The following is a 72089-nucleotide window of genomic DNA, read 5'->3' as shown; positions in this document are numbered from 1 at the left end:
TTTGATTATTAATGATTATTAACACAAAATACATTTAGTTTAGGCTCGGTATGATGTCATAGAGTCAGTCATACAACACGGAAACAGGCCCTTTGGCCCAACTTGTCCTTGCCGACCAAAATGCCCCCATCTACTATCAATAGACAACAATACCCCATCCAATCAATAAATGGATAACGCTCCTGAACTACTATCTACCCCATTGGTGATCCTTGGACTATCTTTAATCGGACTTTACCTTGCTTTAAACATTATTCCCTTAATCTGTACATTGTGGATGGCTCGATTGTACTGATGTATAGTCTTTCCGCTGACTGACTAGCACACAACAAAAACCTTTTCACTGTACCTTGGAATATGTGACAATAAACTAAACCAAACCATCTATACTAGACCCATCGAGTCCAAATAACAGACAAATTACAGAGTATGAAGAAGGGTCTCAACTTGAAATATCACCTTTCCACATCCTCCAGAGACGCTGCCTGATCTGTTAAGTTACTCCAGCATGTTGTGTCTATCTTTGGTGTAAACCAGTATCTGCAGTTCTTTGTTTCTACATTATGTCTGCTACACTGCAATATCTCCTTAAGGCATGTCTCCTTTGAATAAGTTCTCCTCCTCTCTCCAACAGGAGTTCTGTAACACCCACTCTTTTTTCACTTTCATCTCTTCACCTTTGTTACTTTCAGTGTGAAGAAGGGTCCCGACCACAAATGTCCTTTTTTTTCCCCATAGACTGCCTGACCCGCTGAGTTACTCCAGCACTTTGTCTCTAGCCTTGGCCCCCTCTCCACTTTAACCCACTGTCTGCCTTGCCCCAATATGTCCCTTTACAGAGGGGCAATTCTTCCAGTTTTATTCAGATAGTAATTTACTTATAATACAAGCAGTCACATATTCAAAAAGTCATTTCACAACTTAATCCACTTTACCTGCTTCCAGGGCAATGGGAGGGGAAACAGCCCACCAGCCTAAAAAAGGGTCCCGACATTATATTATACAGTTGCAATTTACAGCACTTTTGCAGGTGGAATCTTGAAATTATGGTCTAATTTTCCAAACTTTTCTTCAATTCAAACAGTTCCACATGTTCTATGAGATTTGACACAGCTGTAAGCAATGATGATTAATTTGTTAGCAATCTAATCTAATTTAGTTTGCATGGAAATAAGCCTTTCTGGCCTTGCTGACTGTAGGAGTCATTCATGTTTAGGCTAGCTACTGTTGGCATATTATATTATTTTGTCTAGATAAATCTTGCAGTATTATTTTGGACACTTGGGGGCAGTCATTAGATGCACAGAGGGGCATATATATATATATATATATATATACACTAGACTAAGTGGGACCTGTTGGGTCCCAGCATCACACGGGAGGGCTGGATTCTTGGGCTGGTGGCTCAGTCACTCGAGCCTGGTGTGCTGGCAGCTCACTCACTCACAGCTGGTAGGCTGGCAGTTGACTTACGGCTATTCCTTGAAATTCCATTTCACGCAGGGTGCAAGGCCACCAAATTCAAGTGCAGTTTCATACCATTTCAAGCATGGTGCAAGGCCACTAAAGACAGCGAGTTGTGACCTCTCTCTCCTCCACCTTGCAGAGACTGAGCCACGCCCACACTTGTGGGTTTTATAGTCCTCCCCCCCCTCCCACCAGAAGGGGCGTGGCCTTCATGGCGTGATTGACAGGAGAGAGAATCTTTAAAAAATTTAAGCAGTAATAACTTTTATTTTTCATCGATGGGAAAGATCCTCAGCACCTGATGAGCGGTGGAGGACTCCGACTAAGATGACCAAAAATCACAGCCATACGTGGTAGCATTTTTTCTAAAATCAATATAAAGCACAAACAAGAAGTGGTCAAGATTAGACTTTTTATTATATAGAAGGCAAGGCAACTTTAATTAGGCAAGGCAACTTTAATTGGGCCAGGCAACTTTAATTAGGCAAGGCAACTTTAATTATGCAACACAGCTTTAGCATTTCCAAACCAAAGGCAACACAGCTTTCGCATTTTCAAACTATATTTTCAAACCAAATTAAGGGCACTGACAGGTCAGTAAAACCACTCACAGTTTATGAGACATGTGTTCAATGTTATTCATAGCTCAGACTGAGAGACATGACCCTCTCGCTCCCCCCATCTTGCAGAGACTAACTGAGACACTCAACACTTCTGGGTTTTATAGTCCCTCCGGAAGGGGCGTGGCCTTCAGGAGAGAGAATCTCAAGATTTTTTAAACACTAATAACGCTTTTATTTTTAATCGATGGGAAAAATCCACTTGTCCTGCGCAGCGGAGGGGGACTCTGAGTAAGATGGCCAAAAATCACAGCCGTATGTGGCAGTGTTTTTTCTAAAATCAATATACAGAACAACAGGAAGTGGTCAAGATCAGAATTTTAGTAATATATATAGATAGATATATAATAATGTGTGTGTATATATAAATATAAACAGCTAGCTGCAACTTGTACGCAGAATAAGGAAAACCTGGGACGTTCATCTCTTTGTTTGTACAACTACTTCTTTAAATTAAACTGGAAATTCTGTTCGATTTGGTCAGCGTAAGATCACTCCTGCTTACCTGTGTAGTAATGGCAACGGAAAGTTGGACACTGGAAGAGTCAGAAATTTTCTATTACACCGACCACCGATCACCCATTCAACAAGTTCTATGTTATCCCACTTTCTCATCCACTCACTACACACTAGGGGCAATTTTACAAAATTCAGTACCGTTTAGTTTATTATTGTCACGTATACCGAGGTACAGTGAAAAGCTTTTTGTTCTGTGCTATCCAACCTGTGAAAAGACTATACATGATTACAATCAAGCCATCTATAGCATAAAGTTAAAGGATAAAAGGAATAATGTTTAGTGCAAGATAAAATCCAATTAAAAATAATACGAAGGTCTCCAATGAGGTAGGTGGGAGATCGGGACCATTCTCTAGTTAGTGAAAGGATGGTTCAGTTGCCTGATAACAGTTGGGAATAAACTGTCCCTGAATCTGGAGGTGTGCATTTTCAAATTTCTGGACCTCTTGCCTGATGGGAGAGGGGAGAAGAGGGATTGATCAGGGTGAGACTGGTCCTTGATTTTGCTGGTGGCCTTGCTGAGGCAACGTGAAGTGCAGAGGCCAATTCACCTACAAACCTGCACGTCTTTGGGATGTGGGAAGAAACCAGAGCACCCGGAGGAAACCCAGGTGGTCACAGGGAGAACATGCAAAGGATTGAACCTGGATCTCTGGCGCTGTGAGGCAGCAGCTCTGATTTTTGCAAACGTCAGTAACAGTGGAAGAACACAACTGACTGGAATCAAAAATAAAAACTGAAAGAAAATCACTCTACTCATTGTCACTAGCAATCTATTCTATATTTTCTTAAATTGAGATGTCCATTCTGTCTGTATTCACTTTACTTGGGAAATACTTATTGTGTATTTTTTAAATGAAGAATATAGTGTTGAAATCTTGAATTATTTCATTACGCTTGTCACAGGACAACATAGCCATCTTCTGGTGACAAATAGGATCACCGGTCATCCAACATTCTAGTGTATACAGGTTGAGTGTTTGACTGACTTTTAATGCAGTCTAGTGTGAGTTTATATATGTTCTGCGGCAACGCGACCAAACCGGAAGCGGGGGCCGCGCGGAGGTCTAATGATCCCCGTACAGGGCCTGACCCACCAGCATGCGACTGCATGCGGCAAGCGCGACCAAACCGAAAGCGGGGGCCGCGCGGTGGTATAGTGATCCCCGTACAGGGCCTGACCCACCAGCATGCGACTGCATGCGGCAAGCGCGACCAAACCGAAAGCGGGGCCGCGCGGAGGTCGAGTGATCCCGTACAAGTTGACGTGAAGTTCGAGCGAAGTCCGCGAGAAGTTCACGTGTGACGTACGGCATCAAGACGCTGCGTACGGCGTCGAGACGCTGCCCACGCCCGTCGAGGCACTGCGTACAGCCTCAATGTGGCTGCGGGCCGGAAGGCCGTTGCCGCGCAGAATTTTTGGACAGTGTCAGTTGTTCGGAGCTCCGTGCGGTGTCGGGACCAGCTCCGCACAACTCCATACGGCTCCGGCGATCGAAGTGGGACCGGCCCCGCGAGGCCGTGCAGCTCAAGCGACCACGTTAGGTCGCGCTTGCCGCATGCTCGGGGGACAGGCACATAACTCAGCGGGTCAGGCAGCGTCAATGGAGAACAGGGAAAGGTGTTGTTTCGGGTCAGGGCCTTCTTCATTCACACCTCCAGTGTGCTGTAAACCAGCATCTGTAGTTCTTTGTATCTACACTATTATTTGACTCTAGTTTGTAGTAAATTTGAAGATTCTTGAGGAGGTTAATGGGAATGTGAAGAGAATAAAATGTATTATCTATGGATGTGGATCCAAAGATCATGTTTCCATGCTTTAGCATTCCATGACCGATTGACAACAAAGACAGCATAATATTGTTTTTTTAGCAACTGGAAATATTTTTGTGATATAGAAAATGATGGTACCTGTAGTTGTTTTATATACCAGTCATTTTTGAGTTTGTTTGAATTTAGTTTATTGTCACGAGTACCGAGGTAGAGTGAAAAACATTTGTTGCGTACTAACCAGTCAATGAAAAGACAATACATGATTACATTCGAGAAATCCACAGCATACAGGTACATGATAAAAGGGAATAATACCAATAACATTTAGTGCAAGTTAAATTCCAGTAACGTCTGATCAAAGATCGTCCGAGGGTCTCCAAAAAGATAGTCGCTCAGGACTGCTCTCTGTTGGTAAGATGGTTCCATTGCCTGATAACAGCTGGGAAGAAACTGTCCCTGAATCTGGAGGTATGTGTTTTCACACTTCTGTATCTCTTGCCCGATGGAAGAGGGAGTGACCAGGGTGAGACTGGTCCTTGACTATGCTGGTGGCCTGTGCCGAGTCAGTGTGAAGTGTAACTGGACGGGAGGTTAGATTGTGTGATGGTCTGGGCTGCGTTCACAATTATCTGCGATTTCTTGCGGTCTTGGATGGAGCTGTTCCCAAACCATGCTCTGATGCTTCCCGATAAAATGCCTTCTAGGGCTCATCTGTAGAGATTTGTGAGGGTTGTTGGAGACATGCCGAATTTCCTAAGCCTTCTAAATTGACTGTGAGGAGAAATAAGATTTAACTGTGCAGATTAACATTTTAGAGGACTGACAACGAAACACCCCACTAAATGAAAAGGAAAACGTTGTTTCAATAGAAGCAACATTTATATATAGTTTGTCGAGGATATTATCAAAGCTGTCTATTCTTTCTGACAAACTGTTCAATAGTTCAAATTACTGCTCATTAAATAGTAATATTTTGCCCGCTGAATTTCTAGGCTGATGCACTAGAATAGCGATTAGACATAGATTTTACTTTGTAAAACTCCCGTGTTCATAAAGTGTACATAAATAATGGTGGAAGGAAAATCCAAATCACTATATTAATGTTAAATCGGAATAACACTGTGAACTGAAAGCTAACTGCAACACGTTAATTTAAGGTTCAGAAATATTTTTAATAATATTATTTTGATCTTTATACTCTTGCTATTCTATTTGTATCAGCGATCATTCGTTCTGTCATCTGTAATCTTTTAATAAGTAGCTTTTACATAAAGCACTTCCAATTGAAAGGAAATTTCTATTTCAAAATTTCCACCATGAATTTCCCTTTTGTTCTATTTTTATACTCTAGGTTCATCCGTGGGGTGCATAGAAACTTAGGAGACATATTTGGAATATGTGAATAGTAGAGTGTGGAATGACTAAGATCCGTGTCTTTAGAGTTTAGAGATGCAGCATGAAGAAAACCCATGCGGTCATAGGGAGAATGTACAAACTTCACACAGACAGCACCCATAGTCAGGATCGAACCCCAGTCTTTGATGTTTTGGGTCGGGGCACTTCTTTGGACTGATTGTGGTGGGGTGAGGAAGTTTGAAGAGAGGAATATATTTTTCAATGTTTGTATTTTTGTTGAGGATTATATTTGTGCATTATTACATGTATTTGTAATCATGTATTGTCTTTTTGCTGACTGGATTGCACGCAACAAAAGCTTTTCACTGTACCGGTAAATGTGACAATAAACTTAGCTCAAACTCAGGAGATGTACTGTTTCATCAAGATGACCAAATTAAAACAAACAAGTTGGAACATTTAATTGAAAGGGGAATGGGGAAAAGAGTTGAAAATGGTTGCATGCAGGAAGGCCTTTAATGGAATGTATGCGGGATAGTTTTCTAAACCAACATGTAGAGGAACCAACGAGAGAGCAGGCTATTCTAGATTGGGTATTGAGTAATGAGGAAGGGTTAGTTAGCAGTCTTGTTGTGCGTGGCCCCTTGGGCAAGAGTGACCATAATATGGTTGAGTTCTTCATTAGGATGGAGAGTGACATTGTTAATTCAGAAACAAGGGTCCTGAACTTAAGGAAAGGTAACTTTGAGGGTATGAGACGTGAATTGGCCAACATAGACTGGCAATTGATTCTTAAAGGGTTGACGGTGGAAAAGCAATTGAAGGCATTTAAAGACTGCATGGATGAACTACACCAATTGTTCATCCCAGTTTGGCAAAAGAATAAATCAGGGAAGGTAGTGCATCTGTGGATAACAAGGGAAATCAGGGATAGTATCAAAACAAAAGATGAAGCATACAAATTAGCCAGAAAAAGCAGCCTACCGGAGGACTGGGAGAAATTCAGTCCAGCAGAGGAGGACAAAGGGCTTAATTAGGAAAGGGCAAAATAGATTATGAAAGAAAACTGGCAGGGAACATAAAAACTGACTGTAAAAGTTTTTATAGATATGTGAAGAAAAAAGATTAGTTAAAAACAAATGTAGGTCCCTTGCAGTCAGAAACTGGTGAATTGATCATGGGGAACAAAGACATGGCAGACCAATTGAATAACTACTTTGGCTCTGTCTTCACTAAGGAAGACAAATAATCTGCCAGAAATAGCAGGGGACCGGGGGTCAAATGAGATGGAGGAACTGAGTGAAATCCAGGGTACACAAACATGCTGGAGATACTCAGTGGCTGCAGCAGCATCTATGGAGCGAAGGAAATAGGCGACGTTTAGGGCCGAAACCCTTCTTCAGACTGATGCCCGAGTGAAATCCAGTTAGCCGGGAAGTGGTGTTAGGTAAATTGAATGGATTAAAGGCCAATAAATCCCCAGGGCCAGATAGGCTGCATCCCAGAGTACTTAAGGAAGTAGCCCCAGAAATAGTGGATGCATTAGTGATAATATTTCAAAACTCTTTAGATTCTGGAATAGTTCCTGCGGATTGGAGGGTAGCTAATGTAACCCCACTTTTTAAAAAGGGAGGGAGAGAGAAAACGGGGAATTACAGACCAGTTAGTCCAACATCGGTAGTGGGGAAACTGCTAGAGTCAGTTATTAAAGATGGGATAGCAGCACATTTGGAAAGTGGTGAAATCATTGGACAAAGTCAGCATGGATTTATGAAAGGTAAATCATGTCTGACGAATGTTATAGAATTTTTCGAGGATGTAACTAGTAGAGTGGATAAGGGAGAACTAGTGGATGTGTTATATCTGGAATTTCAGAAGGCTTTGGACAAGGTCCCACATAAGAGATTAGTATACAAACTTAAAGCACACGGTATTGGGGGTTCGGTATTGATGTGGATAGAGAACTGGCTGGCAGACAGGAAGCAAAGAGTAGGAATAAACGGGTCCTTTTCACAATGGCAGGCAGTGACTAGTGGGGTACCGCAAGGCTCAGTGCTGGGACCCCAGCTATTTACAATATATATTAATGATTTGGACGAGGGAATTGAATGCAATATCTCCAAGTTTGTGGATGAAACGAAGCTGGGGGGGGCAGCGTTAGCTGTGAGGAGGATGCTGGGAGGCTGCAAGGTGACTTGGATAGGCTGGGTGAGTGGGCAAATGCATGGCAGATGCAGTATAATGTGGATAAATGTGAGGTTATCCACTTTGGTGGCAAAAACAGGAAAGTAGACTATTATCTGAATGGTGGCCGATTAGGAAAAGGGGAGATGCAACCAGACCTGGGTATCATGGTACACCAGTCATTGAAAGTAGGCATGCAGGTGCAGCAGGCAGTGAAGAAAGCGAATGGTATGTTAGCATTCATAGCAAAAGGATTTGAGTTTAGGAGCAGGGTGGTTCTACTGGAGTTGTATAGGGCCTTGGTGAAACCACACCTGGAGTATTGCGTACAGTTTTGGTCTCCTAATCTGAGGAAAGACATTCTTGCCATAGAGGGAGTACAGAGAAGGTTCACCAGACTGATTCCTGGGATGTCAGGACTTTCATATAAAGAAAGACTGGATAGACTCGACTTGTACTCGCTAGAATTTAGAAGATTGAGGGGGGATCTTATAGAAATTCTTAAGGGGTTGGACAGGCTAGATGCAGGAAGATTGTTCCCGATGTTGGGGAAGTCCAGAACAAGGGGTCACAGTTTAAGGATAAGGGGGAAATCTTTTAGGACCGAGATGAGAAAAACATTTTTCACACAGAGAGTGGTGAATCTCTGGAATTCTCCGCTACAGAAGGTAGTTGAGGCCAGTTCATTGGCTACATTTAAGAGGGAGTTAGATGTGGCCCTTGTGGCTAAAGAGATCAGGAGGTATGGAGAGAAGGCAGCCATGATCATATTGAATGGCGGTGCAGGCTCGAAGGGCCGAATGGCCTACTCCTGCACCTAATTTCTATGTTTTTATGTTTCTATGGCATGTGGAGTAACCGATTGTGATTTGTAACATGGAAAGATGGAGTCCAAACCAGGTGACTTGTGTGTGCTGGTCATAGAATTGGAACTGCAATCATGCATTACAATCGCTCCACTCGTTTAAATCGCTACACTAACAGCAGCATTTCTTATTTTAACAATGCTAATGTTTTTCCCTTTATCATGAATCTGTTGTACCTGTGGACAGCACAATTGTAATCATGCCTTTCCGCTGACTGGTTACCGTGCAACAAAAACTTTTCATTGCACATCAGTGCACATGACAATAAACTAACCAAAACATGAAATGTAACGTTATTGTAGGTTTGTGATCAATGAAAATTGTAGCAAGGCAAATGTGAGTCAAACACATAAATAAAATTGTTCAAGCTGAATTCTTGCTTACTGAAGACCAGGTTGTGAGAGCAGGATATATAGCCTGTTGCTGAGATGACAGCACACAATTTATCTGCAAGGCCATATTAATGAGAGTGGAAAACAAAGGGAAGTTCTGGAGGCAAACGATTTTGGCCAAGAGAGATTGATCTTGGATAGACATAAAATGCTGGAGTAACACAGTGGGCCAATCAGCATATCTGGAGAGAGGACCCTTCTTCAGACTGAGAATTAGCGAAGAGGGAGTCCAGAGAAATCGAAGTGTATGGTGTGAAAACGACAGGTCAAAGCCAATGACGATAAAGAAATGTAGAATGGTTAATTGTTAGCTGAGCGGAAGGTGACAATGTGACCTTAAATAAACAGACGCCCGGCTACAGAAACAGAAGGGTCAGGAAGGGCTGAGGTATACAATCATCAGGAATCAAACATCAGCATCCATCGACTTACTGTTCAAGAAAACCATGTGTAAGCAGGTTAGCTTTGAACTTAAAAGTTATCAGATAATCAGTTATCAGAGTTTCACCCTGGTCACCCTCTTTTTTCCTCTCCCCCGTTCCTCTCCCCCGTCAGGCAAGAGGTACAGAAGTGTAAAAACGCACACGTCCAGATTCAGGGACAGTTTCTTCCCAGTTGTTATCAGACAACAAACCACACCATCAACAACTAGAGAGCAGTCCTGACCTCCCACCCTCAGATTATCTTTAATCAGACTTTACTGGACTTTATCTTGCACTGAATGTTATTCCCTTTATCCTGTATCTGTACACGGCTCAAATGTAATAATGCACTAGTCATACCACTGACTGGATGGCATGCAACCATAAAAGCTTTTCACTGTACCTCAGAACACGTGAAATAAACTAATAGAACTAAACTATATTTAAAGATATGCCAGGAACACATCACCCTGAGAACCAATGGTTTCAGAGGTACACACACGAGACGCTGGAACAAACACTTGAGCAAACACACAGTGTTGGAGTAACTCAACAGTCAGACAGCATCCCTGGAGAACATGGATAGGCAATGTTTCGGGTCGGGACCCTTCTTCAGACAGATTCTGGTGGGTCAGTGTGGGGGGAGGGGGGAGAAACCTTTAGAAAGGAGATGAGGAGGACTTTCTTTAGTCAAAGGGTGGTGAATCTGTGGAATTATTTTGCATATACGGCTGTGGAGGCCAAGTCATTAGGTATTTTTAAGGTGGAGACTGGCATGTACTTGAGATGTCAAGGGTTATGGGGGAAAAGGCAGGAGAGTAGCATTGGGAGGGAAAGATAGATCAGCCATGATTGAATGGCGGAATAGACTAAATGTGCCAAATGGCCTATTTCTGCTCCTATGACATGAACTTATGAAAGCTGGAAGAGAGATGTACAGGTTCAATAAGATAACAAAATTATGGACCAAACAAGATGGAACAATTGAAGGGGGAGTGTGAAACGAGGTGAAAATGGGGAAAGCATGTCAGGCTGCATCTGGAGAAGGAATGGACAAGCGACGTTTCAGGTCCTGGCTCTTCACGTTTTAAGATGCCTTGCTAATTTGTCCTGATTTATCTAGAGTTGCCCTCAGTATTTCCAGGAGGTAAAAACACTTACTTATAGCTATAAGTGTCATACAGCATGGAAACAAGCCCCTCGGCCCAATTCGTCCATGCCAACCAAGATGCTCCATCTAAGCTGGCCCCATTTGCTGCCATTTGGCCCATATTTCTCTAAACCTTTCCTATACATGAACCTGTCTAAATGTCTTTAAAATACTGTTACAGTACCTGCCTCAACTACCTCCTCCGGCAACTCGTTCCATATATCCACCACGCTCTGAGTGAAAAGGTTTCCCCTCAGGTTCCTATTAAATCTTGCCCCCCTCACCTTGAACAATGTTATGTATGGTGATTCTCAAAATTGTGTCTTTAAAAACTGAAGCTTCCAAGCCAATCAACTTAACCCAGTATCAGGATATGATGTCATCAAATTAAACTAATCTAGAACGCGGAACACCACAGCACAGGAATAGCGGCTTTGGCCCACAAGGTTCATGTCAAACATGATGCCAAGATGAACCATTCTCCTCTGCCAGCACATGATTCATATCCTCCTACTTCCTGCATACCCATGTGCCTATCTAAAAGCCTTTTAGATAGGCACATGGCCACTATATCTTCCCCAACAACCACCCCCAGCAGCACGTACCAGAATTTCACCACTCTCTGTATAAAATAAACTTGCCCTGCACATCCCCTTTCAATTTTGTCCCACTCACCTTAAAGCTGTGCGCTCTAGTCTTTAACATTTCCACCAAGGGAAAAAGGTTCTGAGCATCCCTCCAAGTCTAACTTGTGTTCACATGTCTTGGTTTAAGAAGAGTTCGGAAGAAGGTGGCCGATGAAGGGCTCCTGTTCCTTTTTTCCACGAGATGCAGCCTAACCCCGCTGAGTTGCTTCAGCACTGTATGTCTACCCTTGGTTTAAGATTTAGGTTGTTTATTATTGTCACGTGTACAGAATTTCAGGCATTGTTAAGATAGACAATAATAAACTAAACAGTGAAAAGCTTTGTTTTGCATGGTATCCAATCAGATCAGATAAATAATAGTCAAAACTCAAGGACAATAGGTAGAGCAAAGGGGAAGATACAGAGTGCAGAATGTAGTTCTCAGCATTGTAATGCACTCGTTCCACAGACCAAATTCAATATCTGCAGTAGGGTGGAGAGAAATTGGACAGTACCCTGCCAGTTGCAGCTCACACTTCATAACACACACTTACCTCCACAATATTCCCGTCACCATCTTTTCCCGCCACTGGGTGGCACAGTGGGGTAGCTGGTGGAGCTGCTGCCTCACGGCGCTGGACCTGGGTTCGATCCTGACCTCAGGTGCTGCCTGTGTGTGCGGAGTTTGCGCGTTCTCCCTGTGATGGCGTGACTTTCCTCCGGCTTCCTCCCACGTCGCAGAGCCGTAAGGGTTTGTAGGTTAACTGGCGTAAGCTTTTGTAGGTTAATTACCCCTACCGTGTAAGGAGTGAAGAAGAACGTGGGATAACAAAGAATTAATGTGGATAAGACACAAAGTGCTGGAGTAATTCAACGGGTCAGGTAGCATCTCAGGAGAAAACGGATGGGTGACGTTTCAGGTCGACACCCTTCTTCAGGCTGTATCTACATTTGGAATAAACCAGCATCTGCAATTGCTTTCTACACATAGAATTAATGTGAACAGGTGAGTGATGATCGATGAGCACTCAGTGGCCAAAGCGCCTGTTTCTGTGCTGTATCTCTAAACTAAACACTACCAACTGCTTTGCCACTCCTGGTTAAAACTCCTGGTGTACAATTTGAAGAGACCTAACTTGGCCTAGTAAGCTCTTTTGATCTCATTTAAGGAACATGTTTGTCTTCAAGACAGTGCAGAAAATATTAACGAGATACATTACTGAGATGATGCACGTTGTCCTGAGAAAAGATTGAGCAGAGGATTCTGTTAGATTCATCACAAATTGCGGTGCTGGCTCGAAGGGCCGAATGGCCTCCCCCTGCACCTATTTTCTATGTTAATAATAAATTATCGCATTAAAACAGCTAATATTCTGAGAGTGTTTATAATTGTGGTGATGCTTCTTCGGGCAGGTAGGTGTTGAATTATGTTTCAGCTCTCAGGCTGAAGTGAAGGAAGGAAAGGGATTATTTTCCCCAAGGATAAGGGGCGGCACAGCGGGTAGAGTTGCTACCGTTCAGTGCCAGACACCCGGATTCGATCCTGACTACGGGTGCTGTCAGTACGTTGTTTGTACATTCTCCCTGTGATTACATGGGTTTTCTCCAGGTACTCCGGTTTCCTCCCACACGCCAAAGACGTACAGGTTTGTAGGTTAATTGGCTTCGGTAAAATTACAATCCCTAGGTTGTAGGATAGTGCCAGTGTACGGGGTGATCAACGGTCGGCATGGACTCGGTGGGCCGAAGGGACTGTGTGCGCTGTATCTCTAAAGTCTAAACACTATTCACCACCTCAGCAACGATGAACTTCTATGGACTGTATCTTTAGTTGCACTACATACTTGAATCCTGGTTACCTAGTATTACGGTCCTTCATTTATTTTATTTGGGCATTATTGTATTAACGGGCGAGCTAAGCTAGCGAGAAGGGTACCGACCCAAAATGTCACTTATCCATGTTCTCCAGAGATACTGTTTGACCTGCTAAGTTACACCAGCACTTTGTGTCCTTCTTTGCATGGAAGAATGTATTTGTTCTATAACCAGTACACATGACAATTAAACTGTCTGGTCTCTTGACTTACCTGGATATTTCTTCATGAAAATGCAGGTACAGGCCTAAGTTGACTTTAAAAAAAAAAAAAGATTTTACAAAAGAGATTCTCCTCGATGACTTTAAATGCACTGAAATACATCTGCGCAACCAAAGAGGGGCAGCAGTGAGAGTGGCCTATTGAACACTGACATACTGAGTGGAGCCATTAAAATTAGAACGTCTTCATTTCTAGATCACCACATTTAATTCTCAAGAGAAAATATAGCCTCAGACAGTTGGATTGTAATAGATCAGAGGTAAAAGTACAGTTTTGCAAGTGTCAATTCTCTTTCTTTTTCCTGAACCATTACAGCTCTTATAAACAGTACTAGAAAGCAAATAATCTTACTTTCTACAATAAATACATGAACATCCTGTGTAGCACAGTGGACACGCAGCTAATTTTAGGTCCCTAGATATGTCAACGTCATTGATATAATAGCCCGAATACATTAAAAACCAAAATCAAAAATGCAATAAAAAGTGTTTTAAAGTTGTACTACACAGTATACACAGGTCACAAGTCCACTGCATTTAACAGAACAAATACTTTCAAACGTCAAATGGTATTGTTTCTCAAATAAATTACAGTGTGTGCGTACAAAACCCATTACCATCACAGAGAAGCAAAAGATTCATATTTGCAGCCTTGAATAATTTAGTGTATAACAATATAATACAATTATGTACATGTTTTCTCTTCCCCTCGACGTCGACACAAAGGCATTATAAACACTATCAACAGGATCTGTATTCGTAAGTTTAAAGCATGATTTATGTTTAAATGAAGTAAACGTGACAAGAACAAGTCAAAGAAAGGTCATATAAGAATTGGCGGTGCCAGAGGCTCTGTGTCGATCTGCTTAAAAGTATGAAAAAATAAAGAAAGTGTATTTAGTTTTTACAAATGAGCAGAAATTAAGGTCTTTGATGCCTGATGTCACATCGTACAATCTCCTTTTGCAACTTTGGTTATGTTTTTATCTCAGTCACATGTAGTTTGAGGTGAGGAACCCATGCTCCCCGCGTACTCTGCTCAAATGGATCATGGCTCGGTCGTATGCAATTTGAACAGATTTTCGGATGCTTGATTTACGTCCTTCCATCATTTTCAATTTGTCCACTGTGTCGTCAATGCCAAGAGGAAGTAACTTTGATCGAGGAAGCCACTGCCTGTTAATAGATACAACGGGAGATTAGAAAGGTTCCAAATCAAATTGGACAGGAATAAATGAAAAGGACACAAAGTGCTGGAGAAACTCAGCGGGTCAGGAAGTATCGCTGGAGGTCGGCAATGGGAACAGATCTGCCAGCTCCAGCCGGGCCAGAGTTACACTGCATCGGCCGCAAGAGGCTAATTCGACCCGTAAATCGGCACAAAAGTCCCGATGAGGTAGAATCCGGACGCCACACCCAGCCTAGGCATCACATGTGGGGGGGGGGGGGGGGGGGGGGGGGGGGGGGGGGGGGGGGGGGGATTTAACGGGGGACTTAAGCGCGCTCTCATAATTTTGTCCAGATTATATGAGGTGCCAGACCACCAAGTGCCCAAAAATCAGTAGTAGACCTGTAATTGACCAAATTTATTTTTGATTCTCTGCCTCAGAGACTTGGTTCTCTGGATACTTTCAAGAGAGAGCTAGATAGGGCTCTTAAAAATAGCGGTGTCAGGGGAGATGGGGAGAAGGCAGGAACGGGGTACTGATTGTGGATGATCAGCCATGATCACATTGAATGGCAGTGCTGGCTCAAAGGGCCGAATGGCCTACTCCTCCGCCTATTGTCTATTGATCTTCCACGTTCATCATTAGCTGGGGAATGACATGTGGAAGCTGGTTAATGCAAGGGTATAGAACGGTATAGAACGGAGTTGAGGACACTTCATTACAGAGCAAGACACCAGATACAACTATTTTATATCATATTAAATCAGGACCTTAGGAGAATTTTTAGAAGGTTGTCAAAGCTGCAACCTTTGACATCTTATACAAGAGTCTGCAGATGCTGAAACCTTGAGCAAAAAACAAAGTGATGGTGGAACTCAGCATCTATGAACTGAAATGGATAAGATGGCGTTTTGTGTCAGTACCCTTCTTCAGACCCGAAAAGTCACCTTTCCATATTCTTCAAGATTCTGTCTGACCTGCTGACTTACTCAGGCATTCTGCTTCTTTTTATTTCATAAACCAGCAAAAATACAGTTAAAAATACTTACCATGTTCTTTTGTTGTCAAAAAATAAAACTAGATATAATTTTTCTCCAGCTTCAGCGTGCATTTGTTCTCCTAGTTTGATGACATCCAGTGGAGGTACAGGTATGGGGACACCGTTGTGATATAAACCATCTCGAGGCATATTCGAATCTATGATCTACGAAGTAAAAAATTACAGAATATAAGGAAACAATATTTTGTATTTGTACAATGCCAGACATGAGCTCTGGGTCAATCTCTTCATATCCAATCAATACTTCAGAGGGCGACACAGTGCACAGCTGGAAGAGCTGCTGCCTCACAGCATCAGAGACCCGAGTTCAATCCTGACTACCTATGCTGTGTGGAGTGTGCACGTTCTCCCTGTGACCGCGTGGGTTTCCTCAGGGTGCTTCGGTTTCCTCCCACTTTCCAAAGATGTGCGGGTTTGTAGGTTAATTGGCCTCTGTAAATTACAGCTAGTGTGAAGGGAGTGGATGAGAAAGTGTGATATCATAGAACCAGTGTTAATGGGTAATCTGTGGTCAGCATGGACTCGGTGGGCTGAAGGACCTGTTTCTGTGCCGTATCATTATATGAATGTAGTATATACATGGCGTAGTCCGACAAATTAAATCAATCGCCAATTCATATTCTTTTCACAATGCTGGCAAATAGATATCTTTTAGTCTTTGAAACTACTGTTTTAGTGGAGATACAGCATGGAAACGGGCCTTTCAGCCCACTGAGTCAACGGCAACCATTGATCACCCGTTCACACTGGTTCTGTGTTAACCCACATTTGCATCCACTTCCCACACAGTCAGGATAATTTAGAGGCCAATTAACCTAGGAAAAACCCACATATCTATGGAAATGGGAGGAGACGGAGCACCCGGAGGAAACCCACATGGTAACAGTAAAAACATGCAAACTCCACACAGACAGCAGTTGAGGATAGGGTAGAACTCTGGTCTTTGGCATGGTGAGGCATCATTGCTACCTGCTGCACCACTGTGCTGCCTTGTCAATCTTTTTTTATACCCACTGGAGAGCGCACAATGCACAAGTCCAAAGTCACATCTGAAATACATCACTTTCAACAGTCAATACTACGGAAATGTACTCTCTCACCTTAAACCTGTGCCCAGAGGTTCTTCATTCCCCTACAGTGGATAATGTGAATTAACCCCCTATGTAGCCCCCTCATGATCTTATATACATGTGTAAGATCACCCCTTATCCTGCTATGCTCCCAGGAATAAAGTCCGGTCCTGCCCAACCTCCCCCTATAACTGGAACACTCAATTCCTGGCAACATCCTCGTGAATTGTCTCGGCACTCTTTCCAACTTAACAACATCTTTCCTATAGCAGGATGACCAAAACTGAACACAATACTCCAAATGTGGCCTCAACTATATCTTGTACGACTGTAACATAACATCCCAACTGTTATACTCAACTTCTATATTCATTCTGGGCTTCTTATTTTTGACTGCCGCACATTAGTAGCAATATAGCTTCATGTGGGGTAATATATTTTAATGAAAAGACAGATTTTGACTTACCAGTGCTGGATAAGAAGGGTACCCTCTGCATTTGGCCCAAACTAGTTCCAGAGGTTCTAAGATAGCATCATTTTCAAAAGGTATCCAGACTCCCCTCCCTATAAATATGTAAGAACAAAAACAACAGTAGTATATATTATCTTACAATTTCACATATTGTAGATTGAAATAACACGTCATAACAATAAAAAGCTCCTCAGATAAATTTTGATATACCTCCCCCTTCAATAAAAAAAAAATACATTGGCATTAATTTCATTTATTTCCACTGTTCTTATGTAATATAACATCCCTATTTTAAATAAAACGGCATCTATTTCTACTGTATTTTAAATCTATCAAAAATAAGACACTGGAGCAAATAATGCCGGAGTAACTCAGCAAATCAAGCAACATCTCTGGAGAAGATGGATAGGTGACGTTTCGGGTTTGGACGTCCGAAGAAGGTTCTCAACCTGAGACGTCACCTATCCATGTACACCAGAGATGTTGTCTGACCCGCTGAGTGATTACTGCGCTTCGAATCATTTTTTCTACCAAAAATACGTTCCGTTGACAAAATAATCAGGACGAGAAAGATGTACAATTGGATATCCATTAAATAAATCATTTTGATGTTTTGGACCTTTTAACATTTTCTTCATAAAAGCTAAGTAAGGCGACCGTAAAACAGATATAAGTATCTCCAGCAGAAAATTAATTAATTCCATGCCGCAACGATCATTTTCATGAAAAACTATATTTTGCAAATTCCACAATCAGTGATGTGAATCACATTAAAACACTTCATAGCACATCATGAATGAAATATTTAAAAAAATTAAATAGGGCCTTTCTGTCTTTCCCACCTCACATTTTTCCTCATTGAGATGCCTTGCCAAGAATTCTAACAAGAAGAGCTGAACGTTGGTAGAATTATAAAAGCAAGCATCACTTATTCTTCTGGCATGCTTTGCAATGCCTCATTAGCAACAGTAATTTCACAGCCACCTATTTCTTACAACTTTATTCTTACAGTCAATTAATTTGTAGCTTAAAGTGCTTATTGCTATGCACTATACCTGATGTGCTGTAATCTCCACAGGATACATCCCCATTGCCATTATCAAGACAATGGGCTCGTGCAAGAGCTGGCTTCCCTCGGCTACGTTTGGGTGGAGACAAGCCACTAAAAGAGGAAAAGCAACATTGATCAATTATGAAGGTAATGGACACAAGCCTACCATGAAGACACAAAGTGCTGGAGTAACACAGAGGCGCAGGCGGCACCTCCGGAGAACATGAATATGTGACAGTTCATGTCAGGACCCTGCTTCGGACCCAAAGGGTTCCCCCACCTGAAATGTCACCCACCCATGTTCTCCAGAGATGCTGCTGACCTGCTGAGATCCTCCAGCACTTTGTATTCTTTTGCATCTCCATTTCCTTGTTCCCGCCTTGAGGACCAATATCAAAGGAACTCATCAACAAATATGACGTAGCATACAATAGTTGTCAACTAGGAGAGGTACATTCAACGATAAAATGAAAGTTCATTTTGCTATGCAATGTGGAATACATCAGTTTCACCTCCTGTGGTTCTAAATAATAACTTACACACTGGGGACAGAAAACATTTTCCTTGCTAATTCCTGTGTAATGTAAGTACATCTTTTGAGTGTTGGGACAACTATGATAACCCAGAGTACTGTACATCAGTCGGAGGAAGGGTCCCAACCTGAAACTTCACCTATTCATGTTCTCCGGAGATGTTGTCAAACCTACTGAGTTATTCCAGCACTTTGTGTCTCTTTTTACTCTCCATATAATATTTTGCGTTTGGATACTAGCTCAAAACTTGCAAATTAATATCAATAAACTAAAATATTTTTGACAAGGTCTATACACAGATAATTTTGTAGTATTTCAGTTTAAGGAACTTTGTGTTTAAGAAAGCACAAATCAACCCGCTGGTTCATTAATAGCATACAAATATGCTCTAGTACATTGCTTATGTATTAACCTATTGTTTCATGACATTGGATCAGTGGGAGAATTAATATTCTTATTTTTTCTCTATTGTATAAGGAGAAGGTTGCTTTGCCTTATATGCAAGAGAAAATAAAACAAAAGCTAAAATAAGAGATGAGGTTTAAGTAAATTGACAAAAGACATCTTAATATGGGTTCATTAAATTTACTGCATTGTAGAAACCTGATCTAAATGTTGGTTTAAAATACTTCTGTAATATATAATTTGCTTAAGAAAGGGGTGATGCAAATTTGATTGTTTCAAATGCAAGTGTATTAATAGAGGGTTTATTTAAATTATGCAGTAATGGATATTATATTTTATTAAAATTGGAATCCACTAAGCCACTCAGTTTTAGATGATTTTCAGCGTGAAAACAGGCCCTTCGGCCCAACGAGTCCGTGTGCAGAGCATTCTCCTGTACACTAGAGCCAATTTACATTCTTTACCAATGTCAATTAACCTACAAACCTGTATGTCTTTGGAATGTGGGAGGAAACCAGAGAACCCGGAGAAAACCCACGCGTTAATGGGAGAAAGTACAAACTCCATACAGACAGCATCTGTAGTCAGGATCGAACCCGGTTCTCTGGCGCTGTAAGGCAGCAACTCTACCGTTGCATCACCGCTTATGCAAAACATTTTTGTTTAAATGTCTATGGTTTTCTTCCATTTTTAAAGCACTGAATGCACTTTTTAAATTACCGGTGCTTTCCAAAACAACCTTCTATTCAATCAAGTTTAAAAAGTTGAAAGTTAATAAAATATTTTCAGTACGCAGATCAAAACGAACACAACTGCTGTGAAGTGTTTACTGCAGAATATCTGACTGCCTACTGTTGAAACAACTTCAGTATCAGAATACAATGCCATATCTGTTTTTTTATCAAAAAGAGTTTCTGATTTTGTCATTATGGGGCGTCAGATTCTCAGTGTTACTCAGCTGGGAATAGGGAAATATAATAAATGAAGCAAATTTATATTTGTGGGCCACTCTATCCAAAAGCCAGGTGCAGAATAGGTTGGTGAGAATTGCCTTCTGTGTCAGAAGCATATACACACGTGCTATATTATTTTAATATATATTATTAACTTTAGAGATCGACTCCCTGAGTCCGCACCGATCACCCCGCACACTAGCACTATCCGAAACACTGGGAACAATTTACAGAAGACAATTAACTTACAAACCAACACTTCTTTGAAGTGTGGGAGGAAACTGGAGCATCTGGAGAAAACCACGTGGTCACAGGGAGAGCATACAGACAGCACCCGTAGTTAGGATCAAACCCAGGTCTCTTGCCCTGTAAGGCAGCAACTCTACCCTGTGCCACTGTGCAGCGAGTTGTCTTTAATACTCTTTTAGTCAGTAATATTGTGGTTGGGATGACAAAAGATTTTTCAAACATGCTACAACTAGTTTTGGCAACACAAGATGTAGCACAGTTTATAGACACAAAAAGCTGGAGTAACTCAGCGGGACAGGCAACATCTCTGGAGAGAAGGAATGGGAGGCGTTTCGGGTCGAAACCCTTCTTCAAACTCAACACATCACCCATTCCTTCTCTCCAGAGATGCTGCCTGTCTCACTGAGTTGCTCCAGCTTTTTGTGTCTATCTTCAGTTTAAACCAGCATCTGCAGTTCCTTCTTACACATGAAGCACAGTTTATCTTCAACATTAGTCTCTCTCCAATAAAACCACGATTTAGGTGCCTGTTCAATGCCCTAATATGTTTTCCAGCAAAAAATGTACAAGAGTAGCATTTTCATTTCTTGCATCAGCAATCCTTACAATATCTGAAAGCCAATTTAAATTTGACAATTATATCATGTTGGGGGGGTGGGGAACAAATGCTTTAAAGAGAGATTTCAATTTGTGATATGGAAAGAACACCTTCCAGCTCATTGATCTACAACTTAAATAGTTTGTAGACTATACAGTTCATTACATGCACAAGGCAGGATAATTCTACAGAACTTTAAAATAAGTACCTGCTACTATCGAAAGCCCCATTACTTCCAAGACTGGAACCACATTCTGAATCCGAGTAGCTCTCTGCGTTTGACAATTGAGCGTGTTTTCCGAAACCATTAGAAAGCCCTGCGCACAAAACAAAGTTTCAACCAAACAGTCCCCTTGTGCAAAACATTTATTTTGAAACATTTTGAAGAGTTGAGTATAGGAGCAAAGAGGTCCTCTGCAGGTGTACAGGGCCCTAGTGAGACCACACCTGAAGTATTGTATGCAGTTTTGGTCTCCCAATTTGAGGAAAGACATTCTTGCTATTGAGGGAGTGCAGCGTAAGTTCACCAGGTTAATTCCTGGATGGCGAGACTGTCATATGCTGAGAGAATGGAGTGGCTGGGCTTGTATACTCTGGAATTTAGAAGGATGAGAGGGAATCTTATTGAAACATATAAGATTATTAAGGGTTTGGACACGCTAGAGACAGGAAACATGTTCCCAATGTTGGGGGAGTCCAGAACCAGGGGCCACAGTTTAAGAATAAGGGGCAAGTCATTTAGAACGGAGATGAAGGAAAACTTTTTCACACAGAGAGTTGTGAGTCTGTGGAATTCTCTGCCTCAGAGAAATCTCTGGATACTTTCAAGAGAGAGCGACAGAGCTCTTAAAGATAGCGGAGTCACGGGATATGGGGAGAAGGCAGTAACAGGGTACTGATTGTAGATGATCAGCCATGATCACATTGAATGGTAGTGCTGGCTCGTAGGGCCGAATGGCCTACTCCTGCACCTATTGTCTGTTGTCTAAATAAGAACTCTTCACATTGACTTCTCCCTGTTAAAGAGCAGCTTTTCACTGACCACAGGGCAACATCGATCGTGGCTGCAAAGAAATCAGCCAGTCACCGTCTAGAGAAGGTTTAGCTGTGGGCCTGTGCACGCTGGAGCTTAGAACGATGAGGGTGTATCTCATTAAAACCTACCGCATAATGAAAGGCCTAGATAGCATGGATGTGGAGAGGGTGTTTCCAGGAGTGGGAGAGTCTAGGGTCAAAAGCCATAGCCTCAGAATAAAAGGGCATATCTTTAGAAAGGAGATGAGGAGGGATTTCTTTAGTCGTGAAAGTAATTTCTTTAGGGCGGTGAATCTGTGGACTTCATTGTCACAGAAGGCTGTGGAGGTCTAGTCAATGGTTTTGTTAACGGCAGAGATTGTCAAATTCTCGATTAGTACAGGTGTCAGGGGTTATGGGGAGAATGGGGTTAAGAGGGAAAGATAGATCAGCCATGATTGAATGGCAAAGTAGACTTGATGGGCCGAATGGCCTAATTATGGACAGTACAGCCAAGGAATGGGTCCTTCGGCCCACAATGTCTGTGCCAAAGACCTGATGCCAAGTACTGATCTCATCTGCCTGTTCATGATCCATATCTCTCTATTCCCTGCATTTCCAAGTACCTTTTTGAAAGCCTCTTAAACGCCAATATCGTATCGACCAGAATAAAAAGATATTCCTTTAAAATGGGGATGAGGAAGAATTTCTTTAGCCAGAGGGTGGTGAATCCGTGGAATTCATTGCCACAGGCAACTGTGGAGGCCAAGTCAATGGATATTTTTAACGCGACGAGTGATAGGTTCTTGAATAGTAAGGGCGTCAAAGGTTGCCGGGTAAAGGCGTGAGAATGGGTTTGAGAGAAAAAAATGGATCAGCTGTGAGTGAGTGGCAGAGCAGACCCGATGGGTCAAATGGCTAATTCTGCTCTTACATCTTGTGATCTGTTGACAAAGAACGTTGATCGTGTAAAAGACCATGAAGAGGGTTTACCTAGCTCTGCTGGAGTGCAGGGAGATTTCTCACTCTCACTGTCCGAACTGCAGCTCAAGCTTTGGGGTCGTTTTCTTGACTTGCGCAAACTCTGCAGTTTTGATAGTGTCCCCGGTGCAGTATTCAGTGCCAATTGTTCTGCTTGGTGCTGACTGTCTCCGTTCTCCAAGGGCTGGCCGCAGCCCTTCTGTAACTTTGCTCCGTTTTTGGCCTTCCGGAAGAGGACAGACGTGCGCCTGCCCACTTCGTTGACGGACTGCGCCGAAGAGTCTGAGGTAGGAAGAGCGAGACCGTTCACTCCGCTATCGCTCAGCAGCCGCTGCAGAGTGTGAGCACCAAGGGCTTCGTTTTGTAGTGTTTTTCTGCTCAGAACATCACTGTCGGATTTAATCCGTTTGTGCAGTCTGCTTTGTACCCTGCTCTCGCTCACGGGTTTGAGGGTAGGAGGGTCCGTGTGGGTTTCAGAGTCTGAGGGTAAAGGTGCCGGCCCTGTAGGCTCCAATGTTGGTGGGAGTGAAGATTTCGAATCCTCTGTAGGAAGAAGAATAAGAGTATAAACATGCAAACTGAAAAAAAACAGGATGGCCCAGTGGTGCAGCAGTGACTACGGGTGTTGTATGTACCTGGGAAAAACCCACACGGTCACCGGGAGTTTGTACATTCTCCCCGTGACCGGGTATGTTTCTCCAGGTGCTCTGGTTTCCTCCCACATTGCAAAGATGTACAGGTTTGTAGGTTAATTGGCTTTGATAAGTTGTAAAATTGTTCCTAGTGTGTAGTAAAGTGTTGTTTATGGGGTGTCTGTCGCTGGTCGGCGTGGATTCGGTGGGCCAAAGGGCCTGTGTCTCTAAAGTTTAAAGTCTAAAAACACTACATATTCTACTTGGGTAGTTTACAACCCAACAGTGTGAACATTGAATTCTCCAATTTTAGTTAACTCTTTACAACACATCCCTCCCCCCCCCTACTGTTCCCCCCCCTTTTCCGCCATGTCCCGTTTCTCGCCTTCAGCTTCCCCTTCACCCTGTCCCCTCCCACCTATATTCCTTCCTCTGGCTTCACATTTCACGCATCTTCTCTCATTCTTTCTGGGAAGTGGACAGGAGAATGAGGTTGAGAGGAAAAGATGAATCAACCATGTTTGAATGGTGGAATAGACTCGAGAGTCGAATGGCCTCATTCTACTCTTATGACATGCAAATACCTTTTGTCTTTGCATATCTGGCCTTTGTTCAACTATTTAATAAAAAATGTCCCTCACCTGTATTCACCTATCACTTGAAAGACCATGTCCCACCCCCACACCTCCATTCCAGCTGTGTTCCCCCAATCTACAATCAGTCTGAAGAATGGGAACCACCCGAATCGTCACCTACGCATGTCTTCCAGAGATGCTGCCTGATCTGCTGAGTCAATCCAGCACTTTCGTGTCTCTTTTTGTGAAATCAGCATCTGTAGTTGTTTGTGTCAACTTTCTCAAGTTTAGTCAATCTTTAAATATTTGCAGGTACACAAAAAAACTGGAGAAACTCAGCGTGTGCAGCAGCATATATGGAGCGAAGGAAATAGACAGGGTTTTCAGAAAAGAAGGGTTTTGGCCCGAAACGTTGCCTATTTCCTTCGCTCCATATATGCTGCTGCACACGCTGAGTTTCTCCAGTTTTTTTGTGTACCTTCGATTTTCCAGCATCTGCAGTTCCTTCTTAAATACTTTAAATATTTGCATTTGTTTATATTATCAGGGATATTTTCCAAATATTGTCAAAATAACCCTGATATCAGTAACAAGAATTAAAGAAAAATATATAATATTGGACCAAAAAATATATATCTAGTAATACTTAAAATTCAGAAATGTTCCTTTCGGACGTAGTATTTTCTATAATTTGTGCAGAAAAGACAACTATGCATATGCCAGGCTGCTGTTTACAGTCATTGCAAACTTCAAAATATAACCATGTCCCTCCTGTATCATAGAAATATGTTTAACTTGACACTTGAAATGCCAAACAGCCATGGTAGTTTGCTCATTATAGAAGGTAGAAATGAAAACCTTAGGTTTCCTTTTACTTGCAGGCTAACTACAATTTAAAATCCACAAAGCTCTTGCTTCTACCAATTTATTGTCTTCATGTTTCTTTCTTTCCTTATCTAACTCTTAAGATATTTCCTATCTTGATCTTGACATCAAATCAAATCATGTGTTACAGGAGCAGAATTAGGCCATTCGGCCCATCAAGTCTATTCCGTCATTCAATCACGGTTGATCCATCTTTCCCTCTCAACTCCATTCTCCTGCCTTCTCCCCATAACTCTTGACACCCTTACTAATCAAGAACCTGTCAATCTCCACTTTAAAAATGCCCGATTACTTAGGTTAAGTGTTAGTTATTTCTTACCCTTCACTATTACTAACATTAAAGAGCCGGTCTTTAATATATATTTATTAAAGTATTATTTTTAAGTGCATCTATTTATAATGATTAAGAACTATTTGTTGCTCCAACATGAATCAAAAGCACAGATCACATTGTCTCTATTCCAAAGCTGTTCAACAAGTAAACTTTAAGCACATATAGATCCAGAAATCTCGGTAAAGTGGTTGAATACCCTACTCATTTGCTTATGAAAAATGCATGGTGTATCTTCCCCTTTGCTCTACCTATTGTACTCGAGTTTGATTTGATTATATTTATGTATTGTATTATATGATCTGTTCGGATAGCATGCAAAACAAAGCTTTTCACTCTACCTGGTACATGTGACAATACTAAACCTACACCTAACCTTACCTCGTTCCACTGCAAAGAAATAATCTAAAATGAATGGACTAAGTTTTTGTTTCAAACATTACGCCAGAACTATTGTTGCTTACTCAAAAGTCAATTCCAGGCATTATCAATGGTATTCTGTAGAAACAAAGAATTGCAGATACTGGTTTATGTCAAAGATAAATAGCTGGAATATGTCAGCGGATCAGGCAGCATCTCTGGAGAAAAACGATAGATGACGTTTCGGATCGGGACTCTTCTTTAGGGGGCGCCGTCCTGTGTGGTATGGCTGCCCAGCCTGCAGCTGTTCGTCTTTCACTCTTTTTTTTTTTTTTTAGTGAGTTTTAGTGTTTTGTTTTTGGAGTTCGTCTTTTTTATGTGGGGGGTGGGGGGGGAGGAAGGGGGAAACTACTTTTCAGGGTCCCTACCTGGTCGGAGAGGCAGCTTTTCTCCGGGCTGCACTTTCAACCCGCCCTCGCGGCCTACCGGCGGGCCTGGAGCGACATTTCCTGAGGGGACCGCCCAGTACATCGGCTTCAGTGGCGGCACAGCGCTGGAGCGCTTTTGCGGAGCAAGCGATGCCTTGCCCGGGTCGCCGCGTTGGAACTCCGGTATGCTGAGACCGCCGAGAAAAACATCACGGAGCTGCGGGTCTGTGGAGCGGCCAGCCGCGGGTGGCGGCGCTGAACTTTACATCGGGAGCCTGGGATCTCTCGCCGAGATCGCCAGTGGTGGAGCTCCGTCCGGCACGGCCTTGTTGGCTTCGGAAGCCGCGGTCTCCGGTAATGGAAGCGGCCGTTCCAGGGTTACCATGCCGCTGAGAGGATTCCCCCGAAGCAGGAGCACCATCACCCGGCGAGGACGGCCTGGAACATCGGGCCTCCGTAAAGGCAACTGTGGAGGCCTCAATAGGCCCGACTATGAGTGGACATGGGATGGGGACTGGACTTTGTGCCTTCCCTCATAATGGGAACCATTGTGGGGGGATGTTGTTATGTTTAAATCTCTTATTAATGCTATGTCTGTATTCTTTCTTTATGTGCTGCATTGGCAAGAAGCATTTCACTACACCTAGGTGTATGTGACCAATAAAATAACCTTTGAACCTTTAGACCCAGTCTGAAGAAGGGACCGACAAGAGATGACAGCCATTTGAATTTTCCCTCCTTATATTCTGAAAGGGATTTCAGGATTTCTGTGCATGGGAGGTTTGTTACAGAAATTCCAAACAAACAGGCAGTGTTTCAGTATCTCCACCAACTCTGGAACCTTCTCCACTTCAATCAAAGGAAGTCAGTACTGATGAAAATCTAAGTTATTTGCTGACTAGATGTTCAGGAAAATCCCTGAAAATGGTACACTTTAAGCTTAGGTTTACATTCATCATTGTCACATGTACTGGGGTACAGTGAAAAAAATTGTTTTACATGCTAACCAATTTGATCAGATATACCATACAAAAAATACAATCAAGCCAAACTCAGCTATATTAGATAAAGAGTAAGGGGGTTCTATACTTACCGGTTGAAGAAAGATTTAAAAGTGATTGTATTGGATGATAGTAGATATAAATAAACCATACATAGAAACATAGAAAATAGGTGCAGGAGTAGGCCATTCGGCCCTTCGAGCCTGCACCCCCATTCAATATGATCATGGCTGATCATCCAACTCAGTATCCTGTTCCTGCCTTCTCTCCATACCCCCTGATCCCTTTAGCCACAAGGGCCACATCTAACTCCCTCTTAAATATAGCAATACATAAATAAAATCAAGCCAAACCCGTACAATGGATAGAACAATGGGGAAAATAGAGTGCAGAGTATAATTCTTGGCATTGGTGTGCATGTGAGCTTTTGGCAAGTCTGACTCTTAAAAGAGCCATGTTTACGTATGTAAAGAGAATACACCACACCTCTTTCAGTGCATTCCTCATGGCCTTCAACCAGTGGCTTCTCATTATCCTCCTTCGACAATTCAGAGCAGTTGCCGTTATGCAGATGTCGCTGCTGGGCCAGTTTATGCCTGATGCTGTTGATCTCTCTCCTCAGCAATCTCACTCGTTTTGACCGTGCTCCACTCGACTTCATGGTGCATGTAATGTCCAACTTATCCAGCAACCCCTTCAGCTGGTCCTCTAGTGACAAGTGGGCTCTGTTCTCCGGTATCAGCATGTTGTCCACTGAAAAACATAACGCACCAGAAATGATCCCACAATTACTGGCGATCAACAGTAGATATTGCTTTTAACTTAGGTTTGAGTTAAGAATTAAACATAAAATGAAATTACTTTAAGCATCACATTAAAGCCACTATAATCATGAAAATAATTAATAAAATGCATAACGTGAGGTAACATAAATATTTAACAGCATTATACAGAATATATATCATTGATACAAATGCACTTCACTCAAAATTGACATTGTCCTGAAAATTTAAAAGATGGTCTGAATTAGTATTTTAAAATATTACCAAGTGCTGGTAAATGGGAATAATATAGATATTCTTTATTGTTGGCATGGACATGGTGGACCGAAGGGCCTGTTTTTGTTTCTGACCTCTTCCCTTTATTAGCGTGACTAAATTATATTTACCCTATGATACATAAATAAAGTGAAAGTCTATCTCATCTTGCTCCAATGCACTTTGTTTCAAAAGAAACTTCAGGTGCTGGTTTACAAAAAAAAAGCCACAAAGTGCTGGAGTAACACAGTGGGTCAGACACCATCTCTGGAAGACATGGATTATGTAACATTTCAGGACATTTCTTCACTGAGTTTAGAGTTTAGAGATACAGCATGTAAACAGGCCTTTCGGCCCACCGAGTCCACGATGATCATCAATCACCTGTTCACACCAGTTCTATGTTATCCCACTTTCGCATCCACTTCCTACACACATGGGGCAATTTTAAGAAGCAAATTAACCTACAAAGATTTAAGTCCTTAGGATATGGGGGGTGAGGGGGGGGGGGACTAGATCACCTAATGGAAACCCACAAGGTCACAGGGAGAGCATGCAAACTCCACACAGACAGCACCTAAAGTCAGGATCAAACCTGGGTCTCTGGCGATGTGAGGCAGCAGCTCTACCAGCTGTGCCACAGTGCTGCTTAAAAAAAATTAGAAATAGAATACCTTTAATGCATTTATCTCAATAGAACTATTTTACATGCAACCCAAAATATTAAATGTTTCTGTCATTGTTATTTCAACTACTGTACCCCAAAATTCTCATATCTTAACTTGGCATTTCCATTTATTTGTTCATTGAAATTTCTAAAAAATATATTTTTTGTATCTGAGGCTTATCAGCATCCTGCCACCCTGTTTAAGGAACCATTCAGTTTTTGATTGTTGTCATTCATGCATTCAAATCATTCTTCTTTGACTGGCTAGCACATAAACAAAAGCTTACCACTGTACCTCAGTACATGTGACAATAATAAATAAACCAAACTCAATATAATGTAAGACTTACAGTGCATTCAGAAAGTATTCACACCCCTTCACTTTTTCCACACGTTGTTACGTTTCAGCCTTATTTTAAAATGGATTACATTCTTTTTTTTTTATCATCAATCTACACACAATATCCCAGAATGAAGAAGTGAAAACAGGTGTTGAGAAATTTTTGCAAAGTAATTAAAAAGAAATAACTGAATACATAAGTATTCAGACCCTTTGCTATAACACTCAAAATTGAGCTGAGGTTCATCCTGTTTCCATTGATTATCCTTGAGATGTTTCTACAACTTGATTGGAGTCCACCAATGGTAAATTAAATTGATTGGCCATGATTTGGGAAGGCACACACCTGTCTATATAAGGTCCCACTGTTGACAGAGCATGTCTGAGCAAAAACCAAGCCATGATGACGAAGGAATTGTCCATAGACCTCCGAGACAGGATTGTGCCGGGGAAGGGTATAAAACAATTTCTGCAGCATTGCAGGTCCCGAAGAGCACAGTGGCCTCCGTCATTCTTAAATGGAGGAATTTTGGAACCACCAGGACCCTTCATAGAGCTGGCCGCCCGATCAAACTGAGCAATCGGGGCCTTGGTAGGGAGGAGACCAAGAACCCGATGGCAGAGCTCCAGAGTTCCTCTGTGGAGATGGGAGAACCTTCCAGAAGGACAACTATATCTGCAGCACTCCACCAATCAGTGCTTTATGGCAGAGTGGCCAGATGGAAGCCACTCCTCAGTAAAAGGCACATGATAGCCTGCTTGGAGTTTGCCAAAGGGCACTTAAAGGACTCTCAGACCGAGAAACAAGATTCTCTGGTCTGATGATACCAAGATTGAACTCTTAGGCTTGAATGCCAAGTGTCATGTCTGGAGAAAACCAGGCACCGCTCATCACCTGGCCAATACCATACCTACGGTGAAGCATGGTGGTGGCAGCATCATGCTGTGGGGATGTTTTTCAGCGGCAGGAACTGGGAGACTAGTCAGGATCGAGGGAAAGATGAACGGAGCAAAGTACAAAGAGATCCTTGTTGAAAACCTGCTCCAGAACATTCTGGACCTCAGACTGGGGCGGAGCTTCACCTTCCAACAGGACAACGACCCTAAGCACACAGCAAGACAATGCAGGAGTGGCTTCCTGACAAGTCTGTGAATGTCCTTGAGTGGCCCAGCTAGAGCCCGGACTTGAACCCGATAGGACATCTCTGAATGGACCTGAAGAAAGCTGTGCATCGACGCTCCCCATCCAACCTGATAGAGCTTGAGAGGATCTGCAGAGAAATGGGAGATATTACCCAAATACAGGTGTGCCAAGCTTGTAGCTTCATACCCAAGAAGACTTGAGGCTGTAATCGCTGCGAAAGGTGCCTCAACAAAGTACTGAGTAATGGGTCTGAATACTTATGTAAATGTGATATTTCAGTTATTTATTTTTAATTACTTTGCAAAAATTTCTAAACACCTGTTTTCGCTTTTTTATTATGGGGTATTGTGCGTAGATTGATGATAATAAAAATTAATTTAATCAATTTTAGAATAAGGCAATAATGTAACAAATTGTGGAAAAAGTGAAGGGGTCTGAATAGTTTCTGAATGCACTGTATTGCTATAAGCAAATGCATAATCAGTATGGCACAGTGGGATAATTTTCTATTTTTTTTAATTCATTAAAATAATCTTGGTATTTGGTTAGAAAAATATTTGGTTAGAAATATATCGTGCAATATAAAAGGTTTCCACACCAATCCATGCTGTTATGAGACCTACCTTCCTCCCAAGAAAAACGGTAGAAGTTTGCCAGACTTGGTGATTCGGGTAGATGCATTCCAGTGTCATGGTCATACCCAATGTTATCAGCTTGGCGACGTGCACATCTTAATATGGAACCTCCAATGTCTCTCAATCTTACTGCTGCTCGGTAGAATATGGTTTCCTTGGCATTATACTTCATACAATTGTTTATAACCAGATTGAAATCCTTTTCAAACTCATCAAGGGTTTTGTAACAGTGAGTTTCGAGTTTTCTCCTCATGGTGGAAAAGTCCATAGGATGTGCAATAAACTCTAAATAATCTGGAACCTTATGAAACAAAAGAATCAATAATAAGTTAACATCTCATTAACCTTAATAAAGGGAAGGATAACATCTTGTTCACTTCTCCCAAAACAATACAATCAATTATAGAGTCTCACCCTTCACAGTCACTTAATAATGAAATTCTTTATGGTCTACTTGTCAATTTCTTTTTAAACTTGATCAGATGAAGTTAAATTTATTGTGTAGAAAGGAACTGCAGATGCTGGTTTATACCGAAGATAGACACAAAGTGCTGGAGCAACTCAGCGGGTCAGGCAGCATCTCTGGAGAAAAAGGATGGGTGATGTTTCAGGCGAGACCCTTCTTCAGACTTAAATTCATTACCAGGTGAAGGACCTTAAAAATGAAAAGACCCAAAGTTCCATACATTCAATAATATTAGTTACTTCATTGACACAGATTATAATGAATGAACAGAACAACATGTACATGCGATCGTGGCAAAGAAGAGGATTTTACATAGGCACATGGATTTGCAGGGAGTGAAGGGATAGTTACAGCGGTACATGTACAGGCAGGTGAGATTAGTTTATCTTGGCATGGAGACAATGGGCCAAAGGGTGTGTTCCTGTGCTGTGCTGATCTATGTTCTCTAACAATGAGATTATTATTTTTTATTTGATGACTATTTCAGATGGAACAAAGTTGAGTATCTATCTCCAATCACTAGCAGCCCCAGTAGTTCGCGAACTGTACACCGAAACTCAGATCTACCTAAGCACAGATTCCAAATGTGCCCACACTACCTTTTTTTGTTAAAACACAGAAAACCTGCAAACTCCTTCATTTTGTCAAAACGAACATCTATAAAGTGTAATTAAAATAGTTTTCTAAATAGGAGTAGAAATCTAGTTTTGGGCTACACCCCTGCCCCATTGGTTGCCTTTAATAATTTGAAATCCTACGTAACAGCAAACATTGTGAAGTCGAAGATAAACAGCACTGGTTTGCGCAGGACTAACGTAGAAAATGCTGTTAGCACTCAGCCAGTCAGGCAACATCTGTGAGGAGAAACGGAGTTGGTGTTTCGGGTCAAAGACTGACCGGAAAAGTGAGGAAATAACCATGTTTAACTTGCAGGGGAGAGATTTTTTTCTCTTTTACGTCCACTTGTCAGTTGTTAATAGTAACCGTTACCATGACAACTTTGGTCTGCACCCTATCACAGACATTCCGAGCTCTCCGCCATTTCACACCTCACTTTCTCACCTCTATATTTTGGATAAAGTATCAGTGACCACAAATTTGACTCCTGCCATGGACTTATTCATTGCTTTAGCGCTTCAGCCCTTTTCTGATTTGCATTTAACATATTGTTATCTATTATAAAGGGACTCGCCTTGTTCCTTGCAATGATCAGCTGATAAATTAAATCAATTAAGTATTTTTTATTGATTTTAACATCCGCTGCTTGTTTCTTCCACATTCCCCTGATGTAATTCTTTGCTACCCGTTCTTTCCTTTCTATTTCCCCAACTTACCAGGATTTGCTTTAAGGGGCTGTCCCATTTAGGCGACCTAATTGGTGAGTTTAGAAGAGTTTGAAAAAATGACATGTAAGAAGACCTCCTTCAACTATGTTGAAGTCCAGCTTCGACTAACTTCGGGAAAATTGGACACCGAGAGTGAAAACGACCTCCATCGATCTCCTTCGACCTCCCTTCGACTATGATGAAGACTATCTACGACTACCTTCGACTACACTTGATTACCAATGACTAACATGCCGACCTACTACGACCAAACCTACGAGTAAAAAAAGTGTCGATATTTTCCATGGCAACCTTTTTTTACTCGCGGGCATTTTTTAACATATTGAAATAAACGCCGCGACGTAGCTGAGGCCTCGAGTACACAGAGACCACTCTCGAGCATGAAGAAGAGTTACGAAGACCTCCTACGACCTCATGTCGACCATGCTGCGAGTATGAGTCGACCATGGCAAACTCACCAGAACTCGCGAATTAGGTTGCCCAAGTGGAACAGGCCCTTTAGATTCTGGGCGTTATGCTTTTGTTAATTTTCTGCAGACAGTTTAGTTTAGTTGAGAGATGCAGCACAGAAACAGGGCCTTTGCTTCACTGAGTCCACACCTACCACTGATCACCCGTACACTACGTAATCCCACTTTCTCATCCTACACACTACGGGTATTTTACAAATGCCAATTACCCTACAAAGCTGCATGGGTTTGGATTGTGGGAGGAAAGTGGAGCACCAGGAGAAAACCCACGCAGTCACAGGGGATCGTCCAATCTCCGCACAGATTAGCACCCTTAAGCACAAGATTGAATCCGTATCTCTGCGGCTGTGAGGCAACAGCTCTACCGCTTTGCTGCCCCCAGACTGCCCCTATACAAATAACTTGATTAGAAAAACTTACAATGGTCCTGGTACAATATTCACAGGGATATCAGTTCAACCACAACGCATGGTGCCAGAGGTCAATATTGAAAAGGAGATATTGAGGCACCATACTTCATATGTTATTGGAGCACAGTCTAAGTTTATTTAATTCAAAATTATTAAGCAGAATTTAAATATACAAAATGCAAATTAATTGTTCTCATTTGGAAGTTATTCAATTTATTTAGTGTCAGACGTGGAAACAAGCCGTTCGGCCTAATCTGCCCCATCTACACTAATCCCACCTGCCTGCGTTTGGCCCATATCCCTCTAAACCTATCCTAACCATGTACCTGTCTAAATGTTTCTTATATGTTGTAATCGTGCCTGCCTTAACTACCTCTTCTGGCAGTAGTTCCATACACCCACCACTGTTTGTGGGAAAAAACTACCCTTCATGTTCCTATTAAATCGTTTCCCCCTCACCTTAAACCTATATCCACTGGTTCTCGATTCCCTACTCTAGGCAAGAGACTGTGCGTTTACCCAATCTATTCCTCTCTTGATTTTGCACACCTCTATTAGACCTCTATTAGGCTTGTATTCACTGGAGTTTAGTATGCTTGTATTCACTGGAGTTTAGTAGGCTTGTATTCACTAGAGTTTAGAAGGATGAGGGGGAATCTTATAGAAACATATAAAATTATAAAATGATTGGGCAAGCTAGATGCAGGAAAAATGTTCCCAATGTTGGGCGAGTCCAGAACCAGGGGTCACAGTCTGAATAAAGGGGAGGTCATTTAAGACTGAGGGGAGAAAAAACTTTTTCACCCAGAGATTTGTGAATTTATGGAATTCCCTGCCACAGAGGGTAGTGGAATCCAAGTCACTGGATGGATTTAAGAGAAGTTAGATAGAACTCTAGGGGCTAGTGGAGTCAATGGACATGGGGAGAAGGCTGGTTATTGATAGGGGACGATCAGCCATGATCACAATGAATGGCGGTGCTGGCTCGAAGGGCCGAATGGCCTCCTCCTGCACCTATTTTCTATGTTTCTATGTTTGAACACCCATATCCTCCTGTGCTCCAAGAAATAGATATTTATTCAGGTAATAAGATTATGTGATCCACATACTAGCAGGCAAAGCCTTACCTCTTTGAGGCTTACAGGTTGATCAAATATATTTGCTTGATCTCTTTCTTGAAGTTGATCCAAAATTTGTCTTAAGAAGACAATAAATGGTGTAAGTTGTAATTCCAACGCAACTTGCTGAACTTTGACCTGTGGAATGTCAACCAATAAGTTAATCCACTCAATGTCAAAATGAAGAAAGAAGAATTGCCACCAGTTTTTTTTATAATGTCAGAATATGGTGTGTTCTCACATGTACAGAAGAAAACTGCATTTCAAAGGCAGGTATTCTGAACAAATCGATGTTATATGGAGTCTGGATTCCATCATTCTCATGGTTCAGAAGCACTCGACTAAAAAATAATCTGCACAGCAACTAAAGCCAACTCTTTGCGTATCTTAACAACAACATACTTTCTGTATCAGAAAGTTACTAATAATGTGGTACACAAACAAATGGCTCACCGAGGCAGGAAGGTGTGGAACAAAAGGCAAACTTCGGAAGTGCGTTAAAAATTGCTAAGTCAGCAGCGGCAAAAGTTGACTGCAAACTAAATTGGGCTGACACGGCAAATGATCGCCAGCTAGTTATCGTTTGGTTCAAATTGAGGGGAGAAATTCCCATGTGAGCGATTTAGAGCTGAGGACAAAAGAGAACATGGAAAGAAATTGAAAAATTCGGAAATGAGCAACTAAAAAAAAGGAATCTGGACAAGTTGGTGTTTGGTAAATAGGATTAAATAGGTTGCAGATGGCATCACCCTAGTGGCCCAGATCTCAAATAACGACGTATAGGAAGCTTAGTTGTGTGGTGTCAAAGGCAATAACCTCTACCTTACTGTCTGCAAACGGAAGGAACTGGTCACTGACTTCAGGAACAAAGGTAGAGTACATGCTCCAGTCTTTAAGAATGGTGCTGATGTGGAGATGGTTACATTTTCTAGTTACCCCGGTGTAAATATTACAGGTCCACCACCGATTTTCCGGCACCCTTGGTTCCAGAGCCTTGTTGGATTATCCGTTTTGCCGGAACAACAGAGGTCACGGCCTTGGTGGAACCACCACAAAGTCAGCCACGGAAGTCAGCTATGGGAACGGGTCTGCGGCTCCGGCCGGGCCGGGCCGGAGTTCCAGGACCCCAGCCTCTGGGGGCAAATTCAACCCACTGATCTGCGAGGAAGCCTCTATGAGGTTGAGATTAGTTGCCTCACCTAGGGGGCACATTTTCAGGGGTCTTCTTGGGGGGACGAAATTTGTCTATATTAAAGAGGGGGGCCGGGCCGGGCCACCAGTTGCCAGAAAATTAGTGGTGGACTTGAACTGGCAATTTGTCCTGGTCTAACCACATTAACGCTGCGATCAAGAAAGCTCTCTCACACTACTTCCTCAGAGAGCTAAGGAAATTTAGCATGTTTCCAATGGCTCTTAACAATTTCTACTATGCCTTATAGAAAGCATCCTTTTGGGATTCATCAGAGCTTGGTTTGGCAACGGCTCTAGCCAAGACCGAAAGAGATTGCAGTTGTGAACATCGCCCAGTCCACTACGCAAACCAGACTCTCCCTAATAAGCGAGTTCAGTATTCCGAAAAACGCAAGGATTCATGGGATTTGTCAAAGGTCACTCGCTATAAAGAAAAAGCGAACAAAACACTGACTGTATAAACTGTGTATAAATTCTTATCTTTATTCATGATTTCTGTGTAAAAAAAATTTTTAATCTGAGGAACGGGGGTGCCAGGTAGCGGGGTATAACAGCGAGATAGAGGGGGAGATGCGGGTGGGAGACAAGGGGGGGGGGGGGGGGGGGGTGGAGACTGGACCGACAGAGAGACATTCTTGGCAGCTGCACACACACAGACCCGTGCCTCATCCGCAGCCAGGATCGAACCCGAGAACCCGCAAGCGCTGCCGAACCGCCACTGGACTGTTCCCATTCTCTCGCCCCCCCCACCGAGTATCCTATCCCCGCCCGGAGCAGCGGCCCCCAGGCCCACAGCCAGCCCGGAGAAGCGGCAACCCCAGCTCAACTACGCCTGCCCACCGGGCAGCCAGCGCTGGAGCCAGCGCCTCTTCCCCCCCGCCCCGGCTGCTGGCCAACCTGGCTGTACAGGCAGAGCTGAGCTGGAGCCAGTGCTTCCACCCCGCGCCGGCTGCAAGTCCAGGGCCGCCACCCCGGATAGGGACGGGACACCCGGGAGAGGACGGCCCAGCAGCAACTCAACAGCGCCCGCAGCGCCGGAGACCCAGGCCCGATTCCAACCACGGACAAAACTCAGGCCTGCACAAAACACAGCACCACAGCTGCGGAGAATGGTTATAGCGAGTGACCTTTGACCTGGGCCTGCGCAGTCAGAATACCGAACTCGCTTATTGACTCCATGTGCATTTCACATTGTCTCGGCATAACAGCCAACATAATCAAGAACCACTTATACTCTGGTCATTCTCTCTTCTCCCCTCTCCCATCAGACTGAAAATACAAAAAGGTTGAGAAAGCCTTCCACCAGATTGATGAACAGCTTCTTTCACGCTGTTATCAGACCCTTGAATGCTCAGGATGAACCTCTGATCTCGTTACGCCCTTGAACATTTTTTTATTTGTTCTTCCTCCGCAGCTGTAACACTACATTCTTGTTTCTATTTCTCTTTTTCACGACCTTGATGTACTGATGTATGGGGTGTTATTTGCCTGGATAGCACGCAAACAAAGCTTTTCACCATCTCGGTGCACGAGGCAATAATAGTAAATCAAACCAACTAACAAACTTGGAAATATGAAATTCAAGTCCCACGGCAAAAATGTTGATATTCATTGCGAACAGCTGGGACCCAAGAACCAATGCCATAATTATAGTTGTAAATAAAGTCACAGTGAAAACCTATGCACCACATTAATTAGCTGTTATGCTCACTAGCTATTTTCAGTGTCCCAGTATCAACAATAAATCAATCACCTCTTCTCTCTTGAGCTTCTCTCTTTTGCGAATCAGTTCGACAAGCAGACGAGCCCTTTCCAAATCATGTCGCAGTTTCTGCCAGTATTTCAATTGCTCTTTTACTGCACTGGTTTTTTCATCCTGTTCTTTCTGCGAAGTGAACAAAATACATGAGCACATTGATAAAGCCAACAATTGATCATCACTATTCTGAAATGCAAGTGGTTGAATGGCAGGTCAATGCAAGAAACTGTGAGGGAATCTGCAAAGCAGAAACCACCAAATGTTAATCACATAGAAACTGAAATTGGTGGGAAGGCCATTCTGCAATTCAATATGATCATGGCTGATCATCCACCAAACCTGCCTTCTCACAAATTAGCCACAAGGGCCACATCTAACTGTATTAAATATAGTGTTAAAATCTGTGCATATAGTAGGATTCACACCACTGCAAAAAAGTTTTCCGGGTTTTAAAGGACCCTTGGTTTTATCTGTTTTGCATATTGGACTAGCATATATAGGTTCACCACCAGGCATGGCAAATTTGGCACCTGCCAATTGGCGCAGAAGTCCCAATGAGGTTGAGATCGGCTGCCTCACCCGGCCGAGGCACCACATTTTCAGGAGGATTTCCGGATGAGGATTTTGGCCGGGTTAAAGGGGAGGCCAGACCACCAGTTGCTAGAAAATCTAGTGGACCATTATATGTATGTATGTTTGTATGTTTGTATGTACATGTGTGTTTCACAACATATTCTTCAGAATATATATATATTCTGAAGAATATTGTAAAACCATCAAAACAATGCAAAATAATAAAATATGAGCATTTTGTTCAGTTGACAATTTGTATTAATAACTTTAACTTTATAGTAACATTGATATTTGTTTTTAAACCAAGGAAACCTTGGAATATTCTTGTTATATGCAGAAGTTAAAAGTAAAATATAGATAGACGCATGGAATGTATATTATATATTGTGTGTATGTGCGCGTTTTTTTAAATAGCGTGTGTGTAATGTTATATGCACTTATTTCTACGGTATTTTTCAAAAAGTTTCCAATATATGCAAAAGCTGTTACGTCAGTAAGTGAATCGAAGAATGCTTTACCTGTTCTGCATTTCTTTGAGTTTGTAAATGTGAATGCAATCGCCGAAGTAAAGGCACACCGTTCCGTGACTGCCTTTTCAACATCCAGTAATTATGCAGCCTTTGCATGAACTGGGTTTTCCTCTGGATAGATAACCGGCTGCATAGTTTATTTAACCTAAAAGCAGGAATTCTCAGAATTACAAATTGGAGTCTAAAAATGGTCTGATCATTTTACTATTACTTTATTTTACAACATACTTTGTCTGTGTTCATAAATTCTAGGAGCAGAATTAGGCCATTCAGCTTATGAAGTCTATTCCACCATTCAATCATGTCTGTGTGTGGAGTTTGCACGTTCTCTCTGTACCCGCGCGGGTTTCTTCCGGATGCTCCAGTTTCCTCCCACATCCCAAACACATGTGGGTTTGTAGGTTAACTAGTCCTCTGTAAACTTTCCGAATGTGTAGGAAGTGGATAAGAAAGTGAGATAACATAGAACTAGTGTGATGGGTGATAGATGGTTTGAGTGGACTCGGTGGGATGAAGGACCTGCTTCCATGCTGTATCTCTAAAGCAAAAACTATGATGCAATCACGGGAGTAGAGTTAGAATAAACTATATACACAGCATAGACCGTCAGAGAAAGTGGGATTACATAGAATCAGTGTGAACGGGTCATCGGTGGTCAGCGTGGACTCGTCAGGGCCTGTTTCCATGCTGCAACTTTCAATTCAGTTCAATTCAAAATTGACTTCCTTGATAATCAATAGCAGCTGGATAATGAAGATTATATGTTATTTTTTTTCTCTCAATCGGATGAAACTGCTGCACAGAGCTCTGCAGGAATTACTGATCTTGCACATGTTTATAAAAATTTGGTCTTGCCAAATTCCACCAGCAGAGAGAAGACTACAACTGATTTGGCATACGTTTTGCTGCGGATGCCAATGCTGACTATTTAACTTGGCCAATTATATTTCAATAATGTAACATTTGGAATCGTTCTAGTTGAACTCAGTGCCTTGGCAATTGAGTTTGAGTGAAAAAAGATTCATTTGATGCACAACTTGCTGTACACATACCACAGACAGCACATAAAATATGAGATAAAAGGAAAGCATCTCTAGAAAACATGGATAGGTGACGCTTCAGGTCAGGACCCTCTTTTAGAATATGATGCAAGAGACGCACACTTGCACAAACTGCAATCAAATGCTAGCTTTATACATGATTACTGTGCAGAAAATTTAAGGAAAGACCATTACAAACATCCAAATATCAATATTTCTGACAGTAAATAATAAGAACAAGTAAAGCACTGAATTGATGACCTACACAGCTGATCAAATGGAGCATCTTTCAAAATAGCTTATATTTTGATTACTTAATTTTAATTTCATGTTTTATGTATTTTTTATGACTTGGCAGATTAATTTCCCTCCTGGGATAAATAAAGTTCTATCGTATCGTATGCCTTTAAAGATTAGTTCAATTCACATTAGTGATAGATTGCAACAGAGTATCAAATTAATCAACCCAATCTTTACATTATTCGAATTAAGAACTTCTGGACATCAAAATATTCTGTCAATAAAAATGCAGAGTTCATATAAATTTGAAAATGCAGGAATAGCTGAAAGTACACCAATTTTCATAAAGATGGTTAAAAGGAAAGTGAAGTCTATCAAGCAAATATAAACAATGTTGGGTCCACCATATTATAAAATACATATTCTTGTTGACACAAGGAACTACAGAAGCTGGTTTGTAAAAAAAGGACTGGAGTAACTCAGCAGGTCAGGCAGCATCTCTGGAGGACATGGATTATGGATAGTGAATGTTTCAGGTCGGGACCCTTTTTCTGACTGATTGTAGTGGGGGGGGAGAAAGTTAGAAAAGCGGTGGGGCAGGACAAAGCCTGGCAAGGATATAGGTGAGAGGGTTTGGGCAAAGATCAGAAATATATAAGGAGAGATGAGAAAAGATGAGAAGAGGAGTGAATTGTAAAGCTGGAGGAAGGGACATAGGTGGAAGGGGACGTATGTGTTAATTAATACAAAGAAAAACATTCATTGGGCACCAAGACACATATTCCAATAATGGCACAAACATAATATTGAAAGTATTTCAGTCTTTTCTGTTGTGAAAATATGAAAAGAACAGTTGTGCTATCTTAAGATTAACATGCATAGAACGTAAAAAATATTGACATATTAATATTCACATCTGCCAGCTTAATTATTTGCTGGAACCACAACTGTTTTACTTGCATTTGACAAAAGAATTACTATGAGGACCAGAATAGATTTGTTGTGTGTTGGGGGCAAGGTTCACACATGCAATTCAACCAAGCATAGTTAATAGTAGCTACGGTTAATAGTCATGGTTAGGCATCATAATTAATAGTGTTAGCAATATGACTGCAACTAGCATTTCTTCTCACAGTTCAGTAAGGCATAATGTTTACATCAGTAATGTTGACCATCACAATGCAAGCCAAAATAACCAGCAAACAGTGGTCATGTAAAGGATTCTTCTAGCAATATCTCCAAAACATATTGTGCAGGATACATCCAAGGTGTACCAAATATTTACTGTTTAAATAACTTCATTATAACCTGGAATGTAATTCTGCTAAATGCAAGGTATCACATTTTTGTTAGACACACCAGGGTTTCTACAGGAAATGGCAGGGTGCTTATGTAGAACAGAGGGACCAAAAGGTACACGTACAAAGTTCCGTAAATGTGGAGACCACAGGGTGGCGAAAAGAACTGCAGATGCTGATTTACAAAAAAAGACAACATGCTGGGCTCAGTGGGTCAGGCAGCATCTCTGCAGAAAATGGATAGGCGAGATTTTGTTACTGCCTGAAGAACGGCTCCCACCTGAAATGTCACCGATCCATTTTCTCCAGAGATGCTGACTGGCCCGGAGGAGGTTGGCTTCTCAACAAGAGATATGTTGTGAAACCTCTCCTCAACACTACCCACAGCCCTATCTCAGCAACAATGATCTACCACAGACTTTGTTTTGGTTGAACTACGAATTTTGGTTTTGCATTATTATGGTCTGGTTAGCTAGTATTGCTGATTCTTGCGAAGGTGGCCACAAACTACTGGAGTAACTCAATGGGTCGGGCAGCTTCTCTGGAGAAAAGGAATAGGTGGCATTTTGCGTCGAGACCCTTCTACGTCACCTATTCCTTTTCTCCAGAGATGCTGCCTGGCCCACTGTGTTACTCCTTGCCAAGCCAAGCCGACCTCTAGAACACCGCCCCAGTGCTACTGCCAGGACAACGGGTCTTTAAGACCAAAGATAAGACTATATACTTTTAAGAACTGGAAACTTGAAGGGTACAATATGGAGCCAGAAAGGTGGTGACCCTTTGTGTACTGCCTCGGTGAAGTATTCTTGCACTAAAATTTTGCCTTTCTGTACTTACAGCGCTAGTGATATGGGTTCAATCCTGACTATGGGTGCTGCTTATAGAGACTTTGAATGTCCTCACTGTGACCACTTGGGTTTTCCCTGGGTATTCCGGTTTCCTCCCACATTCCAGAGACGTGCAGGTTTGTAGGTTAATTGGCTTCTGTAAATTGTCCTTAGTGTAGGATAGTGCTGGTGTGCGGGTGATTGCTATTCACACCGCCCTCAGTGGGCCGAAGGGTCTGTTTGCATGCTGCATCTCTATTCAGAGCTCCTACTGGCCTCACCAACCTTTATTTCATTTCTTTGCTTGTAAGGTCAGCTGTTATATATGCAACACATTCACATGACCATCAAAGTTATCAACTGCCCTCGATTCATTGCCCGATGCCAATCAAAGGAAAGTAATTTAAATGAAATGGATCAAAATGCTTTTGGGGACAATGTATCTATCATTTTTTTCCCCCTCTGTAAATTTTTTTGAAATAACCAAATTTTCATAGGGGGCACTGTAGCTGAGCAGTAGATTTGCTGCCTTGCAGCGCCAGAGACCCGGGTTCAATCTTAACTATGGGTGCTGACTGTACAGAATTTGTACGTTCCCCCGTGACCACGAGGGTTTTCCCCAGGTACTCCGGATTGCTCCCACACTCCAAAGACGTACAGGCTTGTAGGTTAATTAGCTTTGGTAAAGATTGCAAATTGTCCCTAGGATAGTGCTAGTGTACAGGGATCGCTGGTCGGCGCAGACTCGGTGGGCTGAAGGGCCTGTTTCCACACTGTATCTCCAAACTAAACTAGGGATGGAGAGAATCAAACAAACACACCATATCGATTAATGGGTTATATTATACACATACATCAATAATACATATTCTTTAATGGTATCAGCTATATCAAAAGCTTGATGGGATGAAGAAGATACAAATTACACTTTTATTTCCACGTTTAAATTCAATTTTCAGTTTCCCAGCACGTCGGGTCTTGCAGTACAGAAACAGGTGACAATCACCCACTTTGTGTGAGGATTATTGCCCTTGCGCCCCACAGACTTATTCACTTATGAGTTTCACGCTACACAATTCATTTTAAATATTTAATGATTTTTCAACCCGTATTGGTTCTTTTTCCACAAGCCGTGTTATTAGTATTGGTTTATTATTGCCGCACGTACCACAATACAATGAAAAACGTTGTTTTGCTTGTTATCCAGGCAAATCATGCCGTACACAAGTGCAAAAGAGGAAATAAACAGAGTGCAGACTATAGTGTTACAGCTACAGTGCAGGCACAGATGTAAAAAAAGCTGTGACGCATCAGTGTTGGATGCTTTCTATGGTGCATCTGTGGAAATTGGCAAGAGACGTTGGAGACATTCCAAATTTCCTTAGCCTTCAGAAGAAGTTGCTGTGTCTTCCTGGCTACAGCTTTTACGTGAGTGGATAAGGACAAATCGGTGGTGCTATTCATGCCCAGAAATGTTAAATACTCGATCATTTCCACTGCTTCCTGACCAGCTCCTTTATTTTGCTAACATTCAGGGAAAGGTTGTTGTCTTGACACCATGCTAGAACTCTCTATCTTCTTCCTGTATCTCACCATTGTTTGAGATGGTGTCCTCTGCAAACTTGTAAATCAAGCAAGAATTTGAATATGGCCACACAGACTTGAGTGCATAGGAAGTATAGTAATGGGGTGAAATTGCAGCCTTGTGGGGCACCAGTGTTGAGAATTAACAGGGGAGAGTATTTGGTTGACTGTCCTTGCTGATTAGGTTATGGGTCAGAAAGTCAAGAATCCAGCTGCAGAGGTGGATACTGCGGCTGAGGTTCAGGATTTAGGGATGAGTTGGGCTGGAATTACAGAGTTGAAGCCAAAGCTCTGGACAATAAACAGGAGTCTGATACAAGAAGGGTTTCGGCCCGAAACGTCGCCTATTTCCTTCGCTCCATAGATGCTGCTACACCCGCTGAGTTTCTCCAGCATTTTTGTGTACCTAGGAGTCTGATACAGTTGGCTTTGTTATCCAGATGTTCCAGGGGAAAGGGTAGAGCTCCTGCCGTGGACTTGTCGTGGCAGTAGGTGAACTGCAGTGGATCAAGGCCATCTGGGAGGCTGGAGCTGATGTTTGCCATGGCCAACCTCTCAAATCACTTCATGATGGTGAATGTCAGAGCTACCAGTGAATTGTCTTTTCCCTAAGCTGATGCTGCCCTGACCCTGCTGAGTTCCTCCAGCACTGTCTTTTGCTGTCCATCAAGCGGCCCATTTTAGCTTTCCTCCACTCCCATTAACTCCTCACTAATACTCACCAACACACCAGGTAATGTCTAGATGGTCTAAATGAAGACCAAAAGCAACTCAACCATTTTTTCAACAATCTACAAGGACTACCTGAAATTGGAGAAGCCAATGTTCATACCGCTGCGATGTAAACTACCCAAGCGAAATATGAGGTGCTGTTCCTCCAATTTGCAGTGGGCCTCACTCTCGCCATGGAGGAGGCCCAGGACAGAAAGGTCGGATTCTGAATGGGAGTGCGAGTTGAAGTGCTGAGCCGGGAGATCAGGTTCGTTATTTCGAACTGAGTGGAAGTGTTGTGTTAAGCGATCGCCAAGCCTGCACTTGGTCTCAACGAGGTTGATCATACGCTGAATAACCCAACCACATTTTTGTTTGGAAATGGAAAGATATAATAGAAATTGCATTCATTGCAACGTGTAAAAAGAGTTGAGATACTGTATTGTAACTTTGCTGTATGTCATTGTGGTATATATCATGTCTTGATTGGTGAATATGTTTAGTTTGTGACTTTATTTGAAGCAGAAATAATATGTGAATGCTTCATTGAGCATAATTCCGACTGGTAACTACGCACTTCGTCCGAGCACATATCGCATGGGTCATTCAAGCCGTCTTAAATGACCACCTAAACTGTCATTTGGGAATCTAAAAACCTGCCTAGGTTGCCCAGTAGCAACAGAGAAAAAAAGTTAAGTGAGAGCCCTGCTGTAATTATGAATTAATATTCCGTTCGGTTGCAACACCAATTTCACTGCCAAAGATAACAAATTAGATCTTATCCATAGTTAAAGCTCAACCAAACTGCATTCAACTTAAATAATGAAAACAATTTACAACATTCTACATAAAGAGCCAATCACATTACAGATGGCCACTACTTTAAGTTGAGTGGCAACGTTCCTAGAAATCCATCCGTATTGAAATTTTCCATAACATTAATCCCATTGATCGCACGTTTTTTTTAACTAGAGATGCATTCCTAAAGAATATTTTTTTTCTCTCAACAGTAATATGTGTGGTCTATAGTCAAGGGAATTATGAAACTAGACACTTGCAATTATTTTATTTTCCTGGGCATGTTCAGCGAAGCGAATGGGAAATTTATATTTCAACATGTACACTTGTTACGAGTATCTTGTTACATTAAAACAAGCCAAGTGTTGTTCTGGTTAAAGAATGGACACACAACAAACCCACCTGTGCAGTAATCGCAGTTTCAATTTAATTTATTGAAATGTAATTTATTCTGTAAAACACATCCTACGCCCTTGGCAATATCTACAGGGAAAGTGTAGGTAGGAAGGAAATGGGGAAAAAAAAAGCACGAATATGAAAAAAATCTAAATTCCCGATCAGATGTTTATAAACAAGCAGATTGAAAGTCTCGTGTTACTAAAACACAACTTATCTAGATTGTCAAATCAAAGCCAGGGACGGCACTGTAGCATAGCGATAGAGTTGCTGCCTTACAGTGCCAGAGACCCAGGTTCGATCCTGATTGTAGGTGCTGTCCCCAAAAATGGGGAGAGTTTGCACGTTCTCCCAATGACCGCATAGGTTTTCTCCCGATGCTGCATTCATCCCATACTTCAAAGACGTACTGGTTTGTACGTTAATTGGCTTCAGTAAAGATTGTAAATTGTCCCTAATGTGTGTGAATAGTGTTAGCGTACGGTGATCTGCAAGGACTTCGACGGCAGTAGGGCCTGTTTCCGCGTTGTATATCTAAACTAATCAACGCTAATTCCTAAAACAATATATACACTGATCGAAAATGCAGCAACTCACTAATTCTGGATTAAAACACAAACTGGAGTTCATATATCACTTGTAAGCTTGTTTATTTCAGCAGATTAAACTGCCTCTTGAAAATGACCTCTACAATTGAAATCCTGTGAACAATATTCCACATAATTCTCATTAAAAGCCTCAACCTACATTTTCATGGAAGCTAAAACGATACAACTATATCAAATATTTAAGTTAAACAGCTTGACCAATTCACAGGAAATCAAAATTGAATGTAGGCAGAAGAGAAAAGATTGGTGTTTTAATTATCTAGATAGCATCAATAGAAGAAATTGCTTTCTCAGCTTCCAAAGTAATTCGCTCAAGTGGCCAAAAAAAACAACCCAAACTGTTGGAGGAACTCAATGGGTGGGACAGTATCTGTGAAGGGAAATGGACAGGCAAAATTTTGTGTCTGATGCTTTCTTCAGTCCCGAAATATCTTCTGCACATTTTCCTCTGCAGATGCTGCCTGACCCACTGACTTCCTCCAACAGTGTGTTTTACATTCCAGATTCCAGCATCCAGTTTCTCTCATAAATGGCTTTAACCCTCTATGAACTGTTGATCTTGTATATCGAGGTGATGAATGGAGTCCATTTGATCACTGCAAGGAAGTAACATTATACATTATGTTTTCACACAAATTCAATAGGAGCAACATCTTTTTTTAATTTAGTCTCACGTTTTGGGTGATAATTTGTGAATTCTGTGAAGGCAAATTTCTGTTACCCGACCTACTGTGTCACAACTGGGGAAAGCACTGTACATGATTTTACACATACTTAACCTAGTGGGAGCATCTCTGCATAATACAGAACTGCATAAAAACAAGTTTTAAGAATCAAGTGCAAAATTCTTAAATTAATTTCAACAAATGATCTAGGTCATGAAATTGATTTTGGAAGCCATACAGATTTGTACAATACACAGACAAACTGGTTTTCATTCAATATTGGAATAAACAGAATAAATATTCTTCCCAGCTGAAAGCTTAGGTCCAGATACAAATTTAGTGCAATGCTTATTATCTGTTTTGAAGGTTTGAAAATATAGGTCCACCATAGATTTGCCGGCACCCTCGGGTCCAGAGCCTTTCTAGATTATCCTTTTTGCCAGTAGTCGGAGTCTAGGATCAGAAAGCACAGCCTCAGAATAAAAGGACATACCTTCAAAATGGAAATTAGGAATTTCTTGAACCACAGGGTGGTGAATCTGTGGAATTGATTGCACAGACACTGTCGGAGGCTCGTCATTGGGCATTTTTAGAGCGGAGATTGAATGAGTGAATCAGAATACACAGCCTTGAAGTAGAACAGCACAAATTCTCCGGGTTTATCATAAGACAAAAAGCCTAGCCATTTCCTTCTTTATACCCCATCTGCTGCCTGCCACATGTCAGAACATGTAGAAATACTTGGACAGCTCAGGTAAATGTATGGCCGAAGGGTGTAGGAGTCTTTAGATTTTTAGGGTATTAGCATATGCTCTGGAGCCAGTACAAGGCAAATTGGACCTCAAAAGGACACAAAGTGCTGGGGTAACTCAGCAGGTCAGGCAGCATCTCTGGCGAACATAAGAATAGGTGGCACTTCAGGTTGAGACCCTTCTTCACTGATTATGGGGGGGGGGGGGTGGGGGGGGGGGGGGGGGGGGGGGGGGGGGGAGGGAAGAGAAATAAAGCTGGAAAAGGGGAGAGGCAGAACAAGGCATGGTAGGTAATAGGTCGACACAGACGAGCGGGATTTTTTTATGACAAGCAGATGATTGAAACAAAGCCCAGAGACACTGCCGGTCCCACTGAGTTACTCAAGCATTTAGTCTATCTTCGGAGTAAATCAGCATCTGTAGTTCTTTCCTGCACCAGAGATAAGAACAGTAGGTGTGAGCTAGGTTTGAAGAATCTCAGATTGTGACCTCAGGAGATGTAGGCAGTGTACTCCGTAAGATTCACGTGATTTGGGAAGTAGTTTCAATTAATTTGATAGAACGATGATTGTTAAAAGAAAAAAAAGTATACAGGATACATTAAGTATACAACAAATATACCACCAGAATACAAAATAGAAGGTTTTTAGACAGAACTAGGACGTTTACGGTAACTTTATATATGCATTGCAAGGAGCATATGACACACGGTTAGCAAGATACTGGTGCAATTAACCATGTGGGACCATAATGTGGCGATAATCACAGATATCTGGCTAATGGAAGGGCGGAAATAGGTTCAGAATTTTCCTGAGTGCAAGGTGCTCAGGAAAGATAGAACAGGGTAAGGAAGGAAAGGGAAGGCTGAGGAAGAATATTGCAATGCTGGAAAGAAAGGGTGTCAAGAACATGAAGGCCTTAATCAGACAAGGCACCGCAGGAGTTCGGATGTTATGTTACAGTTGGTGAGCTGCAGTTCCAAGATTGTGTTCAGTTTTGGCCACCCAGCTTGCTATAGGAAAGATGCCATTAAGCTGGAAAGAGTGCAGAAAATTTTACGAGAATGTTGCCAGGACTCAAGGATCTGAATTATAGAGAGGTTGGGCAAGCTAAGACTATATTCCTTGTAGTGCAAGAACCTGAGGGGTGATCTTATTAAGGTGTATAAATTCATGAGGCATAGGTGAATGCACAGGTTTTTATTCCCAGGGTGGGGGAATCAAGAACTAAAAGGCATAGGTGTAAGGTGAAGGGGGAAAGATTGAATAGGAATCTGAGCAGCAATATTTTTTTAACACAGAAGTTGGTGGGTAAATGGAACGAGCTGACAGAGGGAGCGGTTGAGGCAGGTAAAATAACAAGATTTATACGACATTTGGACAAGTACAAGGATAGGAACGGTTTGAGAGATATGGGTCAGACACAGGCAAATGGGACTGGCTTAGATGGGGCATTTTGGTTGGCATGGAGAGGGTGGGACAAAAGCCTCGTTTCCATGCCAAATGACACCTTGATTGAAATGCTGCTTTTCTTCCCACAGATGTGACTGACCTGCTGAGTGCCTCAGCATTTCCTGTTACATGTACGTTTTTGAATAGGTGTGGAAAAAGACACAGAACGACTCCAAGATAAAAATAATCATTTGGAGAAGAGCCAGTTTCAATGGGACGAAAACAGATGCAAACTCTGGCATACAACGTCTGGCACACAAAACTGTAATTAAAGAAAAGAAGGCTTTTAAAGTAGAAATGTTTCAGTTACAGCCTACTACTCTGGGAGAAGGATAGGAATAGGCCAGAACTTCATGAATAAGAGTGAGGAAGCAGAGGAAGCAGACGGAAAATACAACTAGTAAATGCCAAATTGTTAACACAAGTGAGAACTAGGCAGATTCCAAAAAGGTTCAGTGAAGTTAAAAAAAACAATGCCGGCAAAACAAGAGCATGGGATAAAAGGGACAGTATTCATGAAAAGGAATCCCAAAATATTCTGTAGGCAAGTGAACACGGAAAAGAACTACAAGAGAGATGAGGCTTTGTGTAATCCAGCTGGAGTCTCCACAAAGGATGTAATTGAAATTCTGAGTGAGCCATGGAAATGGTAAAGAAAATGTATTAGAAAGGTTAAATAATGTTGTGTTGATTGATGCATTATAGGAGGGAAATAGTACAGGTCTACCCATAATCTTCCAAATGTCAACCAATTCAGGGATGGTACTCAATGAGTGGGAAGTTTCATTTTTTCTATCCATGCTTAAAAAGGACATGTTAAGCCTGGTTACTATAAACCGGACAGTTTAGGAGGGAAAATCTATGGACATAATTAGATTAATTAGAACAAAGCGCTTATAGATCTATAAGGAGTATATAGAATTGTGGAAGGCATAGATAGACAGCCAAAACTTTATCCCCCAGATTGGAAATGTCCAGTACCAGATGGCATAGCTATAAGGTGAGAGGAGGAAAGTTTAATAGAGATGTGGTGGGAGCCTGGAACACATTGGCAGCAGTGGCAGAGGAGGTAGAGCAGAGCAGAGAGAAACTCTCACATAGAATAACATTCCCACCCCATGTTGAGATAGTGTTCCCATTAATAAAAATTGTTAAAACTACGCAAAAAAAAGCTCACAAAATAGGTAACGCCTTTACCCTGTTCCATCATTCAGGTGGATTTGATTATGACCAAAACCACCTCAATCCACTTTCCTATCCAATTCTTGTACTTAATATTAAAGACCTATGGAATAAAATAATAATATAATATTGTAATTAATATTAATCTCATATCTGTGAATCTCAGGGATACATAATTCTTAAGGCTCTAGACACCAGGCAAATAGATTCCCCCTAAACTTGTTCTTAGACTATCATTCCTAATTTTAGACTTTGACAGTTGAAAACTTCTTAGCATCCTCAACTCTCGGCATAACCTCTAGTTTCAAAATAAGATTTATTTTCTCTAAAATTCGAGAGCTTATTTTTTCCTCGTTTATCTTATTCCAGGAAACATGTTAAACTTCACTCTCCTGCATCCAAGGAATAAATAGACTTTCTGTAAAAGACCAAACCTGAAAACAAAGCTTTGATTAATCTGAAAAGATCTCCTAATCACTGAAACCCAATGTCGGGCAACATGCAATTTTCCTTCATATTTGTTTGCTGTATTTGCGTATTTCCTATGATTCATGCAAGAGTCACATAATCTCTGAACATTTAAGAACTCTCCATTTACAAAGTATTCTGTTCATTCTTATGAAAGTAAATAATCGTAACATTCCATCTTCCATTTCTTGCCCACTTACAGAAGCCATTTCCACTTTGCATTCCATTCACATCTTGCAAATCATTTTTCCACCACAATTTGTTCATGTAGCAAATATTAATACAGGCAACTCGCATTTTACATGGGGGTTACAGGCTTATTAAATCGAGCACAAATCAAACATAAACCAGACACTGTACATTAGAAAAATATATCACAAAGGCAGATACATTTAAACATATAACTTAATAGCTGCAGGCAATCATTTTAGTTTTCTTTCTGTTAAGCAAAACTGAACTTACAAGATAACTCTGAAAGCTGATGTGCAAGTTTAGGCATAGATTTGAGCGTGTTATTCCGAAAATAGGAGCGTGTAAAGTAAATGTCAGTACTAATTAGACAAGTGCGTTATTCTAAAAATGCGTAAATCAAATACGCATAAAACGAGAGGTGCCTGTATAGTACAATCTAGTCCCCAATGTACATCATAAAAAGCTGGACCTTATTTAGAAAGGCCTGGGAACAAAATTGAGAAGAAATTTGGCTCCAGTCAGAAACCAAAAGCTAATTAATACCCCAAATACATACATGTCACAGAAGATTAAGGTTTGATGCTGTACAATCAGAACTGCAAACAGTATGCAGAACTGTGTCCTTTCTGTGAATGTCAGTACTCCTGCTACATAGCAAATATGGGCATCCATGCCACACGGATAAGATTAAAATATGACATTGTACAGATTAGAAAAACACGGCACGAGGTACTGATGCATTTCCAAATAGTTCATTTAAGTGGCTGTTTATTTTAAAGAAGTACTGCCATACAGAAACGTTTAGCAGCGGGAAATGTACAGATCTATAGGAGGGATTTACAATAATTTCTAAGCAAAGTTGCAAAAACAGTCAAATATATAAATGGAGAGGACAAGGCAGATCATGAAGAAAACGACAAACAGGACATGGTTTTGGGGAAGGGGTAACTTTTTCCCCACAGAAAGGGTGGTGGGCGTATGGAACAAGCTGCCGGAGGAGATAGTTGAGGCAGGTACAAACCAACATTTAGACAGGTACGTAGATAGGACATGTTTGGTGGGAATATGGGCCAAACAAAGGCAGGTGGGACTAGTGTAAATGGAGCTTGTTCGTCAATGTGGAAGTTGGGCCAAAGGGCCAGTTTCCATGCTGTGTGACATTATGATTCTAAATACATTAAATAACTTCCAAACAGCTGTGGAATTAATATGAATTAAACAAAATGAGATCCACGCACAAGTTTCACATTGGCATTGCTCAAAATGCAAGTGTCAATGCTTGTTGCATTGACTCCACCGGCTCTTCCTGTCTCAACTCTGCCAATTTCAGAATGACAATCAGACTGATGAAAGTTTTACAGACCGAAAACATCAATTCCATTGCAACAGGTGAAGCACGACTGTTTATTTCAGTTTTCCAGCATCTGCACTAGTTTGCTTTTGGACTGTTGACAGAATCTCAGTGGAACAGTAGATTTTTGACAGAGAAGTATAACTACTGAAATATTTACAAGGAAACTCTACATGGCAGAAGAGGAATTGCCAACTGGTTCGATGATTTATTTACAACTTTGTGGAAAAGAGGAAATGAAACCCGCAGACTTCAAAATTTGCACTGCGTGGGATATTCTAAAATTACTCCCGTTGGTACACTTTATAACATCATATAGCTTAAAATACCCTAAGGGCATCGTAAAAAATTGTAAGAGCAAGATCCTAGCCATGCAACTTGTAATACAAATTATATAGCATCTTGATCATTTGAATCGGATGGGGGTGGATCTTTTGTTTATTTGGTGCAAAAGTATAGTTCAATATGTTTAAAAAATGGTCAATAAAATTGATGCTCAACAAAGCAACTGTTTGCAAGGAATCAAATTTCATAGTTGTAAACCTCACGGATGTTTCCCTAAAGTGACTGGCCAGAATCCAATTATTCAGAAGAGACAATTAGAACAAATACTCTACCTGATAAAGAGGGCAAGGATTATTCAGCCCATTCGGGAAAGGTGTATTTATAAACCCCCAAAGCTCTGTCACATTTTGAGCTCCAACAACTCTCGCCCCTTTCTCCAGCTACACATCATTCTCCATCCAGTAGTGAACAGAGAGTTCTACGTTGAGATCATTTGAGCCTGCTACAAACCAAAATGACTTAGTTTGTCCTAACCATCTGGAGAGAAGTCTTTATACTTGACCTGTTCATGATATGATCAGGAACTTACCTTTCAGGGAAATCTGACATTGAATTCCATATTCTTCAATAACTCGAGCATATAATACATACATCTGAGCCTATCCAAAGTAATTTTAACACACCTCTATGGGGTTAAATCATGTTGAGCTCCACTAAAAAATCCAAACTTTTAATGCAATTTCTGAAGGATATGCCTTGACAAAAATTGATAAAAGAAAAGCAAGGAATTAGTTTTAAAAATGCATTTTGGGACATTAAGTGGACTGAATGTCAAAACAAAGCTCTCATACAAAAAAAGCAAGGGGCATTTTCACAACATTTGTTTATTGCATAAGCCCAACAAAGGAGACACACACCAAGAGAGCTATGATATGCCCTAGGCATTTATTTTACAAGTTAAATCAGTTGCAGCTCAACAGCAGAAGGCAATTTCTAAATGCCACAATAAAGTTCATATGACATAGAGCAGATTTAGGCCATTCATCCCATCAAGTCCACTCTGCCATTCAATCGTGGTTGATCTATTTTTCCCTCTCAGACCCATTCTCCTGTCTTTTCACCCATAACCTTTGACTTCTCTTCTTTCTCTTTTTCTATTACAGCTTAAAGTTTAAAAAAAAAAGAGGTTGTACACGAAATGTATTATTTTGCATATTATGATTAAGATATATGTACAATGCTTTTAATTAAAAAAAAATATATAAAAATTTAAAAAAAACCTTTGACGCCCTGCTTAACCAAATCCTATCACATCTCCACTTTAAAAATACCCAATGGCTTAGCTTCCACCTCCGTCTGTGGCAATGAATTCAACAGATTCACCCACCCTCTGGCTAAAGAAATCCCTCCTCATCTCCATTCTAAAAATGTTTGTCCTTTCATTCTGAAGGTATGCCCTCTGCTCACAGCCTCAGAAGAAGACATATGAAGATAGATCACCGGCTAGCCAAAAACAATGCTGTCTCAAACTTTGAAAAGCCTCACCTGTGAGTAGGTATCTGTGGCACGGTCACCACAGGTACTGCAGCTCGTCGCTCTTCGAGGAAATTTTTTATTTTTTTTGTTTTCTGTTTTGATTTGGCTTTGGTCTTTTTAGGTGACACTTTCTTTGGACTCTCCCCACCTTCTACTTTTTCTTCCTCATCTTCCTCCGCCTCGTTCTCATCTAAAGTGAGGATCTTTTTCACTGACCCCGGTGGGGAGTGAACGTCGCAATACGCAGTCTTCCGGACGCTGAAAGTCATCCCGTTGGCACTAGTTTCTCGTACGGGTTCCATCTTCATGTATAATCCAGCCCGCTGAGCGCAGGTCACATGGAAGGCAGTGTAGCAATTGGCCTTGTGACACTGAATAGAGGCACCAGCACCCTTTTGTTTGCAAATATAGCATACTAACTTCCACCTAGCAGAAGGAATGTTCTCAATGCTGTCTATAGGCTCCAGGAACACTGTATTAGCAAAACAAACTTCTGGTATCCATAGAGCACAAACCACATGAGCCCATCGCCCATCGTCTGTCTGTTTAAACGCACCACCATTATTTGGACACAAAGCACAATCCACAGGTCTAGAAGGAGATTGAAGACAGCAGCGGCAGAGCCATTGTCCCTCTGGAATATACGGTACTCCGTAGCATTCCTGATGTACAGCAAGATTGCAGATATCACAAAATAAGATCACATTGCTATTCTGACACTCACCATCCATACAAATGCAACAAACGGCGTCTTCATCAATTAGGGACTGAGGATCACCTTTATTCCGGCTTTCAAAGTAGGATTCTTTTTCCAGTTTGTCCATGAGGCACTCAAATATCTCTTGAGATACTATGCCAAGCACATCACTCTTACGCTTTTCATTGATCATTTCTAGCCACGCATAATCCTCCTCGTCCATATCATATTCAACCTCGCCGTCCAGTTCCTCCACTGATTTTTCAATGTACCTGTAATATGCGGGTGGCAGGGGGGAGGCGTCGGGGGGCTTGTAATCAATAATCCTAAAAGACGGTTGAGGTAATTCAGCACTGGCTCCAGCTGAATGCTTTGAGGTGGTCTCCTTCCTCTTGTCTTTGCAAACTGTTCTTTTGGACTTGGAAGGAAAGAGAGGTTGTTCGCTGTTTTCTTTATTACTGTTACATTCTGTAATCTCTTGAGCAGTCAAATCATCCTCAGCGATAATCTTTAAGGAATCAAATATGCTAATCCTGTGCAGCCTGCCATCAATGTCCACCTCCACCATCCGTTGTGCTTGAGCGTATGTTAATGTTTCTCTGCTTGGTGAGCATTTAAGTCCGTAGGGAGATGGAGAACGGCGACTTCCACAATTATTTCTCATCATTCGTTGTGGATCTTGCATCACCTATAGACAATCTATGAAGCAAGAACATAAAATTGCATGAGGAACAAAATTGTCACTGGAGAACTCTCCTTTATAATGCTTTACAAAAAAAATATTTTCACCCAAGCATAAACTATCAACAACTAGAGAGCAGTCCTGGGCTACTATTTACCTCATCGGAGACCTTCAGACCACCTATAATTAGTGTTTACTGGACTTTATTTTGCATGAAATGTTATTCCCTTAATCATGTATCTGTACATAGTGAATGGCTCGATTGTAATCATGTATGGTCTTTCCACTGACTGGTTAGCATGTCACAAAAGCTTTTCACTGCACCTCGGTGCGTGTGACGATAAACCAAACTAAATTAAACATAGAAACATAGACATAGAAACATAGAAATGAGGTGCAGGAGTAGGCCATTCGGCCCTTCGAGCCTGCACCGCCATTCAATATGATCATGGCTGATCATCCAACTCAGTATCCCGTACCTGCCTTCTCTCCATACCCCCTGATCCCCTTAGCCACAAGGGCCACATCTAACTCCCGCTTAAATATAGCCAATGAACTGGCCTCAACTACCCTCTGTGGCAGAGAGTTCCAGAGATTCATCACTCTCTGTGTGAAAAAAGTTCTTCTCATCTCGGTTTTAAAGGATTTCCCCCCTATCCTTAAGCTGTGACCCCTTGTCCTGGACTTCCCTAACATCGGGAACAATCTTCCTGCATCTAGCCTGTCCAACCCCTTAAGAATTTTGTAAGTTTCTATAAGATCCCCTCTCAATCTCCTAAATTCTAGAGAGTATAAACCAAGTCTATCCAGTCTATCTTCATAAGACAGTCCTGACATCCCAGGAATCAGTCTGGTGAACCGTCTCTGCATTCCCTCTATGGCAATAATGTCCTTCCTCAGATTTGGAGACCAAAACTGTACGCAATGCTCCAGGTGTGGTCTCACCAAGACCCTGTACAACTGCAGTAGAACCTCCCTGCTCCTATACTCAAATCCTTTTGCAATGGAAGCTAACGTACCATTCGCTTTCTTTACTGCCTGCTGCACCTGCATGCCTACCTTCAATGACTGGTGTACCATGACACCCAGGTCTCGCTGAATCTCCCCCTTTCCCAATCGGCCACCATTTAGATAATAGTCAGCTTTCCCGTTTTTGCCACCAAAATGGATAACCTCACATTTATCCACATTATACTGCATCTGCCAAACATTTGCCCACTCACCCAGCCTATCCAACAAACTAGTATGAAAGAATAAGAATATAATTACTCAAATATCCATATTCTGGTTTAGAGTCATAGAATCATACAGCATGGAGACAGGTCATTCAGCCCAACCTGCCCATGCTGACCAAGATGCCCCATCCCATCTGCATGTGTTTGTCCCATTTCCCTCTAAACCTTTCTTATCCATGTAGTTCTCCAAATATTTAGGTAGACATAACATGTTTCACCTGTACCATTATGTTTACTGAAATGATAAATTTAATTAGAGTTTAAAAAAAGCACGAAACGTAAACAAGAATGGTAGGCAGTGTGTTGGAGATACAAAGCCACAGTGGTAGAGTTGCTACCATACAGCACCAGAGACCCAGGTTTGATCCCAACTATGGGTGCTGTCTGCACGAAGTTTGTATGTTTTTCCTGTGACTGTGTAGATTCTTTAAAGGCGTACAGGTTTGTAGGTTAATTGGTTTTGGTAAGTTGGAAAATTGTCCTTAGTGTGTTTAATTTATATGGGGTGATCGCTGGTTGGCATCGACTCAGTAGGCTGAAGGGCCTGTTTCCACGCTGTATCTCTAAAGTCTCCAATTTCATTCATGACCTTGATTTATATAAAGCTGTATAATTTTAATAATGACTGTAGATACCTAATTGTCTTTTAAAGTATGCCATAGTTTTATTGAAACCAGTCAGGTGGAAGACAGTATTTCTCTGATCATATTGTTGGAAGGATTTTCATTCTCTCATAACAAAAAACGATGACATAAAATGCTGAGGTAACACAGTGGGTGATATAAATAATCTTTATAAAAAATCTAACCTCTCCCCCTTGAACATATAGCCCTCTGCTCACTCTGCAGCAACCCCGACTTTATATAAAATCACCCCAAAATAAGTTACTCCAGTATTTTGTGTCTGACTTCGATTTACCAGGATCTGCAGTTCTTTCTTTAAAAAAACTATCAGATTGAAATGACAGACACACGTGCGGACTACAGATGTCACTAACACACTTATCTGACGAGTATACCTGGCCAAATGTGCATAATTCCTTCCATTTTGCGTGAATATTTGCATACAGTTTGCAACCTCCAGGAGTCAAGACAAGAATGTTTCATTGTCACATGTACCAAAAAACAGAGCAATTAAATTCTTACTTGCAGCAGCATAACAGATTTGTAAACACAGCACTTGCAAAAATCTTTAAAAATGTAAAAACCTGAATATTAAACAGCAAAATAATTAGTCCTTAATGCAATCACACAGTTAGTAGTTCATAGATTAGTTGGTGTTGTATTGTTCAAGAGCCTCGCAGGTGTTGGGATGAGGCTGTTCTTGAAATTGGAAACCAGATGCTAATATGAAAGGTAGTACTTTAATACACATATCATGAACAGTCACCTGTTTCTAAAGTATGTCTCCAAAAGAATAAAAAGTCCACTCCGCTACAAGTTCACCATTCCCCTATTACATCAATTAAAGAGAAACAGACCGTCCACCCAAAAATATAACATCAGAACCCAAACAACAAAATTCACTTGAATATATAGATTAATAGTTTGTCTATTAGGAGTCATGTTTATTAGTACTTATTAGTTTAAAAGAAAATGTACTGGCTACTTTGTCTTTTCTAAATGTAGAAATAAGGATCCGCAGATGCTGGTTTACACAAAAGGGTACAAAGTGCGGGTCAGGCAGCATCTGCGGAGGACCTGGATAGGAGCCAGAAGAAGGGCCCCAATCCAAATCGTCACCCATCCATGTTCTCCACAGAGGTTGCCTGACCTGCTCAGTTACTCCAGCACTTTGTGTCTTTTTGCCTTTCTTTAATGGCGCCCTTCCGAGCCCAGGAAAAGCCTTGTTAAGTGTAGTTTTCACCACCCATCTATATTTATTTCAACATTTATAATTCACCTTTAAAATACTGGGACGGTGGAAGTGGCAATGGGAACACTTTCCATCCAAATTCTTTTGCTGCAACCCACCATTCATCTTCATTCTTCACATCTCACAAATGGAGATTAGTGTGGGTCAGGTGAAAAAAATTACATCAAAGTTTTCTCCAGCAATTTTGCCTACCTTCGATTCGCATCAAAGCGTCTGTCATTTTTAAAATGTATTGTAGCACCTTAGTCCAGTGCAGAGTAGGCAAAACTGAAGAATTAAGATGACTTTTACATTACTGGTAATTCCAGAATCTTCAAAAAATTCTCTCTACAACCGAGGAACAATAAGTTCCCCATTTATAGGTAACCCACTCCCCTCTGTCCCTTTCTCACTCCTACTGATCGGCCCAGGTCCTCTCACACACCCCGTTCTTCCAAACCGCCCCACCCCCAGGTTTCTTTCGCCTACTGCACCTGCCCATCACCTGCATACTCTTCCCATGGGTCCTCCATTCCCTCTCTCCGCCCCACCCTTAACTTGGCTCCACTCGTCCTTTCTTATCAGATTCCATAAACTGCACGCCTTTATCATGTCCACTTATCACCTCCCACCCTTAGTCACCTTCTACACCCTTTCCTGATTGTCCATCAACCCCTCCTCACCTAGAAGCACCTATCATTTGCCAGCTCTTGCCCCACCATTTTTCTTCATCTCCTTACACTTGCCATCTTTCCTCTACCTTTTCAAACCAGATAAAAAGCCTTTACCCAAATCGTTAACTGTCCATTTCCCTCCACAGATGCTGCCTGACCCATTGAGTTCCACCAGCACTGTTTTTCTTACGGTAAAATCTACTCACTCTACAACTGAGTTTTTGGAAACTCTTTATTAACCCAAGCATTGTCCAGACGGCAAACATATTCACATATATATGGTGATAGGTGTATGGAACAAGCTGCCACAGGACGTAGTTGAGGTAGGTACCAAAACAACATTTGTAATGAGTCCAATGAGCTGAGATCCAAAAATCTATAACCTCCTTTTGCTCTGGTATTTTATTTAATTCACATGTTTAATCGATAATGTTTTATTATTAATGTTTTATGTGTCATTCCTGTCACTGTATGTCATGTTGTCACTTGCAGGCAGAGCACCAAGGCAAATTCCTTGTATGTGAATACTTGGCCAATAAACTTCATAATACATTTGGACAGGTACATGGATAGAAATGGCTTAGAGGGATATCGACCAAACACGGGCAGGTGGACTAGTGTAGATGGGGCAACTTGGTCAGCAGGGGCAGGGTCAGCAGGCGGAAGTTGGGCCGAAGGGCCGTGCTGTATAACTCTAATGAATTTTAGGTAGCTGGGTAATTTAATCCATTACTTCTAATCACTAACTTGCTTGAATTTCAGCATGGTTCATTTGCAAATATAAACATCAGTTTCACGAACAATGAGTCAACCCTCCGTGCGTTGTATAGATCAGATTTCTATTACTCATTTCACTTGCTTTTAAACGATCCTGGAGACTAGAACTGCATTTATTTTATCGCATGTGGCATGAACTAAAAAATGCACAATATTAGTTCAACATTTGTCACCTTTGTGTACTATTTCCTTTTATATTTTTTAATCCAATCAGAGACAAAAACTGGCAAATGGATAGGATACAATCAAGTTTTTCATCTTGACTACCTCTTGGGCAACACCAAAATTGGAAGGATTAATGATTCAAGGAGCGTCACAACCAGTTACATGAGGATATTAATAAAAACTTTTGAAAGGGCAAGGAATGACAAATTAATTTTAAATTTAGCTATATACCAGGTAATGTATTTATTTAATAAAAGTGGGACCTTTATTTGGCAGGTAATTAAGAATCTAAATGGATAGAAAGCAAAGTGACCGTGAGGAAGATACAGCATAAAAAAGGCCCTTCGGCCTAACTTGCTCACGCCGCCAACATGCCCCATCTACACTAATCCCATTTGCTCGTGCTTGGCCCATAACCCTCTAAACCTATCCTATCCATGTATCTGCCCAAATGTCTCTTAAATGTTATGATAGTACCTGCCTCAACTACCTGCGCCGGCAGGCAGTTCATTCTGTTTACCCACCACCCTTTGTGGCAAAAAAAAATGTTGCCCTTCGGGTTCCTATTATATCTTTTCTCCTTCGCCTTAAACCCATGTCCTCTTGTTCACAATTCCCCTACTCTGGACAAAAGACTTTGTGCATTTACCTGATCTATTCCTCTCATGATCTTGTACACCATAAGATCACCCCTCATCCTCCTGTGCTCCAAAGAGTAAAGTCCTAGCCTGCTCAACTTTTCTTTATAGGTCATCCTCAAATACACCCTTTCCAGCTTGACAACATCTTTCCTCTAACATAGTAACCAAAGTTGAATGCAATATTCTAAACATGGCCTCATCAATGTCTTATACTACTGTAACATGACCTCCCAACTTCTCTACTCAATACTGATGAAAGCCAATGTGCCGAAAGCCTTCTTGACCACCCTATCTACCCATGATGCCACTTTCAAGGAACTATATACCTGCACTCCTGCTCTACAACACTCCCCAGAACCCTGCCATTAACTGTATAGGTCCCGCCCTTATTAAACTGCCCAAAAAGCAACACCTCACACTTCTCAGTATTAAATTCCATTAATCATTCCTCAGCCCACCTGCTCAACCGATGAAGGTCTTGCTGCAAAATTTGACAACCATCTTCACCATCTAGAATACCACCCACTGTCGTGTCATCTGCAGATTTGCTAATCATGCCTTGTATGTTCTCATCCTAATCATTAGTATAAATGACAAACAATGGGCCCGGCACGCAACCCTGAGGCACACCACTAGTCACAGGCCTCCAGTCGGAAAAGTAACCATCCACCATCACCCTCTGCTTCCATGCATGAAGCCAATTTTTCTAACCAGTTGACTATCTGTCCATGGATCCCACGCGATCTAACCTTCCAGAGCAACCTACCATACAGAATCTTGTTAAATGCCTTGCTGAAATCCATATAAACAATGTCTACAGCTGCCCTCATCAACCTTTTTGGTCACCTCTTCAAAAAACTCAATCATAATTGTGATACATTATCTCTCCAATACAAAACCATGCTGACTATCTCTAATCAGCCCCTGTCCATCTAAATGTATGTATATCTTATTCCTCAGAATACTCTCTGGTAACTTTCCTACCACAGATGTTAGGCTCACTGTCCTGTTGTTCCTAGGCTTGTCCCTACAGCCCTTCTTAAATGCAGGTACAACATTTGCCACACTCCAGTCTTCTGGCACCTTACCTGTATTTAACGACTACTCATAAATTTTAGCCAAATCGCCTGCAATTTCCTCTAGCATCCCACAATGTCCTCCGGTATATCTGATCAGCACCTCCTCAACCGTAACACTGACTGCCCTCAAGACACTTCCTTTCTTTCTTTTAAAATCTTTTTATTCGTTTTTTTCCAAAAACAAAAACAATGATAATGATAAACATAACAATGATATTGATACATAGGGACCAGGATTACATTAATAACAGGTATAACCTAAATACGAGTCCAGTGTCAAAATACACATTGAATATAGACCTCCCGGTCTCTATGTAAATATAGTTAAATGTTTAAAAGAAAACTTGTATATTAAAAAAAGAGAAAAAAGGAAAAAACAAAACCCCCCTAAACTAGAAAAAAAAAGCAAAACAGAATCTGGGCTGCAAGGAATTTCAACAATTTAAGTCCCTGTTTGTCATCAAGTCCGTTCCACCATATAAAGGTAAAATAATTATTATAACGGTTGGAAAGGGGACAATTTATGTCATGTGAAAATGTTGAATAAATCTTCCCCAAGTCCTATCAAATTTAACCAAGGGTTCAACAATGTCACCTGATTTTTTTCTAAATTTAAACAATATATCGTTTCAGAGTACCAATGGAGTGTGGTCGGAGGGTTAGAGTCTTTACACTTAAATAAAATAAATCGTCTTGCAATTAATGTGGTAAAAGCAATCAGCTGATGGGCGGAATGGGACAAATGAATAGAATCTAACATCGGTACCCCAAAAATTGCAGTAATAGGATGAGGTTGTAAATCAATACCTAAAACTACAGAAATAGTATCAAAGATTTATTTCCAAATTACATTTATTAGAGAGTTGTTCAAAAGACATAAAACAACCATCCAAAAACAAATCACGAAAAGCTACCAATCCCTTCCTCTTCCATAACAGAAAGGCTTGATCAGTACTAGAAGGTTGGAAGAAAAAATTAGATATGATGGGACTCGATAAGTTAAATCATTCAATCCAAAAAACTTACGAAATCGAAACCATATTCGGAATGTATGTCTTATTATTGGATTAGTCGTATATTTATTCAATCTCGTAATTGTAAAAGGTAACAAGCCCCCTAGAATAGAAACCAATGATAGCCCTTGCATAGAATCACGTTCAAGATTTATCCATCCTGGGCATTGGGAATCTTCTAAATCTTTTGTCCAAAAGACACTTCCATTGACAGCCCCAAGTTCCCCGGTCCTCATGTCTTCCTCCACTGTAAAAGCATAGGAGAAATACTCATTAAGGACCTTGCCCATCTCCTGTGGCTCTACACAGAGTTGACTACTTTGATTCCTGAGGGGTCATATTCTCTCTCTGGTTACACTTTTTCCCTTATAAAATCTCTTGGGATTATCCTTAATATTATCTGCCAGAGCAATCTCCTGACCCCTTTTGTGCCCTTCTGGTTTCCTTTTTCAGCTAGTTCCTCAGTTCCCAAAACTCCTCCTGGGATACACTTGATCCCAACTGCCCACATGCCTCCTTCTTAATCTTGACCAGAGCCTCAATTTCTCTCATTCTCGTAGCGTCCTTACGCCTCACTTTGATAAGAGCATGCATGTCTTAGACTCTTGTCAGAACACATTTTAATTTTAAAACATCCTAATTTCTCATACGTCTCGTTTCCTTCAAACAACCTGCCCCAATCACTTTGAGCGAGTTCCTGTCTAACACCTTCAAAGTTGGCCTTGCCCCAATTTAGAATTTTAACTCAATCTTAACTCGATTTAATTCTATCTATAACCATCTTTTAAAATAATTTTTAAAACTGCTAACCTGTTCCTTTCAGGTTAGCAGTTTTGACGGAATGGACAAATGGCGGATATCCTTAAAATTATTAGATTTTGAAGCAAAACGTTTTTGCAAAGGGATAACCAAATTAAACGTCATGAATGTAGTCTCCAAGAAATAATGGGACAATTGAAGCAAATAGTATAAATACATAAAAGGGAAATCAAGTCAGCATAAGGGATATGGAAGGGGAAGGTGGTGCGAACAGAATTAGACAAGAAAGGGTGTGGGAGTATCGAGCAACACGTATATTAAACTTAAACATGAAATTATATAGGTTTCCTAAACAGGGGAACAATTGTAACACATTCAACATATACATTTGCAAGTTTTCATAGTGGCCTTCCCTCCATTGTCGGTTCATGAAGTAATGCCAAAGGCAAAAAGACTGAGTGGCTGTAACAAATGGCAGGCAATCAGCACAAAATTTGATTTTATTCATTGGGCGGCACGGTGCCACAGCACGAGAGTTGCCACCTCACAGCACCAGAGACCCAGGTTCGATCCTGACTACGGCTGCTGTCTGTACGTTCACTTGTACGTTCTCCCCGTGACATGCGTGGGTTTTCTCCGGGAGCACCGTATACGTACGTATACTCGAGGTGACGTACGTACAGGTTTGTAGGCTAATTAGCTTGGTAAAATTTTTAATTGTCCCTAGTATGTGTAGGATGGTGTTGGCGAGCAGGGATGGCAGGTCGGTTCGGACACGGTGAGCCAAAGGGCCTGTTTCCGCACTGAATCCCTAAAACTGTTACAAACTAAAAAAATGGGAAATTAGATAATTACTGTATAAACTAATATTTCACAGTTGTGGCACGTGCATGCAGTCTATCCAGTTTTACTAATAATATCCACTCAGTCAAGTCTTCCCTGATCCAGATTGATAACTTTGGTGGAAATGTGAAGTGGATAAATGCAATTAATCCGCAATTGGGTTATTGCTGAATTTAAAACTCTTGAATAAGTTTGGGACAGCACAATGGCACGGGTGGTAGAGTAACTGCCTCACAGAGCCGGGTACAATCCTAACCTCAGGCACTGTCTGTATGGAGCTGGCACATTCTCCCAGTTTCCTCCCATATCCCAAAGACATGCGGGTTTGTCGTTTAATTGGCCCCTGTAAATTGCCCCTAGTGTGTAGAGAGTGGATGAGAAAGTGGGATAACATAGAACTAGTGTACAAGTGATCGATGGAGGGTTGAAGGGCCTGTTGCAATAAGTGTAATAGCTGGACAATTAGAAGTTCAAACAAACAGTATATGTAACTATATAAATTAGGAAATTAGGGACTAGCCCCATGGCTGTGAAAAACCTTGATGTGTTTATATTACTTTCAAAATGAAGAAAAAACTTGTTAATATTTACTGATTTTGTAATGTCATCCCTTTTCACGGATAAATCAACAATTCTTGACAATGCATGTAATATAATATTCCAGACACCTTAAGGTTTCTAATCCACATTTTTCTTCACTGAATAACAGACAACTATCAATGAACAGTACAATTTTGATACCAGTCGGGAATAGGTTGAATAGTTGAGAGGATCATGAGAAAAGGGAAAAGGCAGGAAGAAAAAAAAACCTCTCTTGACCCCAATATCTAAATTAACTCCTTCCATGTCGTGCTAAGTTAGCCTATTTTCATTTACATTTATTATTTGCTAGTTTGTTTGATTTAGCTTTTGAAAACAGACGATGGGAGAACATTTTTTTAAATCATCTCAGTGGTTAAAAAGTCCTGTTTGAAAATAGCACGGCCATTAAATTTACAACGAGAATTATACTTCACCCAGTAACCCTTTGTCATCACATGTAATCTGTGAACAAAACATTTGATAAAAACTCATTATGTCAAAGTAATAGTCAATAAGGGAGCATGAATTGAATAAACCTGTCATACAGCATAGAAATAGGCCCTTTGGCCCAACCTGTCCATGCCGACCAAGATTCCCAATCTACGCTAGTCCACCTGCCAGCCTCATTCAGATATAATCAAACCAGTGCTTCTTGTCCAATACCTTATATTAGTATCAATTTACAAAACGTGCATCAAATTTAAAAAGAACAATTGCTGGAGGAACTCAGCGAGTCAGGCAGCATTGATCCACTGTCCCTCCAGCACCTCAGAATAAAAGGAAGTACCTTTAGAATGGACATGATGAGGAACTTTGTTAGTTCAAGGGTGGTGAATCTGTAAAATACACTGCCGCAGATGGAGGTGGTGGGCAAGTCATAGGTTATTTTTTGAAACAGAGATTCATAGATTCATAGGGTTCTTGATTATTAAGGGTGTCAAAGGTTATGGGGAGAAGGCAGGAGAATGGAGTTGAGAGGTAAAAATCAGCCATGATGGAATGGCAGAGCAGACTTGATAGGCCGAGTGGCCTAATTCTGTTCCTATGTCTTATGGTCACTTTTCTTTACTCAAGATTAGAGCATCTGTAGTTTCTTGTATCAAATTAATCTGGATACAACCATTCAAATTTTACTGCTCCAAGCATTCAACTTTTCTTTAAATATGCTGGATTTCAAGAATACAAAACGTTGCCAAACAACAAAGTGTTGCCAAACAAGCTAAGTATTGACAGCAGCATTGTATTTGCAACTGCAAAGTATCTCTTTCCGCATTTGCATGAATCATCACTCCTTATAGTAAACTGGCCTAAGATAGTTAAGTCACGACTATACTCATAACGTTAGCAATGTATTTACACTAAAATGAAAGTGGCAGGGTCTTTTGTTGCCTACCTACAGAAAATACTCCCAGCACCACATTATCACATCTTGTCAACTTTCTCAATGTCTCGAGCATTTATTGATTTAGAAATTCCAGCATGCTATTGTTCCTCAACTAAAAATCGATTATTTATTTAGACTTTAACAGTAAGCATTAATTCAAAAATAGACTTCCCCAGTAAGCACCAAAAAGTTATTCAACAACAAGCAGCCAAGTCCAATCCTTAATTGGCATCCACAGAGGCACAGTGTTGTTTCAAGGAATTAAAATCCTGACCAATCTTTCTCATGCTAATCCAGGAAACTGAAGACAATTCTTAGGGACTTACAACTTCTGACTAACTACAACAAACTGCAGATCAAACTTCACACTTTCCTCAAGTATATGTTTATGCTATTAATTCAATAACACCAAGTGTTGGGTGAACCAAAATATATGGATATTTATTTTGCAGTAATTACAAACAGATCTCAGTGAATTATAGCACCATTGTTTTCACATATGTCTAATTTTAAATAATTTTAGCACAGAAAAATGGCAAAATAAACCCCAAGATATGTACAAAAAGGTTGACGGATATATGAAATATAAACAAGTTGGTGGGATATACAGCAGGTCAGGCAGCATCTAAGGAGAGTGAAACAGAGTTAATGTTTCAGATTGAAACATTAACAAAGAAGACATCTGCAATTTATTTTCCTTTTCAAGTTATTATGGATATTACTCTTTAGGCACAGTGCTGGTGTAACTCAGCAGCTCAGGCAGCATCTTTGGAGAACATGGAATGGCGATGACCCCAAGCATCACCTATCCATGTTCTCCAGAGATGCTGCCTGAACCGCTGAGTTACACCAGCACTGCACCTAAAGAGTAATATCTAAGAGGAGACCAGGCTTCGATCCTGACTACGGATGCTGTCCGTATGGAGTTTGTACGTTCTCCCAGTGACCTGCATGGATTTTCTCCGAGATCTTCGGTTTCTTCCCACACTCTAAAGACGTACAGGTTTGTAGGTTAATTGGCTTAAAAAAAGAGGAACGTTTCAGTGACAGCAAGACTTCTGCTTTGATAACAGCATAAAACAAAACCCTTCTCATTTTAAAAATCATTAAAAGACTTGCATATTATTTTGGTTTCAATACCTCACAATGACAAATCTAGAACTTGGAGATTTAGGTAAAGTCTTTGGTTTTGGTTGCACCATGGACTTTTTCACCCTTATGGCTAACTAGTATTAATGTCATTAGGTTATTGTTTTTTGATTATATTTACTGTGTATTATTGTTTACAAGCATTAAAGCTGCAGCAAGCAATAATTTAATTGTTCTGAGATCGGTACATATGACAATTAAACGCTTGATTCGCTGCCTCTAAAGAAAACATATGGAAACGCATATAAATTATATTATTTTATAGCGAGTGATCTTCCTCAAATAAAGTTTTGAATCAGAAGCACATCAAGTCAGTGGAACATTAAAAATATTGCCATTAGATCAGAATGGGATGTTAACTTTACACCGCTTTATGAAAAGTGCATATCAGCTCTGACTCTCTGCTCTAGAAGGAACACTAAATCCACATGTGAAAATTAAAATATTTTTACTCCAAACTATCTAAAAAGCAAGAATTAAAACATCTCTGCTTTGGCAATACATTTCCCAATGGGTGGCCTTACAAATTTAAATTTCAATTCTTGCACACTGACAAACACACACAAATATTGGATCATTATCGGTGTGTTTTACGTTGGATCAAAATAAATCTGTATGTGTAAGTTAATGGCAACATTATATTACCATCACAGGCAATTTCAATGATGACAGATGTCTGAGAAGGCTTCCAAATTATAAACTGTCTACTAAATGTATATACTATTTGAAATTCCTTGGATAATATTCTGTTTTCCACATTGTGTAAACATTAGCAATCTATGATGATTGCAGTTCAGAGGTTTTCTTCAAAAAATCCCATTTACATTGTTACAAATTATTTAGGTTTAATGCTAGAAAGCTATTATTTCAACAAGAATCGTTATTTACATCCTGCATAAACTTCCACATAGAAATAAAATGTTGGGTACAATGAATCGCCAACTCTGAAGTGTTTAAACAAAGTAACACATACTGCATACCAAAACAGACACCAGAATTAAATCAGTTGTTTGGTTCATAAATATCCTCAACCTCATTCGTTTAGTATGCTTGACAATGTTCCTGTGAAGCATTTTGGTTATTTTTCCACCCAGAAGGGCCACAAATAAATGAAAGCTGCTGACAACCTGCGACAATGTATCGTGCATAAACGTGCATTTTGCTCGGAAAGTTGGACACTAAATCCACACTTGCAAAATTAAAATGCGCTCACTAACTATCCATGAAGGTAGGAATAAAACATTCCCCGCCATACAGGACATGTACATAATTCAAATGGTCTAGTTTTCAAGGCTTGTCCAAACAGGGCGCACAGCGGCTGCCCTCACTGCGCCAGAGACCCATTCAGGCCTGACCTTGGGTGTTGCCTTTATAGAGTTTGTGCATTCTCTCTATGATGGTGTGGGTTTCCTCCAAATGTTCCAGCTTCTTCCCATATCAACAAGTTGTGTGGGTTGTTGGTTAATTGGCCTCTGTAAAATTGGTCCTAATGTGTAGGAAGCGGATGAGAAAGTGGAATAACACAGTACACATATTAATGCGTGATCAATAGTCAGCATGGACTCAGTGGGCCAAAGGGCCTGTTTTCATGCATATCTTTCGATCAATTTCAAAGGTATTTTCGTAGGTTAATTGAGATATGCAAATTGCCCCAAATATCTTGAGAGTGAATGCAAAAGTGAGAGCACACAGAACTAGTGTGAACTAGTGATAAGTCAACGTGGACTCGGTGGGCCAAAGGGCCTGTTGCCATGCTGTATCTTTAAATCAATCTGAGAGAGGCAGGTGCATTAGCTTCTGTAAAAGTGCCTTTAGTGAAAACGTGGGATAACATCGAACTACTATGAACGGGGTGATCAATAGTCGGCATGGATTAAGGTCATAGAAACATAGAGAATAGGTGCAGGAGTAGGCCATTCAGCCCTTTGAGCAAGCACCACCATTCAATATGATCATGGCTGATCATCCAAAATCAGTACCCCGTTCCCATACCCCTAAGAGCAAAATCTAACTCTCTCTTGAAAACATATCATAAACGATAGAATTAAGCCATTCGGCCTATCGTCTACTCCGCCATTCAATCATGGCTGATCTATATCGTCTACTCCGCCATTCAATCATGGCTGATCTAACCCCATTTCAATCGATCAACTTCAAAGATGTGCAGGTTTGTAGGTTAATTGCCCTATTTAAATTTCCCCTAGTGTGCAGTGGATAAGAAAGTAGGATAACATAGAACTAGTGTGAAAGGGTGATCAATGGTTGGCATGGACTCGACAGGCCAAAGGGTGGTTCCATGCGCATCTTTCAATCAATCTCAGAGACGTGCAAGTTTGCAGGTTAATTGGCCTCTAAATTGCCACTAGTGAGCAGTGAGCAGATGAGAGAATGGGATAACTAGTGTGAATGATTGTCGATATTCAACGTTTCAATCAATCTCAAAGACGTGCGGGTTTGAAGATTAGTTATTTCCGTAAGGTAGACAAAATGCTGGAGTAACTCAGCGGGTCAGGCAGCATTTCTGGAGAGAAGTAAAGAGTGACTTTTCGGGTGGAGACCCTTCTTCAGACTGCCCCTAGTAAACTGTGTGTAGGGAGTGGATGAGAAACTGAGATAACACAGAACTCGAGTGAATCAAAAGGGCAGGTTTCCATACTGTATCTCTAAAAATAACATCACCATGTATCTGTACACGGTGGATGGCTCGATTGTAATCATGTATAGTCTCGTCCTGAAACGTCCCCCATTCCGTCTCTCCAGAGATGCTGTCTGTCCTGCTGAGTTACTGCAGCCTTTTGGGTCTATCTTCAGTGTAAACAAGCATCAACAGTTCCTTCCTACACATGTATAGGCCACAAAAGGCCCTCAGCCGTTTGTTTACTATTTGACTTCCTCAATGTTTTGCACCATGGTGTTGTCTGCATCCACAGCAAGGTAAGCTCAGCCGATCCATGACGTAGAGGCCACCGGGGGTCAAAAGGTGGCTGACGTCACTGCAGCAAACCATTTTCCCGGGCGCATTTGAATTTAACCGCTGCTGATGTAAGCAGCCGCCCAAATATCGGCCCGAAATCCACATTGACTGTCCCCCACACACACACCACGATCCATTATTCGCCATTGGAATACTTACAGGAGGCTCACCGGCCTACTCTGAGGAGGAATTTCTACCCTTCAGCCAACAACCCCCCCCTCCCCTCCCCTCCCCTCCCCCAGCGCGCTAAGGCGCCACCAACCTTGCTGGCGGACAGACGCGATGACGGTCAGCGCTGCGAGCCAATGGGAGCCGGGGGACGGTTAACGAGCAGCTGCGCCGACCAACGGGCGGCGGAGAAGACCCAGTGGGCGGAATAAAATGCCCGAATCAGGAGCGAGCGTCCTCCCTTGGCAACCAATGAGCGTGAGGCGGGGGCGGGACCAACAGCCAGCAAGTTGGGTTGCACGGAGAGAATGTACAGTGGAACAAGATGGCGGCTCTTTCCACAACAAGCGACCCCCAACGCATATTAATTACAGACCTCCAACGGCCGACCCGAGCCCGTCACAAAGCCTCGCAGCTCCCCTTCCCAAACCACAGGCAAACAACCGCGCACAACAAACGCCATTTACCTTGTACGCTGATGGGGAAGGGGAGGGGGAGGGGAGGGAAGGAAAGAAATCCTCCTGCGGGCCGCAATAATTATTAATGGCAGCGGCAGCGCCTGCTTCCCGCCGTCGTTCACCGCCTCGTATGTCGTCCGCTGCGGCCGGAGCGCTTCATGGCGCGCCCGAGGGTGTTCGGCGGGAGCCCGGCGTCAACAAAAGACGGACTTTAATGGAGATTTGAGTGCGTCAGATAGCGGTAGGAAGGCGAGCGCTGGGCGCTGCTGGCGGGGGGAGGGGTGGGGGAGGGGGAAGATCTTTTCAATCACAGGCCCGACACGCCCCTGCGCATGACCCGAGCGAACGGGAAACCCCGTGCGCCGGCCGGGGAGAGGGGGCAGCGGAGGGGAGAGTGGGCAGGGGAGGGCAATGGGCAATGGGGGAGGAGGGGAGAGCAACGGGGAGGGTAACGGAGGGGGCAGGGGGGGCAATGGGGGTGGAGGGGAGAGTGGGCAGGGGAGGGCAATGGGGGTGGAGGGGAGAGCAACGGGGAGAGGAGAGGGGGCAGGGGAGGGCAATGGGGGGCAACGGGGTAGGGGGGAGGGGCAGGGGAGGGCAATGGGGGTGGAGGGGGGAGTCAGGGGAGGGTACGGGGAGGGCAATGGG

At 41.6% G+C, this 72089-nt stretch overlaps 1 protein-coding gene across 2 annotated transcripts; it reads right to left on the bottom strand.

Moving 5' to 3' along the window:
* Window positions 1-13655: 13655 nt before the first annotated feature.
* Window positions 13656-71589, bottom strand: brpf3b (bromodomain and PHD finger containing, 3b). Of its 2 annotated transcripts, none has more exons than XM_055654605.1 (13): window positions 71451-71589; window positions 54317-55703; window positions 38912-39068; window positions 37815-37946; window positions 34880-35008; window positions 31049-31361; window positions 27724-27990; window positions 23038-23568; window positions 21239-21347; window positions 18297-18403; window positions 17236-17333; window positions 15689-15843; window positions 13656-14646 (listed from the first exon to the last, which is right to left on the bottom strand). In XM_055654605.1, exons 2-13 carry the CDS (start codon window positions 55687-55689, stop codon window positions 14463-14465), a joined length of 3555 nt encoding a protein of 1184 aa, XP_055510580.1. In that variant the 5' UTR covers window positions 55690-55703; window positions 71451-71589; the 3' UTR covers window positions 13656-14462. The 2 variants fall into 2 exon arrangements, with proteins under 2 accessions (XP_055510580.1, XP_055510581.1); XM_055654606.1 differs by lacking the exon at window positions 71451-71589 and adding an exon at window positions 70975-70995.
* Window positions 71590-72089: the final 500 nt, after the last annotated feature.

Source organism: Leucoraja erinacea, chromosome 24 (assembly GCF_028641065.1).
Source record: "Leucoraja erinacea ecotype New England chromosome 24, Leri_hhj_1, whole genome shotgun sequence".
NCBI classification, from domain to species: domain Eukaryota; kingdom Metazoa; phylum Chordata; class Chondrichthyes; order Rajiformes; family Rajidae; genus Leucoraja; species Leucoraja erinaceus.
Note: the sequence above shows the minus strand (reverse complement) of the source record. Positions and strands in the feature narration are given on the sequence as shown.

Excerpts from the sequence above, each read along its gene's own strand:
- brpf3b (XM_055654605.1), bottom strand. The coding sequence starts at position 55,689 with ATGCAAGATCCACAACGAATGATGAGAAATAATTGTGGAAGTCGCCGT. Across the intron at positions 39,069-54,316 it reads CCACAGATACCTACTCACAG|GTTAAATAAACTATGCAGCC; the intron begins GTGAGGCTTTTC and ends TCCTGCTTTTAG. Across the intron at positions 35,009-37,814 it reads AGAAGCTCAAGAGAGAAGAG|GTCAAAGTTCAGCAAGTTGC; the intron begins GTGATTGATTTA and ends GACATTCCACAG.